This window comes from Cynocephalus volans, chromosome 5 (assembly GCF_027409185.1).
Source record: "Cynocephalus volans isolate mCynVol1 chromosome 5, mCynVol1.pri, whole genome shotgun sequence".
Lineage (NCBI taxonomy): Eukaryota > Metazoa > Chordata > Mammalia > Dermoptera > Cynocephalidae > Cynocephalus > Cynocephalus volans.
Genome location: NC_084464.1, coordinates 10053772 through 10125860, shown reverse-complemented (window position 1 = coordinate 10125860; position 72089 = coordinate 10053772). Strand labels below are relative to the sequence as shown.

Below are 72089 nucleotides of genomic sequence, written 5' to 3'. Positions count from 1 at the left end.
TTTCTTTCTTTCTTTCTTTCTTTCTTTCTTTCTTTCTTTCTTTCTTTCTTTCTTTTTCTTTCTTTCTTTCTTTCTTCTCCTCCCTTCCTTCCTTCCTTTCTTCCTTCCCTCTTTCCTTCCTTCCTTCCTTCCTTTTTTCCTTCCTTATTAGCACTTAGCACCCACTTATGAGTGAGGATGTGTGAGATTTCTCTTTCCTTTAAAAAAATGTCTATTCATCTCCTTTGCCCATTTTTTAATTGTATTATGGGGGGTTTTTTACTATATAGTTGTTTGAGTTCTTTATATATTCTGGATATTGATCCCTTGTTAGATGTATAGTTTCCAAATATCTTCTCCCATTCCATAGGTTGTCTTTCCACTCTGTTGATTGTTTCCCAACTTACAGAATTTTTGTCAGAAAGAGAACCTAAAGATCACTTTAGGTGGATGTGCTTCTGTTTCACATTACATACTGAGGACCTCTAGGATTAAGTCATGGGATCCAATTTTAAATTCAAATTTCCATATAATTCTAAGGAAAGCAATGACTAAGGAAAACTTGACTGAGGAAAACCTTTATCACTAAACATGAGGTGCCATAGATAGTAGTATATTACATCATAAAATTTTAAAACCTGAACTTGAATTTTCAAAAGTACTTAACATAGAAGGCATCATATTTTCTTGTTTTCTCCTGCAAGTTCCTAGGCAATTTGAGTGGATATTCATCAGTGAACATAACAGAAAAATGGGTTCTCTATGAAGGATGTGCTTTGAATGAAGGATGCATTTTCCCAGGCTTTCCTTTCCATGGCTTCTCCTTGCGAAGTGAGGCCAAGCACAGTAAAAATCCTCACTATGATAAAGCCTAAAAGCCATGGAATCATCAGGGGAAACACTATTCTGCAGAGAGAAAACATCAAATATAAAGATCTTAAAGCAAAACATGTTTGAGAAACAAGGGAGAGTTTTAGTATATGCAGTTAGAGGATCCAGACAATGTAGGATCTTGTAGGGCACGGGTTGGGAAACTTTTTCTCTACAGAACCAGATAGCATTAATAAATAAATATTTTAGGCTTTGCCTCCGTAGGGTTTCAGTTGCAACTCCTCTGCTGTTAGAGTGTGAAAGCAGCCATAAGATAATGCATAAGTGAGTGGGTGCAGCTGTTTCAATAAAACTTTATTTCTGGACATTGAAATAATAATATCATATTATTTTCAATGGCCATGAAAATGATACTTCTTTTGATTTTTTAAACATCATTTAAAATGTAAAAAATCACTCTTTGCTCTTAGTCAGTACAAAAACAGATTGTGGGCTGGATTTGGCCTGAAGGTTGTAGTTGGTTGACTGTTGTGGTAGGGTGTGATGATGACTTTTGAGTTTTGTCCTGAGAGCGGCAAGAAGCTTTTGGAGGTTTTCAACATGGGAGTGAAATAATTTGAAAATAAGAGGTCTGGTTAGGATACATTTCTTATAGCCCAGACAAGAAATAATAGTGGCTTAATCTAAGCCAGATAATGATTTCAAACCCCTACCACGGGATAGGGGTAGTGAACAATGACTAAATTCAGGATAAATGAAGGTAGGGCCTTCAAAGTTGTTGATGAAGTGGATAAGTGGAGTGAGACAATGAGGAGGATGTAGTATGACCCTAAGCTTGGGGTTCTATAAGTGGGTGAATGGTGGTGTCATTGACTGACTATGGGGGAGATGTGTTCTACATTTAACTCAGAATATGTCAAGGTTTTTCCAAAATTAAGTTCAAGTTACTCATTTTTAATCCATTTTCTATGAAGGACCTCTAAACTCACCTAAATTATAAACACATACTGTTATATGCACAGTCACACCCACCTTCATTTCTAAACCCTCGACCCTGCCTCTAGCATGGGTTAAGCACAAACTCCCTCATGCCTAGAGTAAGACCACGGCAGTCGTCCTCGTCTCCATCTAAAAGAGCTGGAAATCACTCTTCCCCACCTCCCAACCCTCACCATTTCACCACCACTATGTGCCTCATGTCTCTGGGGACTAATGTCCTTACGTCCTTCATCTGTAAAATACCCACATAAATCGTCCTGATCAACGAACTTGTCCAGGTGAAAGGCTGAATTGGACAGGATTCTGGGACAATAGGTATAAACCAGGATTACCATGGGAAAATTGGTACGTGTGGACCACCTGTTTAGCCTGGTTTATGTCAATTACCACTTAAGCTCTAGGCATCCCTCTGCCCCCAAAATTATAGTCCTCACAAAGCCTTACATACCCTCTATGGTGCTACCATCTTCCACCCTTCTCAACTCCTAAAACCCTTCCATTGCACCCTCTGGATCCAATAGTCCATCATCAGCAACCCCCCACGTTGTCTACTTCTTCTGCAGACGTTCTCTTCATTGTCTTTGGCTCCCCTGAGGACACAGCTTCCCTTCCAGGCTTCTCAAGTGCTGGCTGTTTTTTCTTCCATGGTCCATATGCCACCAGGCCAGGAGACAGGTGATGCGTCCTCCTTGTTCTTCACAGATATTTCCAGAATTTTCTCCCCTTCTCTTCCATAAAAATTATTGCCGCTTTGACTCTCATGTAATCAGACTCTGCCATTGTCTCTGTCTTCCAGAGTCCGGTCAGTCTGTCTCATTTCTTGATATTTTAGCTCCTGAACACTGTCCCACTCTCTGACACTACTCTTATTGGTGATTTTCATCCACACAGATCAGTCTCCAGCTCTTCTCCCATGATCTCATGCTCCACGTTACCTCAACCACTCATTCCCAGTCAGACGCTAAACCTCGTTTCTACCAAAGACTGCAATGCCTCCATTGTCTCAATTTTCATGGTTTTAACTTTCTAATCACTGCATTCTACCTTCCTAGCTCCTCCTTTTTATCAGTTAGCTATTGTTTTATAACAATATAACCCCATAACTCAGTGGCTTTAGATAACAGCTCTTTATTATGGGTCTATGGGCTGGTTGGACAGTCGTGCCAAGCTAGGCTGCACTTGGCTGATCTCATGGAGTCTTACTCATTGGTGGCCCACTGGCAGTAGGCTGTGGGCTAGCTTGGTTGGCTTCAGTTGGGATTACTTGGCTCTGCTTCATGTGATGTCCCATCTCCCAGGCTTGTTCTTATAGCAGAGCCAGAGGTACAAGGGAATGAGTGGAAGGGCTTAAGGCTTCATGCTCTGAGATGACAGGTTGTCACTTGAATCATATTCCATCAGTGAAAGAAAGTCACAAGACCAGCCTAGAGTCAAGAGACTGGAAATGGACTCCACCTCTTCATGCAAGGAGAGGCATGGATCCAAGTAGAGATTGAAAATCAGGACCATTTTTGGCAATCAGCCTATCATATCCCTCTATGACCCTGATCTTACATTCTTAAATAGCACCAGACCTACAGTCTACTACACCCACTTTTCCAATGTGACCTCATCCTCTCATGTCGTCACTTCCCTCCTATCTAGCTCAAATGTAATGATCAATCATTACCATTATTTCCTTGCATTCATCCTCAATTCCATACCATTCTCTTATCTTAGGTAACTGGTTTGTCTAAATCACAGCTCTAATTCAATTTGCCTTTCTGTCAACTCCACACCTGTGTTCCTATTGAAGAAGGTGGCTGGAGAAAAAAACACAACCACACTGACTTGTCTGACTTCAAATTCAAGGCTACAAACCTCACGGAGGTCCTCAAAGCTGCTGGCATTCACTCTCCGCTTCCCTAGCACAACTGTTCTTATATCAGCCAGATAATGATTTCAAACCTTCTCTCTCCTCAGATCTCCGGTACTGGCTCTCCTGTGCTCACTCTTAGCTGGTTCACTCTTTCCTAACTTAGAGAGACGATGTAAGCACTGAAAGGAGGACGTTCACACACGGCCACCTCATCTGCCACCGATCACCATCTCTGTTTCCTTGTACTGCCTGAGGAGCAGTGGCCCACCTGCCTGAGGAGGCCAAAGCCATCCACTGCTGCTCTAAATTCCATTCCCTCTTTTTTTCTTTCCTGCATCATCCATTTTACCTGATGTGTTAAATCATCCTTTCAACAAGAAGAGGCTTTGAAAAGCAAAAATTAAGCAATAAGGTGTGACAGACAATGTGGTTATTGTGTGGTAATGAACTCCGGAGGCATTAAAAGTTTGATATATTGCTGAGTACCACTATTTCCCTTGGGTGTAATTAAAAGCTGCAAAGCCTGCCCTAGAGTCGCTGATGTAAATAATCCTCCTTGTAGATAAATATGTTTCCAACTATTGTATGGGTGCTTTACTAGTATTCAATTATACCACACGATAAAAACATAACTAAAGATGATTCTGAATGAACATTTGAGAACAATCAGAACAGCCCAAAAGATTAAACCTAATTCTAATAGTATAACTGTATGAAATTAGTAAAAGCAACTACAACAATTACTAATACAATTACAAATATCACAGTAATAGCAACAACAAAAGACTTCTAAACATCTGTAATCTCAGATAATCTTTCACGTGTTATAGACTTAAAAAATAAGCCCATTAAATATTTAACATTTAAATATTTCAACGGGGATGGATTAACCAAGCAGAAATTAAATCTGAAAATTGAAGCCTATTCAACCTCATGTGACTCCTAATTTGACCACACTGTTAAAAAAAGTCATGAATGATTAGGGAAAAGTAAAACCTGGATATTAACAAAATTTTATTAATTTTTAAAGTTGACACTGGTGTATGGTTATGCTTTTTGCTACAGTCCTAATTCTTAAGAGGTACATTCTGAAATACTCAGGGATAAAATGATGTGATGTCTAAGATTTGCTTCAAAATAATGCGGTGGGGGTAGGTGGTTTAAAGACGGTCACAGACGCCTGTGCGTTAACCGCTGGGTGATGAGCAGCGGGGGTAGGTGGTTTAAAGACGGTCACAGACGCCTGTGCTTTGTTAGCCACTGGGTGATGAGCAGCGGGGGTAGGTGGTTAAAGATGGTCACAGACGCCCGTGCGTTGTTCACCGCTGGGTGATGAGCCCATGTGGGTTGATTAGACTATTCTTTCCATTTCTGTGAACGTTTGAAATTTTCAATAAAAAGTTTTTTAAAAAAACTGTTTGCTTCAGAAATGGTTCCTCTCCACTGATCATTCTGCATTACTGCATATTATATGCACTTTGGTGAAATAATTCATTATAAGGTCAAGTTATTTTTTAAAAAAACAGCATATTCAGTGATACATGAAATCCCATTTCTTTCATTTAATAGTTTTACATTATTGAAAAGGAAGTACTGACTATCATCAAAAACATAAGTTGAATTAGTTTAAACCAGCAAGAGGAAAGAAAATGATAGAACTTTGGGCATGAGTCATTTAATTATTAGAGTTGAGATTCTCATGAACGCAGGCGAGTATCTTATTTGAACTAAATTGAGAGACATGCTGGAAGAACTGATCTTAAAAAATCAAATTGTAAAGGACAAAGTTCTTCTGAATAGAGTCATAGCGGTTTTTTACCAATAAAGTATAAAGAATTCTATTAACAATATAAAATAAAAGGGAAAGATGGAGAAATGAGCAAATTTGGTTTCAGAAATAATTTGAAAGATCGCCAAACACCATACCTTCCCTCTTTAAATGGAAATTATATTTCATTAGCATTTCATTTCTATTTTGTATTTCAGATGCCTTCCTAAGACCACTGATGAGTTCTAACAAAATCGGTTTGTTCAATGACTACAGTAGGTCTAGGCATGGAATATCATCTGGAGACCATTCAGCTCTAGGCACTTCCTGCCTTCATACTGTTATTCTAGCCTTTATTCACTGAAGAAATATTTATTGCTTTTCCTCTGTCTGACACTGTGCAAGGCACCAGAAATATGATCATGAACAAAATACTGACATTTGGCAAATAGTATTTCAGGTTGTGAGGCGCAGACTCTAAGTAGTCACCAAAAGCCAACGGACTATGGTAGTCACGCATGACCTATTCACCAAATTTACCAATTCACTGGTTTACTACATTTTAAAAAGTTTTTTTTCTTGGCCACAGAAAGTCATATTGGGTGGATTGGCAGAGCCTAAGAGATAGGCGGGAAGATGGGACTCTGGGGACTTCGAACTCTCCTCCTTGCCCTAAACTCCTCTTTTCTCTAACTCCTCTTTACCCATTCTCCCATCTCTGACCCTCACCTCCCCCTTTCTCTGAACTTTATCTCCCCAACTCTCTAACCCAGATGCTCAATTTCCCTGACTCTGCCCTCAGTCCCCTTAGTCCCCCAGGGCAGGCAGGCAGGTGTGCTGTGTCCCAATTCTCCACTCTCACTCCCCAGCACAGAGTTCCCACTCTGTCCCAGCTCCCCACATGCAGCAGCAGGAAGCTCAGCCAGGAACAGATGAGATATTTAAATGCAGTTATGAAAACCTATCAACTAGAACTTTTTAAAAATGCTTGACAACTATTATAAAGCATTTCATTCAACATAACTATCTTTCGAGTTTATGAATAATTATAAAAAGCAAGTGGTTAGAAATCAGAAAATTTTAAAAAGTAGTCCTTGAATGAATTGATTCTTTGATGAATTGGCTTTTGCAAATTTGTCTTTTGTTGAAATGTCATTTGGCAAATGATGTGGCTTCCAAGATTGACCAAGACAGGAGAGCCATGCAGGTGGCATTAAGTTTGTCTCTAGAGCTAGTTACTTCACTTTCCCTATGCCCACCTCAGGTTCTAGGACAAGGGAAGAATGAACAGCCACCCATTCATAGCTAAAGAGACTTGGCAAACCCTGTGTGTATGTACGATAGCCGGGTTCTTGCACTGAATTTTCTTATATTAAAAGCGAGGCTCTTCTCTAGAGATGAAAAGCTTTAATCTATTAATACAGGACATTTCTCAAAGCATGTTATGCTCAGTGCTGTCTTTGTTAGATGTTCTGCCAAAGATCCATTTTAATCTCAAATAAATTTGGGAAATGTGGGACACTCTCCCTTCTTTCTTAATGATTCATAATGCACATTGGGATATTACATTCCTGTAATAAACTATGAAAAAACGTTTCCACCTAAATCTTGCCTTCATGCTGTGGTTTTTATGGTCATTGTTGCTATTTTATTCTTCTTTGATTTATTTAAATAATTCTGTTATTGTTGTGAGGTCATGCAGGACATGCTCTACCATTTTGACACTTTGGGAGTTAGTTTTATGCTCTTTTTCATTCTAAAGTTTCTTCATGAAGAGCCTACACTTGACAGGGTGTGGGGAAGGAAGCGTAGAGGGGGTTAGCTTACACAAATCTGTGGTGCATGAGCACATCATCTTAAGCAATCAGGGCTGTGCTGCAAACTAACAGATGAAATCCCATAAGTGATGTGATCAAAAATTCTGAAATTAACAAATTATAATTGATGCAGTGATAGCTGTAGGCAGCTCAGGGAAAACTATAGGCAAAAAAAGGTGCTAATCCCATATAAGGCCTGAAAACGGCAATATTAAGACTTACATTGAATAAATTCAGCAGAATGAAGGCCAAAAAGTCATAATAAAAAATAATGTAAGTGAAATCGTCACTTTCTCCAGGGGCCGATGAAGACCCTGAGTAAAAATAAGTTAGGTTTGATTTTGCTCTGCTGTTTATCCAGCTCAACCCAGACAGAAATCTTGCTGACAGATTCAAGGCACACCTTCCAGCACTTATAAGTGGCAATTGCTCCACTAGCATTGTTCCCCATTTCATTCCAAACACTTGTGACTTCCGTGACCTCGCTCTGTCTGCACCTTCCCAATGAATTCCAGGACACCTAGAACAAAATGGCAGTCCCAATCAAAGTTATTATTTCCCACTGCCTCCTGTATATAATAGTAAGTATTCTAGACTTTCACCAAGTTTTCTTTATTGCTTCTTAATTTTTTCCACCTCTAGCCATTTTCTTCTTCTCTATTCTGAAAGGTTTAATTTTGGTATTATACTAGTCTCTATTTTCTATTACTCACAGTGACAAACAAATATATAAATATAAATAAATAAATAGTATCCTACTCTCTGCAATCCAATGCTTAATTTCTGGTACTTCTACTGAGTATAAGTTTGTCACTTTTGATTTAATATTTCTAAATTCTCAAATCCCAGATTGTTCACTTTTTAAAACCATAAAACCTTAAATGAGGATATAAGGGAAAAAAAGTAAATACCTTACTCTCCCCACATTGCCCTCAACCCTTTCTTTAATTCAGTCTCAAATCATAATATAGAGCATATTTGAGATCTATGTTGTTTGATTTCCACATTGCTTATGTTTGGGGGGTTCCTAATAACCTCATATAATACATAATCACCTTATTATTTTGCAACATGGAAATGTTTTTTACTGGTATAAAATCCTCTTATTTATGCACCCAAAAAGAAAAAAAAAAAGTAAATGTTCAACTCTGAAAAATGAAGTTTAGAGTATGCTGAAATACCTAAATAAATCTGTAAGTGGCTCATAAATAACTGAACAGACCAACAAGCTACCTCAATTATACCAAAAAATGATTACTCAGTGCCCCATATTATATCATTTGTGGTAAAAAGATTTTGAAGTTAAATATAAATTTAAACTGCTTATGGTTTCCAAAAAGGCCTGTCTGCTAAGGTGGAATTTTCCATGCTTGATTTCAGCCCAAAGGGGAAACATTGATGGAGAGTTGAAGAAAATGCTCCACAAAGACAAATGATTTATGAAGGTTAAAAAACCTTTTAAATTTTACCATAAAGAAATTATTTTGAGAAAACATAGTGTAAAATATTTATTTTAAAATCTCTACATGAATTTTTATATGCTGAAAAAGTTATGTTATTGGGGGATATTTATTTTCACTCTAAGATAAAAGCCCACATTGCTTTATACTCAAAATAAGAATACCAACCTCATTTAGAACCTCCTGATGAATAATTTTTAAAAATTTTGCAGATAGACAAAACTTTGCTATCAAATACTACTTGGAGAGTGACTTTGAATATCTTATTTCTCATCTAGAATTTGTCACAACAATGCACCTCACTGTCTTGCAACTGTTGCGTACATCTCACCTCCTTCATGAAGTCTTTCCAGATTAACTCCACTTGAGAGTTTATGTGATGTTCATCTTCAAGTTCTCTTTTATGGTGAAACCCTTAGCAGTGTGTAGAGATTTCTTCTTTAGATCACAGGACTGGCAAGCACAGGAATCAGATCTATTTCTAATGTTGTGTCGTCCAAAACTCCTCGTCCAGGAAGGTGATCTTTCAAGATACACACATACTACATACACCCACTCCAACCTGCCGCTCTCTGAGCTTAGAAAAAATAACCATCTAACTGTAGAAAACATCCTTACACCTACACTAGCAATACTATCATTAAACTAGAAAAATAAAACAGAAAGTGAAACAAGAAAAAATGATTTTCTTTAGAGTGGGATAATAGTTATCCTCAAATATATGAAAATGCTCCATAGTAAGTAGAAGCAACAGAAATGTGAATTTTTTCACTTATGAATGGCTGAAGAAGTTAAGAAAAATAGAATGAGCTTCACTAAGAAACAGTGAATTCCTTCAGCATTGGAAGACTTCAAACTTAAGTTGGATTAGCAATTGAGATATCACAGAAGAAACTCAGGATTTGAACTGAACCATATCAACTCTGAGGCACCTTCATACTCTGAGGTTATTACCTGTCCGACCCACTGTCTGATTTTCTGGAGATCTTTGCTAATTTATTTTAGGCATCTGGCATTCAGGCAATTGCCAACACCTAGAATTCTTAAAGAAAAGTTTAAATCCTTAGCAGAGCCATTCTTATCTCTCCTTTCGAATGCTATTTGTTTTAAAGTATGTTTAAAAACCTTCATTGGAATTAGCCACTGATGAGCTTCTGGTAAAGAGCTTCTACTGGAAAGATAAGTATTCAGAAGATAATTGCACCAGGAAATCAGAATTTTTCTTCAGTTAGGTATCATTTTTCAAAAATCAATCTAACGTGGTCTATTAATGTGTTGGAGAATAGTAAGCCTTCAGAGACATAAATACTGAAGCCTTCTTTCTTTTGAAATAATGCTAACAAAAGGTTCTCAGGAAATTTTTCTCTGACACTGAAATAAATATATGTGATTCATCATCGGAGAATTAGGAATGGGTTTTCAGCTACTTAGTTTACTGCTACTGCAATGCACAGCTGATTTGGGTACCCACGGTGGGCAAGATTCATAAAGCAGATCTAGTCCCTTCATGTATTTGTTTGGAAAAGGAGGAAAAGGTCCTCCCACTGGGCTTAGAGCCCCTAACTCTTCTTCCCCTCTCTGCTTCTTTGGCTTTCCCAGTCTCATGATAAATTTGTTGCAAACAGGTGAGAGAAAGCAATGGTTGGAGAAGAGTATTTGCAAGTGCAAAACCAGTTTGGACAAGTCAATCAGCCTGTAGGTCTCTTCTGAAGTCTCAAGGTCTTCATTGCAGTAATGCATCCTTAGTTCCAACCATGTTATGGCTTTTCTCTAGTAAATCTTCCGTGATAAAGGCCACTCAGTCTTCTGGCTGCTAGCATTATTTTAAATACCTTTCCTTATTTCTCCTCAGTGTACTTATATAATCACATAAGTATTCCATTTATCTGTGCCAGATGTGGCAAATTTACAGTTGCAGGTTGTATCTGCCAAATCTGATATCGTTTTGTGAATCAGTGCTTTAAGATTTTTTTTTTAATCTCAATGTCTTCAGTTTTGCCATAGATCCCACCAGTTCCAGATGCCTTATATAGGCTGACGTTCACACTTTCATGTTACCTGTCTAGCCCCATAGGCATTTGAGTTTACATCTCTGAATTTTATGCAAAAATACTTCCATATGGACCCACAAGTTTTTATGTCTCTCTGTCATACTGCAAACTGAGGGTAGGATATGTCTCATCCACTGCATGTTTCTTAACATCTAAAACAGTGCGAGGCATTGAATATTGTATAGGTTTGGCAAACACTTAATATTTGAGGGAAAAAGTAAATATCAGAAAAAGAAGTCTGTGCTTCTTAGAGTTTCTTATGCATGTGTGCAGGACAGAGTGAAAATTTGACTTTATTCTGACTCTATGCTAAATAAAACTCCTGTTCCTTATTATGGCCTAATAAGTGGAAACATTTTTTTACAAACAGGTTTAAAATTTTTATTTTATTTTTTACAGAGGGCAAGGATTGGTGGAAGAAAGAATATGACTTTGTTAAGACTAAAATAAGCACTTTCTTTCATCTAACGGGGTCCTGGGCTTGATTATAAACTCCCTGGAGGAGAACTCAGTGGCCATTTGACATTCTCGGCACACACAGGAAGAGAGATTTTAATAAGAGTTACTTGGGCATCCCCCCACCCCCCAGTGTCCAGACAAGTCTCATGGAAATAGAGTGTCTATTTAAATAAATATGACCTTAAGTCTGCCGTATGAATTTGGATATGCTTCTCCCTGAGCAAGACCTACCTTGAACTGAACAATTTTAAGAAAAATTTTGAGGATGGAAGGCTAAAGGTTTGGAATAAACCACACAGTCAAGAACAGGGACAATTTATAAACACGCACTGAGTGCGTGAGTATATGGGGACAGGATATTTCAAACTAAAAAGATATAATTTGAAATTGAGATTTTTTTCACAATCATGACTACCTATTTTTGGCACATCACTCTTATTCCTTTCTCGCTCCTTTCAACTTTCTATTTAACATTTCTTTCCTATAAATTCATTTATCTCCTTCTCACCATCCTACTGTTTCTCTGGCCAGTCAGGATACATCATTTTTCTAAACAATTCAGAGTCACGTCCCCGTTCACAAACACCCACGTTGCCACCCCACTCTCATGACTGGTTCCACTTAAAACATGCACATATCAGATACCAGTCTTCAAAAGCCATTTCAGGTACAGTGTCCAGCCAGCACATTTAAAATACAGAAACAAGCACATGCTTGGGAACTTTTATTGAATGGTAAAACATTTGTGCTGCTACTTCCCCTAGAAATCAGTGGATTTTGGAAGGCCACGTCTTCTCTCACAGACACTCAGATGTTCTTAATTCTTTTCCTCTCAGCACGTTGGATGGCATGCCTCTTTCATTTATACACTCAACTCCTAGACAAGAGGCTAAATCAGACTTTCAGAGCCAGGCTGTCCCTGGACTTACTTTTCTTTTCTTTAGTCTTACCCTGCATTGGCACATGAATTTTTTTTGCAGTATTTCCTGCAATACTGTTTTTATTTAGTTGCAATGTGTTCTGTAAGGTTACACACCATTCCTCTTGATAAATTTCTGCAGTTTTCATTGCCATACCTTAACATCTACAGCCTGTGGCTAACTTTTTAGAGAAATATATGACCTCTCTGTCATCACACAAAAGCAGAGTTGACCACATCTCCTTTGAGAGTTTTCCAACAGCTCCCAGGACAAGTATTGTGATTCTTTCACTGCCTGATTGAGTGCTATCTATAGCCTGTCCTGAGGCCAAGAAATGATATGGAAACTGAGGAGAAACTATGAAAAAGTGTGTATAACAATTCTTAAAGCACCCCAAAAAGAAAAGCACTATTTAATCTATCTTGCCAGTTAGAGACACAAAGAATATAGTCACTCAAGGGACTGTCTTTCTTGACTTATGGTTTTCTACCATTTCATCAGTCAAATGTCCAAAGGAAGCTGATTTAATATTTTTCAATGGCCTAAAATGCCAAAATGATCATTTTTCAAAGAATTGTTTCTTCATTTAGACACACTGTCCAGGAGTCGTTTCATGAAGGGTTCTCTTATTACTACTGGACAGCAGTCCTTTGCAAACCACTGTTAAGGAAAAGATTATTCATGAGAAACTTCTAATTATTTATATTATACAAAAGTTTCCATAGAATTATGAATAACCTCAAATCAAGAATACTGCAAAAGAATACATTTCTATTTAACTCTAATTAACATGGAAGAAACTGCATTTACATGTTTCTTGCTATTTTTCCCTTTTTTTTGGTATTTTTAAAAATTTGTTTATTATTATTATTTTTTTGCATTGTAAGATGTTGCATTGTAGTTGGGGGGGAGAGGGGAAATCGGTGGGAGATAGAGTGGGAGGAGGAGGGAGGGAAGGTCGGGTGTGGTTGAGATGTGTGGCACCCCTCTCATTCTGTCAGGGGAGCCTGGGGACTTCCATGGTGGCTTGGTGGTCACTGCTGGGCTGAGTGTGGACATCAGAGGGGCATGGCTGATACCCTCAGTGCCCTCCCCTCAGCTTGGGAGCTCAAGATGCTTCCAGCAGGGCCTAGGTGGTTGCTGCTGGGCTAAATGCAGACATTGGGGGCTGTGGCTGAGACCCAAGGTCCCCCATTGCCTCAGCGTGGGAGTGTGGGATGCTTCTGGAAGTGGCCTGGTGGTCCTCACTGGACTGGATGTGGTAGTCAGGGCATGGCAGACTACCTTCTTACTTCTAAAATGGAGGAACCTCCTATGGGGACCAGCGCTTGAACCGTGTGGTTGAACTAAATTGCTGCTTTGCTGCTGATTCCCTGGGAAAAGCTTTTTGTGCAGCTCAGGGTTTACTTGCTGACCTTGTAAGCACTTCTGAGTCTTGTGAGGTCTGGTACACCTGGGTTGTATGGAAACTCTGGTTTGGGCCTGAGTCTTTTCAGCAAACTGCATCCCCTACAGTTCTATATTCCTGACCAGTCTCCACTGAGTGGGTCTGTGCTGATTGGAGGGCAGATCAGTTGTCCATGCTAGGCCCCAATGTTCCCCTGGTGGGCCTGTCTCCCCCATGTCTCATACTCCAAACACTTCCCATGGGATGGGCCATGTGCCAACCCTTCCACGGTCTGATGGAATCCCTTGCAATGACTCACCAGCCTCTGAGTGGCTCCTCTTTTCCATTGTCTGTGGCCCCTTGTTCCTATGTGGGTCCACAGGAACGCACACACTGGTCTTGCTTGCCTAAGGGCCACCAAGGCCTTCTTTTCTCCTGCAGACTCAAATGACATGTGGACAAATGAGCACCAGCAGTCCAAAGGCGCTCCTCCAGAGAGAGTGGTAGGTAGGCTGTAAAAAAAAAACAAAGCAAAGAGTACACCTGGGATCCTAAGCAGGAACTTAGGGCAGCCCTCTCCACCCAGAAGCAGGTAGGAAGCAGAGCACATGCAGGGTCCTAGGCAGGAGCCGAGGGCAGGATCCCCTGCATGGAAGCAAGTAAGGAGTATGCTGGAAAAACCACTTCTGCACTGGTGACCCACTACAGCCACCACCACAGTCACAGCTGCTGAAAAAGTGACTCAACACCACAGCAGTAGCCACAGCCACTGTGCAGTTGGCCCTTTAGACACTCAAATGCTTTGACACAAGGAGAGTCATCAGGGAGGCCAGAGAAAGAAGAGGACATCTCTTTCCTCAGAGACCACTCCAGAGTAATATAAGAAGCAACTGCTCTACCAGATGACCAGACATCATTGTAGAGATATCAGAAATACAAAAACCTAAGAAAAGATGACACCACCAAAAGAATACAGTAATTCTCAAATACCAGATCCTATAGAGCAAGTAACCCTTCAAATGATGAAAAGGAATTCCAAGCAATAATCTTAAGGAAACTCACTGAGATCTGAGAAGACTCAAGTAGACAGCATAATGAAATGAGAAAAAAAAAAATCCAGGGTATAAAGGAGGAAATTTACAAAGAGATTAAAACCATTAAAAATAATGTAGCAGAATTCATGGAACTGAAAGATTCACTCAACAAAATAAAAAATGCAATCAAGAGCTTTAGCAGCAGGCTAGAGCAAGCAGAAGAAAAAAGAAAAAAAGAATTAAAAAAAATTAAGAAAACCTAAGAGAGCTAGCAGACAACCTTAAGCTCACAAACATTCAAATCATGGGTGTTCCAGAAGGGAAGGAGAAAGGAAAAGGCATAGAAAACCTATTCATTGAAATTATAACAGAAAACTTCCCAGGTATAGGGAGAGACACGGACTTTCATAGCCAGGAGGCTCAAAGATCCCCAGATTTGTCCCCCCAAAATCCTCTCTAAGACACATTATAGTCAAACTGGCAAAGCTTAGAGACAAAGAGAGACCCTTCAAGAAACAAGAGAAAAACATCAAGTCACCTATAAGGAGCCCCTATCAGACTAACAGCAGACTTCTCAACAGAAACTCTATAGACCCCATGAAAATGGGATGATGTATTCAAAATACTAAAAGAAAAAAACTGCCAACCAAGAACATTGTACCAAGCAAGGGGATTCTTTAGAAATGAGGGAAAAATAGTGTATTTTCCAGGCAAACAAAAACTGTGGGAGTTCACCACCACATGACCAGCCCTACAAGAAATCCTCAAGGAACTCCTGCATCTGGAGTCTGAAAAATGATAGTCACTACCAAGAATACGAAAGAAGGAGTAAAACCCACTGGCAGAACAAAAATGCAAACAAGAAAAAGAAACTAAATCTTACCACTGCAAAAAACCATGATAACAATGTAATAATGCTCCTGTTTATTTCTGATTTCTGTAATTTCAGTCTTCTCTCTTTTTTCTTGGTCAATCTAGATAAAAGTTTGCCAATTTTGTTATCTTTTTAAAGAATCAACTTTTGGTTTGTGATTTTCTCTATTGTTTTTTAATTTCCTAATTCATATATTTCTGTTGTAATCTTTTTATTTCCTACTTATACTTGCTTTTGGTTTAGCTTGTTCTTTTTCTATTTTCTTAAGGTAGAAGTTTACATTACTGATTTGAGATTTTTCTTATTTTTAATGTAGGTGTTCACAAGTATAAATTTTCCTCTAAGCACTGCATGAGCCCCACATCCTACAAATTTTTATATGTCGCACCTTGATTTTTATCTCAAAGTACTCTCCAATTTCCGTGTGATTTTTCTTTTTACCTATTGTTTATTTAGGAGAGTGCTATTTAATTTCCATACATTTGTGAATTTTCTAAATTTTCTTCTGTTATTATGGTCAGAGAACATATTTTCTATGATCTTAGTCTTTTTAAATGTATTAAGACTGTTTTATGGCCAGGGGGAAAAAAAGCAAAGCACACAGAAGTGGGAGGGAAGCAGCTGGGAGCAGAGACGAGCACTCAGCAGCAATAGAAGGCATAAAGGAATATAAGGAAATCTGAGTGGAACAGTAGCAGTGTCCATACAGTCACACATCTTACATTGCACCGATAAACTCGACCTCATGAAAGATCCTGTTCACAAACATATGAAATTAGTTATTTAGCAGCCAAGTAAAAAAATAAACTAGCATATTTTATCTGGCTGCCTGCTTTGAATCCTCCAAGAATGTCCTCATTTAAAGAAAAGACTGTAGCTTTCTAGTTTGACATAATCCTTTTGTCTATTTTCTCTTTTGTTGCCTGTACTTTTGAGGTCATATCCAAAAAGATCATTGCCCACACCAATGTTATGAAGATTTCTCCCTATGTTTTCTTCTAGTAGTTTTATAGTTTCAGGTCTTACATTTAAAGCTCGACTCTGTTTTGAGTTGATTTTTTTTTTTGTATAGTGTGAGATAAGGGTCCACTTTCATTATTTTGCAAACGGATATCCAGTTTTCCCAACACCATTTATTGAAGAGACAATTAACAGATAGAAGAGACAACCTACAAATTTGGAAAAAGTATTTGCAAACCATACATATGCTAAATATCCAAAATACATGAAGAACTCAAACATCTCAATAGCAAGAGGAAAAATTACACAATTTAAAAATGGGCAAAGGACCTCAGTAGACATTTCTCAAAAGAAGACATACAAATGGCCAATAGGTATATGAAAAAATGTTCAACACCACTAATCAATAGGGAAATGCAAATTAAAACCAGAAGATATCACCTGACACCTATTAGAAGGGCTATCACCAAAAGGAGGAAAAATAACTGTTGGAGAGGATGTGGAAAAAAGGGACCCACTGTATACTGTTGGTGGGAATGTACATTAGTGTAATCATTATGGAAAACAGTATGAAGATTTTTCAAAAAATTAAGAATATACCCATCATATGATCCAGCAATTCCACTTCCGGGTATACATCCAAAATAATTGAGATCAGTAGGTGGAAGAGATATCTGCACTACCATGTTTATTGCAGCATTATTCATAGTGGTCAAGATATACATGTAGAATTAACCTAAGTGTCCACCAACAAATAAATGGATAAAGAAAATATGGTATATATAATAGGTACAATGAGCTGACCAGTTAGCTCAGTTGGCTAGAGCATGGCCTTATAATGCCAAGGTCAAGGGTTCAGATCCCCATACTGGTTAGCCGCAAAAAAAAAGTAAAGAAACGAAAATACACAGTGGAATACTGTTCAGCCTTTAAAAAGAAAAAAATCCTGTTATTTGCAATGACCTGGAGGACATTATGTTAAGAGGAATAAGTCAGACACAGAAAAAGAAATACTGCATGATCTCACTTACAGGTGGAATCTAAAAAATGTTGAACTCATATAAGTCGAGAGTAGAATAGTGATGCCAGAGGCTGGAGGTAGTGGGGACTGATGAGATGTTGGTCAAAGCATTCGAAGTTTTAGTTAAAGAGGAGGGATATAATTGGGAGATATGTTGCACAACATGGTGGCTATGGTTAATAATAATGTAATTTATATTTCAAAATTGCTAAGAGAGTAAATTTTAAATGTTCACACCACAAGAAAAATGCTAGGTATTTGAGCTAATAGATGTGTTAATTAGCTTGATTTAATCATTCCATAATCTATGCATATATCAAAACATTACATTGGACCCCATAAATATATGCAATTATTATTTAACTAAAAAGAAAAGGAAGACTGAAGTTCCTGTGCCCACTCTGACCCCAATTTGTCCCATTCTGTTTCCATTCCAGCTCAAGAATGTAGGCCAAGGTATAACTAAAACTTCAGGGGTGCCAATGGTAATAATAGACTCCCCATTTCTAATGCACATTGTAGTTTACAAATCATTATCAAATGTTATCTGCATGTCAACAACCCTATGAACTAGGAATAATAAACTTTATATCCCATCCTCCATTTTATAGATGAAAAACTGGGGCTCAGAAGTTAAGCAACATACCCGAGATCATACAGCAAGTGGAAGAATTGGGACCCCAATCCCAGGTTTGCTAATTCTAGTACTTTTTTTTTTTTTTTTGGTGACTAGCTGCTAGTACGGGGATCAAACCCTAAATCTTAGTGTTATAAGCACCATGTTTTAACCAACAGAGCAAACTGGCCAGCCCTGAGTGCTCTTTGTAATACATTAGCTGTCTGAAGCAAAACACACCATGTAGCTGTAAGATGTGCTGCAGTGGAGAGTCTCTGTTGGCCGTCAGACTTTGTACTACACTGCAGACCCAGAACCGTCCTGCCAGTTTAAGTGAAGCAAATCACACCATGTAGCTGTAAGATGTGCTGCAGTGGAGAGCCTCTGTTGGCCGTCTGACTTCATACCACACTGCAGGCCCAGAACTTTCCTGCCAGTTTCAGATTCTCTCTTGAGTCATATGGAGAAGAGAGGGCAGATCAGATACTCTTTTGTTCCAAGATCTTCTCTGACAACTCTTGGTTCTCCACCCATTCTTTAATGGCAGGATTTCTGTCTTTATTCATCTCTGCTCTGTGTACACTCTTCAGGTCACTTTATTTCTTCTCATCCTCTTAACTCTGATGGTATTTTGATGATCCATGAATCCATACCTCTTTAGGTGAAACTTACTACCTAGTCCTGAAGACTTGTATATCCAACTATTTATTGGATGATCTAAAATTTTAGTCTGGGCCTAAAATTTAACGTGGTAAAATTGCATTTGGCCTAAACCTGTTTTCATCCTATATTCCCATTCTCCCTGGATGCCACTCGCAGTGACTCTCAGACACCCAAGCTACAAAACCTGGAGGTCATTCTCGACTCCTCATCCCTAACAACAGATCTATATCTAAGTCCCCTGGACTCCACGTTCTCTACATCTCTCTTATCTCTCCCTTCTTCCCATCTACAGTGACATTTGCCAGGGCAGTAAAATGCAACCCTGATCGTTCTGTTTCTACACTTAAAGTATTAGAATCTTCAGTTTTCTGCATCATCTAGTGTCCAGACACAATATATTCTCTGAAGTCCTCCACGGTTGATCTTCTGTCTACACCTACAGTTTCATTTACGCTGCTGCCTGTGTTCCATCTCCAGCTATGCAGACAGTCGCAGATATGCCTCTTCTCACACTGTTCCTTCCTCTGATAATGCATTCTTCTTTCTTCTTTACATGACATTTTTATTTAGTGATATAATTTAAGGTAATGCCCTTAATGTATTTCCATTATAGAATAAATAGCACTTTTACACTCTGCCCCGATATGTCTGTCTCCTCTTTTTCCTCATCCCACCAGTCACTAATGTCTTCCAAAGTGGATAACTAGTCTTATTTTATCTTTGCATTCCAAATGTCTAGAACAGTATTGACATTCCATAGGTGTTCAGTAAATCTTTAGTGAATTAGTGAATTGAATACCAACTTAGCCAGTTAGAGTTGTTACATAAACCATCTGATCAATATGTGACAGATATTACACCCACAGTCTTCTCAGCCTCCACATTTCATTCACATAGTTTAGAAATATCATTGTTCTGTTAAGGAACCATGTCCATGCAGAGCACAGTGCTAAAAATTTTAAGCAAGTTGGGCTCCATCTCCCAGTAAATAGATTCTTTCTCCAAGAGCTTACTCTTGGTTTTCAGATGGCACTTACTGATGAGAAAGCTGAGGGATTTTTCGTAAACATTTGTGTAGAGTAGGACAGTCAACTCCAAGCCACATTTGTAACTCAGCAGAGAGGAAACGCTAGCACCTGTCAATTTCAAAAGAATGCCATGTTTCCACATGTTTTTTTTCCTATTATATACAACATTGGTAGTATGATTCTTCAGATACCAACTTCTTATTATTATAAAATTTATGAAAGTATGATTTCTAAAAAAAATCCATACAAGTCAGAGTACCTAGGTAAGCATTAAAGTAATTCTATATGGTTCTCATTCTGACTTCTCATCCTCTCACTGGAGAGTTGGGCTCCCAGACCTCCAGGACCCTGTCGTGGCCATCTGTGTCCCCCTGTTCCCTAGCACACAGCTCTCATCCACAATGATCACTGGCTGAGGGGACAGATCAATTCATGAAGTAATTCCTGAGAGCCATAAGAGGAAAGTCAAAAATCACCAGCCATAGCATGTTTTTTCAACTATCTGCCATTGGTTGAGATTGCAAAAGATATCTCTACAATTTCTTTTAGTTAAGTGATTCTAATTTTGCTGAACATTGTAATTTCTTATGATGCACATAAAGACCAAAACACTAATATGATGGCATGTAGGAGGGAGGAAGAATCAATCTCATTCACACTGACGTCCAGGCAGATTTCCATGTCCATTTACAAGGAAAGGAATGACTTTGTTTCAACTAAGCTCTCATTAGACTTAAACTCTTTTATTTCCTCGATGTTTTATTTTGAAATTTTTCAAACCTACAAAAATGCTGAAATATTATAATGAACACTCACCTAGTAAACCAATTTTCAATATTTTGGTGTTGGTGTTTTGCTTTATATCTCTCCCAAATATTTGTGTGTGTCTATATGCATATTTGAAATTTTTTGTCAACTGTTTGAAAGCAAGTTGCAAAATAACTCTCCCTAAATTTCTCATGATGTATCTCCTAACAGCAAGGCCATCCTCCTTCACAACCACAGTGTGATTGTCACTCATATCGTCACTCATACTCAGTAAGTGGAATAGCACACGAAATATTTTCATATATAAGTCCACATTTAAATTTTCCTAATTGTCATCAAAATGTTGTTTATAGCTCTGTGTGTGTGCGCCTGTGTGCGTGTGCATGTGCGTGTATGTGCGTGTGCGTGTGTGTGTGTTTGGTATCCAGAATCCAATCAAGGACACAGCTTTTAAAGGTCATGTCTCTCTTTAGTCCCCTTAAACCTAGGAAAGTCCCCTATCTTTTATTGTCTTTCATGACATTGATATTATTGAAGAATCTGGCTGATTGTGTTGCAGATATAGAATGTTTCGTGATCTGAATTTTTCTACTCTCCCTTCATGATTATATTCAGGTTAAACATTCTTTGAAAGAATACCACATGGGTGATGGTATATACTTTCCATTAGGTTGCACCAGGAGACACATAATGAGTTTACCCATTTATGACCATGAGCTCATCTCTTCTTATCCTTGTAAAGGAAACTTCTTCCCCTTTGTATTCAATCCATAATCTGTGGGTAATACCTTGAGACTATGTGAATATCCTGTTCCCCCACAAACTTTTACCTAATGGGCTTTATATGCATTGATAATCCTTGCTGGAATCAATTATTTTAGAGTAGGTTGAAGAATGGTGATTTTTAAGAATTCTATCATGATTTTAAATTTGTAAGCTGGCATTCTTCTGTGTAGAAGAGCTCCCCCTAGCCCCTCTCTTTTTAATATCCCTATATACGCACTTTTTTTGTATATTCCCAGCTTTAATACATTATTACCATTCTTTCTGGGGCTGCTTGACTTGCCCTGTTTGGCTTGTTGGATCCTCTTCAAGGCGGTCCCTGTGTCCTTTCAGCATATACCCATCATTCTTTGTGTACATTTTTGCTTTTTGATACAACAGTATGTTCCAGGCTTACCTTCTAGTTTTTCCTGCTCCAGACATGGAGTCAGCCATATCTCAATGGAGCACTGATTCCTTTAAAAGGGCAATGGAATTTGGAAACCAAAATCTGTTGGTGTGCTTACTGCTTCAATTTAAATTTCTTGAAAACAGAGAAAGTGTCTGGTTTTGCTCTGTCTTGTATCACCAGTGCCTAAGCATAAGATCTCATACAGTGTAAGTGCACAATAAATGTGTTAAAAGTTGACATTCCAAGAAATGGATACCTGCAATAATTACATGTGTTTTTTAAGGGTATTTGAATTTGGAATATCTTTCATCTCCAGTATCTCTGATCGCAGTTTATTATGTGACCTTGGTAACAATATATTTAGACTTGTAATAGAATCTTAAACGAGCTCTCTCTTTCCTCTTATGAACACAGATTTGTTCATAAGTATGCTCTTACCTTTAGGAGCTTTCTTTGATGATTAGATATGAATAAACATATCTATACAAAGAGTCATTATATATGCAGCATAAGTCAGGTAAAAGAAATTTGGGATTCATCTTAAATATTTTTCCCCAAGTTTACAAATTACACCATTTTGGGGTAGCCCATTTCTTAGCCGTCTGCTGACTCTCAGTGTGTCCAGATACAAGTGAAAGAGTGATATCTGTATTTCCCCACTTTAAAATGAGCTGGGTTCTTATTTTCACTGCTGCCCTGGCTGCTGTGACTATAGACTTCATTTCTACCAAATGTTGAAATCATTTTAAAATAGAAATTAAGATTTTTTGCTCACTCTACTTATTTTTTCCTTAACTTACATCCAGTTCCAAGGAGATGAATTAAATGGCTTACTAATTTTTTCTTCTTTCGAAAAGCTACAATTTTCCAAAATGGCAGACTGCCATTTAAAGCAGAGTTGTTAGGCATCTCTCTTGTGGATTTAAACTGTGGCTGCTGGCTAAAAGCTGAAAGGGCCATTTTTCAAGCAGCACTTAAGTTTAGGAGCCAAGAGGGTCCTAAAATCTAAAGTGTTTCTACTTTTACCGAGAGAAAAAAGTTAATTTTTTTTAACCAGGAGAGAGTAGATGTTTTTACTAGTTTTTCTCTTTCACAGTCATCGTAATTAAGAAAATCATCAAAGAGCTCTGACTAGAATATATTGGCATAGCAATATATTTTTCCAAAAATGTCACCAGTTCACAATCCACCTTTCATTATTTCTATCTTAAGCCCACCTGGGGATGCTTCTAACATGCATCTTTTATGAGTTTGATTATGAAAGTGACATTTAACATAAATTTTCAATAAATAAATATCATGCATTTTAATTAAATGCTTGTAAAGGCCTTTATTTGTAAGCCAACAAAATGTACATTACTGATGTTATAAAAAGCATTTGGTTTTCATAGAAAGGTACAGAACATTATGCTAAAATAATGTATTTTAAATAATGTTTTTGCTATAATTTATCACCTATAACAGTGAAGGTGACTTCCTAGGACATCAACACGTTATAAAAGGAGAAAAGAAGCCTCAACTCTCTCTAAAGAAAACATAGATATGGCTGTGATTTTAGGGCAAATATCCTGAAGCGATGCCACAGGGTTGAAGGATTTAAAGAAATCATTGGACAAGTATGTAATTTATAAATAACAAATTCCATTAAGTCTTCCTTGATAACTTAGCCATTCCTGGCCATGTGATTTCAGGCATTGTCTGCGCAGATGGCTCATGTTGAGAAAGCCCTCATTGATATTGTCCAGGAACTTCTCTCTGGGTTCAAGTTTCATCAAACACGACCCCTTCTAATGGCATTTGTCCTGGGACTATTTTTTCTAACCCCACATCTTTCTATACATGCTTTAAAAAATTCTAGCAGACAGCAGTCAGCAAGAATTAATTGACTACCAACAGGGTGCAGAGCATCGTACCAGGCCGCCCCTGTTACTTTGACGCTCCTTTTTTATTGTTAACAATGAGACTGGCCTGTCTTTGCTTTCAACTGCCTGCACTTTGCAAGTGCTGGAGGGTCAGACACTTCCCATGTAAAGAAAATTTACTTTGAGCCTTAATTATAATCAATGGGATCACTTGACTGAAGGTTGAAATTTTTCATCACGATTTGTTGAAATGAGATAATGCTTATTCATTATACTTAGTCAATTTAGCTCTCTAAAAGTCAGCCAAGCACACGGTATGTTTTCATGATTTTAAAAAAATTATGTAAAGAAGATTGTGGTTGAATTATTTTCTGTGAGGCATGGATATTATAAGAAGCAAACACTCTGGGAATTAAACACGAAACTTCTAACGATAACTCCAACGGAAATGCTACCATTCATGCCCAGAGATATTTCATCCGTTATTCATTCGGCATTCTATGTAAGAAAAAAGAATTGTTAATAATTAAAAGGCCTCACTGATGGTTAATTACTAATTGCTAATCAATTGATAAGAGATTGGTTAATAAATAATGGTCTAGTATGCAGCCATTTAAAAATAACCTCGTGGCCCCGCGCTGCTGCCGAGTCGGCGCCGGTTCTGGAAACTGCCTCCCGGTGGCGCGAGCCCGCAGCTCCCGAGCCTGCTCTTCTGGCGGCCGCGGCAGGAGGCTGCGGAGGCGAGCGGGCGGCGGCTCCACGGAGAGCGGCGGTCGCCCGAGCAGAGGCGGCGCTCTCATCTCGGCCCCCGGGCCCCCGTGACCGGCACCCGCGTTCTGCACCGCGTCGGAGCGGACGCCGGCTCCGGGACTGACCGGCTTCGCTGCCCCTCCGGGTGCCGCCGCGTCGCCTCGCCTGCCAGCGCGCCAGGCGCCCCTGCGCCCCGACTCGCTCTCGCCCGCGCCCCTACTCCCCTGCGGGGTGGCGGCGGCCGGAGCAGCAGCGGCAGCAGGCGCCGGCCTCTGTGATGAAGTTCAAGCCCAGGCAGATGCGGACCTATGACCGCCAGGGCTTCCAGAAGCGGGCGGCACGCCTGTGCTTCCGGAGCGAGCAGGAGGACGAGGCGCTGCTGGTGAGCGGCAGTCGGTGCCCGACCAGTGGGTGGTCCCAGGAGGAGGAATGGAGCCCGAGGAGGGGCCTGGCGGCGCCGCCGTGGGGGAGGTTTATGAGGAGGCTGGAGTCAAAGGAGAATGAGGCAGGCTCCTGGGCATTTTTGAGAACCAAGACCGAAAGCACAGAACAGGCACTGAAATATTAGAAGATTGGGAAGATTCTGTTAATATAGGAAGAGAGAGTGGTTCAAAGTAGAAGATGCAATCAAAGTTCTCCAGTGTCATAAACCTGTACATGCAGAATATCTGGAAAAACTGAAGCTGGGTTGTTCCCCAACCAATGGAAATACCACAGTCCCTTCCCTTCCAGATAATAACACCTTGTTTGTAACTGCTGCACAGACCTCTGGGTTGCCCTCTAGTATAAGACAGAGAGAACTGGAAAGACCCCCCCCCCCCCCCGTGTGCAGTCTCATGGGGAGAGGCTTATTTTCCTTGGTAAACATCTGAATGAGTCTTGCAAACTGTCTGAATTTTCCATGCAGGGTTTTCAAACAATTTGCATGTTTTTCAGATGCTTTCAAAAAAAATTTTTTTTTAAGTGTAAACTATTTTAATAAGCCAAAGCCATGTGGAATTTTTTGTTAGATGCCTTAACTGTTCCCCACCCCCAACCATATATTCTTGGTTATCAATTTTTTGCAGCATTTTTTCAGTTTTTTGTCCATTTGACATCAGTCTGGTTTCTTTTGTCAGATCAGATTGCTTCTGGGTCAATTTTCCCTCTAAATTGTTTTCTCATTAATAGCATTAATGTATTATTCATCAAATCCTTCTGAGGTAGGAATTAATGAACAATATTCTTGGTATTAAAGAGAGCCATCCATCCTAAAACTTTTTATAGGATGACAATTTTAACTTATAAATTGCAGATTGGGGCTATATCTGTTTGGTCCAATAACTGTTTTGACAAAGAAGTTAATTTGCTATTTTGGGGAATTTGTCAACTCATATGTCTGAATTTTTGCAACTCATATTATGTCACTAACTGTTTGATATGGATATTTCCCCTATACAATAGTAGTTTAACATGAAGTATACTTCTATAGAGTTGATGATTTTTAGGGAAATACTGTTCACAAAATGCACGTAGTAAATGCATCTTATCATGAAGACTATATTCATGGAATTTTATTTAGCATGCTCAGTTGCCAATTCCCTTTATCAATAATCTCTTTTTACATAGAATATCTTGGAGCCATATTTTCCTCAATGTGAATTGCTTTTAAAACATTTTCAGTTTTTTAATTTAGTGACACCTCTTCAGTTAAACTCTCTTGTTTACCAGTAACCACAAATTTGGAGTCTAACCTTAAATGCCAGTCAGTGATGACTGCATCACCGCTGTGTAAAGTGGCCTTCTTGCTGTTCAGACTTAAGACTGTTAGGGTACCGTAGAATGTCTCCTTTTCTAGGTTGTCTGTAGGTACTATTTGTCACATAACTAACTTTTGGGGTAGTAGGACATACCTGAATGAAGAATTATTTTGTCTTATACTTGTCTTTATACTCACCTAAAATCAAGAATCCCATCTAAAACACATAGGTACCTTGTCTGAAAACTCCTGTACCTCCCCAACCAGGTCAGAAATGAGGTGGGAGGAAAATCTTTGACTAAAATGTGGGGAAGGAGAGAGTGAAAGATCATTTTTAAAGTAGACTTTAGCCTTTTGTAAATATTATAACTGGTGCGTATAAAGCAGAAAATAAGTATAGTTAAAACATTTGTTCTACAAGTTGTTAACCTTTAAAAATACAATTGCTGCTAAAAATAGAATGCTGTTACACTTAAGGAAAATTGGTGCCATTTTGAAAATGAGATCTTATGCCATAAATGCAGCTGAACTAAATATAAACATTAGTTCACAAATTAATTGTCAAAGGAATGAGTAAAGTACAAAACTTTTAACCAATGACATTTCATTCTAAATTATATAGTGTGATCAAACATGATCGCCCAGAATTTTTATATTTTTCTTTGTACAGAGGTTATGTATTCTGGGTATTTTTTAAAAAGGAAACATTTTAAATCCCACAAATTGACACTTTAGTCTTCAGTGGACTAAGATTTTTTTTCTTAGTAATATCTGAAGTTTCTTTAAATTATATACTTAACATAGCAGAGAAACTGGATTGTTTTTGTATATAAGACTGCTTCTACCTGAAATGCTGTCACAAGTACTTGGGGAGGTGTATCTTGTACATGATGTTCTTAGAGGTAATAATGCATGAACTTGTTTTATAAACTCTTGGACTATGTATTTGACATGTAAAATATGTACAGTATTAATGTCAACCATCTCTTAAAGTTAGCCTATAAATACCGTATAATTTTCTTTGGTCAGAAACATTTGGACTATGTAGTGCCACTTGGGTCAGGATTTTCTTCAGTGCCATTTAGCAAACCAACTGTCCTTAGTCTATGCAACTAGCAAATGTTTGTGTAATGCAACAGAATACAGTTTTCACTTTAAATTTCACATGAAGCATTCTTCACTATTCTTCTGTAACCCACTCTAGCAAAATTAGAGGAAAAGCCCTAAGAAGATTTATTTCTATTAAGAGAAAAAGCCAATGTTTTCAGGCTAAGTAGTTGAATCTACTAAAAATAAGTGTCTACTATCTCAACCTTCCAAAGTCTGTGAGTGTTGGGACTGTTATTTGTGCTTTTTTGTGAGTTAGTTTAATAAAATCGGGCAGCTAAAATTTTCAGTTCCATGTGCCTCCTAAATAAAAAACAAAATACTTATTATAAGTTGACTTACAAAAGTAGAAACTGTCCTGCATGTTGCTGTTTGGGTTTTTTTTTTTTTTTTTTGTAAACAGATGACATTTCCAGCCAGCCACATCCAATTTTCTGTCAATCACACTCTTGTATAAGGCAGGAGAACTGAAGGGAAGAAATGATTGTTGTACACACTGAATTGCTTTGCATGGTCTCATTTGAAATAACTGGTGTAAGAATCTTGACCTTTTTTTATATTTGGAAACATCAAATAAAAATAGAAATAGATGATAAAAATAAAATAAAAAAATAACCTTGTGTGAACTGACTTGTTTAGGATACATTGTCTAATGAAAAAATGCAATTTATTGAATAGTTTGGTCTCACTTCTGTTATTATCTATATGTATAATGTAATTATGACATATTTTAAAGCTGAAATCTAATCTACAATCAGTACATATACATAAAACAGATCACATGTACTTTCCATGAATACACATACATACATATACATACATACCCATAATGACTATGTATTATTTTCATAATAAAATGAAAAAAACTATAAAGATTTTTTAAAATAGTGATATGGTAAAATACTGACAATATATTAGCTGAGAGAAAATATTATAAAGCAACACACATGTTATGATCTCAATGTCATAAAAGAAATGTGTGTAGGGGGATGCATGTGACACATGTAGTTGCATAGAAAAAACTGAAAGTCACCAAAATATGGAAGGTGTCTACTTCTGGAAGGTAGGGTATGGTTGATTGTTTTTCTTCTTTTTTATTTTCTTCATTATCTTGTTCTTTATTTTCCAAAGCTTCTCTAATAAACATCAATCATGTTATAATCAGAAATGTTACACATTTAAAAAAAAAAAAACTATGCACAAGGGAGTTTGTTGCAACATTGTTTGTAATGGCCAAAAAAGTTCGTGGAAAAATAAAAATAAAAGATAACACGATCTTTCCACGAACTTTTTGACGGTACCTTTGTATATGTATGTATCATATACAATACACACACAATGCATGATTCAATTAGCAGTCAAATATGCTCGGACTGAAATGCTATATTCTTCTTGCCCTGCAAACCTGACTTTCCCCTTCCTAATCTCAGGGGTGCGACCAGATGAGGTGAGCTTCTCAGCCCGATTCTGGACCATTTGTCCATGAAAAATCTCTCTGATCTTTGTGTTCACATGTCAACTCCTCCGAAAAGCCTTCCTTAACAACTCTCCCAATCCCACCTGCTACATAGGTGCCCAATTCGGTACCCCCGTAATAAAATTTATCACTGTACTAGGAGGATTATATCTTATTATAGGTACCAGCTTTTATGAGTGTCTTCCCCAGTTGGCTATATTGTCTTATTCATCTTCAAGATCTGGGGTTTGACTTTGACACTGGATTCTTAAATATGGCCCCAAAAGTATGATCAAAAGAAAAAATAAATTGGAATTCATCAAAATTAAAAAGTACTTGGACCTGGACTATATAAAGAATCTTTACAAATCAAGAATAGAAAGGCAAACAACCCAACTAAAAATAAGCAAGACATTTTTCCTAAGAAGATACACAAATGATCAATAAGCACATAAAATGATGTTTGGCATTACTAGTAATCAGGAAAATGCAAATCGAAACCTCAATGAGATACTAATTCACACCCACTAGAATGGCTATACATAGTTGACCCTTGAACAACTCAGGAGTTAGGAGCACTGACGCCATGTAATTGTAAATCCATATGTAACTTTTGACTGCCCCAAAACTTAACTATTTAATTACAGTAGTACTTAAGTACATGGCATGCTTTCCTAGAGTCAGGGCCACATAACACAGCTGGGGGCAGGTGTGGGGGTGGGGGCAGCTGTATGAGTCATTAGTTAAGTAGTTTAATACTTAACTGTTTCTTTAACTATTTCCAGTACATCTATTGGAAATAAAAAAATCTTCCAATACATTTATTGAAAATAATCTGCTTATAAGTGGAACTGTGCAGTTCAAACCCATGTCATTCAAGGGTTTGCTATGATCAAAAAGTCAGACAATAGCAAGTGCTGGTGAGGATGTGGAGAAATCAGAATGCTTATCCACTGTTAGAGGGAATGTAAAATAGTGCAGCTGCTTTGGAAAATTTTTGTATTTCCTCAAATAGTTAAACAAAGATATGATCCAACAATGCCACTCCTAGTAAACATAAGTCTACAGAGATACTTGTATGAAAATGTTTCAGCAGCATTGTTCATATTAAGCAAAAAGTAGAAACAACCCAAATATCCATCAACTGATGAATGGCTAAACAATATGTGGTACAGTCATACAATGAAGTATTATTCAGCCATAAAAAAGAACGAAGTACTGATAACATGCTATAATATAGATCAACCTTGAAAACATGTTAAGTGAAAAAAACCAGTCATGAAAGACCACATATTATATGATTTTATTTATATAAAATGTCCAGAATAGACAAATCTATAGAGACAGAAAGTAGATTATTAGTTACTTAGAGCTTGGGAGATGGGAGTGAAAGGAATAAGGTGCTGATAGCTAAGTGGTCCAGATTTTCTTTTTGAGATGATCAAAATGTTCTAAAATTAAAGGTAGTAATGGGTGCACATATGTCAGTATACTAAAAATTATAAAATGGTATACTTTAAGTGGGTGAATTGTATGGAATATTAGTTATATCTCAGTAGAATTGTTTTCAAAAATGGTCTAACACCTCAGACTTTTTCTCTGAACCTCATGGATTCTCAAATCCAGAATGCAAGAAATAACCACTGTTGCTCTGCTTATCCTGTGGCTCAGAATAGGAAGAGTTTGGCTACTGACCCTGTTTCCCCTACACAAACACACACACATATATACAGTGAGGCCAAACAAAACAAACAAAAACGCCAAATACAAAACAAAAAACCACACACATAAAACGCTCACGTCTCCGCTAACGGAGACACGTCCGTGTATTCTTTCTGGGACTTCCCCGGGTTCGGCCCACGAAGCTGCGAAGTGCAGGGAGCGCTGCAGGCCTTGGGTGTCCCTCCCACCCGTCTTCACAGTCCGAGGCATTGCAGCTCGAAGGCGTATGCAGCGGATTCCCCTGGTCTTGGGAATGATAACCGTACACAGAAGGGGCAAAAGTGGGATTGGGGGTGGGGGGGGAACAGGGGTCTCTGGTCCAGGGCAGGAGGCCCTGCCAGGTGTACCAAGGCGTGAGAAGTGGTGAGCGGGGGCTACCTGTAGCAATCCTCCTTGCAGTAAATGCTACCGTCCTTGGCGAAGCAGGTGAGCTCGGACTCTAGGGCCAGCTCACATTCACAGCACTTCGGGCACCTCAGGCGCCACTGTTTATCCACGGCCAGCAGGGAGTGTCTCTGTCCGAGATCGTGCCGCCGCAGCCGGCGCACAGAGCCGGCTTCTCCGGGCTGAGCGGGGGCATGCCCTGCAAGGCGGGCACTCCGCAAGGCTAGGACGGCGCGCGGCGGCGCTGCACAGCGCGGGCTTCCTCCCGGGCAGCGGAGCCCAGAGCGCGCGGCGAGCGCGGCGGGGGCAGGGGCCGCAGCACAACGGCAAACGTCGGGGAACGTCTGTAACTTCTCTTTTTTGCGGCTCCCTCTCTTTCTTCCGTGTCCGCTGGAACCCGCGTTCGCCTCCTCTTGGGACTAACCTAAAGACCTCGTTTAAGAAGGACTGCAACGTATTGACTACAGTTAGGTGGCGGTCCCAGCCGGGGTTGCCCAAGCGCCTCCTCCCACCCAGCGGGCGCGTCCAAACCGTGCCTCCGTCAGAGACTTCAGGTAGGCGCGCGGCTTCCAGCAAAGCCGGATCTACCCCGGGTGGGCTCCCGAGCAGCCCTTGGGCTTCCCGGCCGTCTGGGCGCCCTCCGAGGACAGAAAACTGCTCCAACTGGGCACCGCCCGGTGGGATCTTACCTTGAGGTCCGGATGTCAAATGTTCCCCCCAAGAACTCGGTTCAGGGCAATAGAGGGCGGGAGGCGGCGGCCAGGGGTGCGCACCGGTCCCTGCGTCTCGACGATGGTCCCTCTGTTAATCCGAATAAATAAATAAACCTTTGTATGAAAATGAATTTGTCCCCTCTCTCCCCTCACCCCTCTCTGCCGGAATTGACCGGAATCCCTCACCTCTGACCCTCAGATCCCTCCGCCGGTCTTTTATTTCCTGTTTATGCTCCCAAATCGGGAGCGGGAGGAGGAAGGGGCGGGCGGAGGGCACAGACACGGGCCGGCGCCTGGGGACACGCTCTGAGGCTGCGCTGGGCCCTCCCATCCTCTCGGTCATCAGAGGAGGTGTTAATGGAGGACTCGGCGGTGACTGAACCTCAGAAAGCCGACAGCGTCTGGAGGGTTGGGCGCAGCGGGGGGCGGGGACGGGGCTGGAGTCCCCAGCGCTCCTGGGCTCTCGGGCCCCGGCCGGCCTTTGCCTTCCTGCAGCTCGTCCCTGAAAGGTGCTGCCGCCAGCTGGTGCGCACAGAGGGTGAGTGGGCGGGAGCTCCTGCGGGAAACTGGGCTAAGCCACTGATGGCTCACCCACCCCGTCTCCGCCTCCCCCTCGGTCCTTCCTGCGCTCCCCGCGCTCCCGGGCTTGGCGTCAGGAACCGGTCACTTGGGAAGCATTCTGGGCTCGAGGGCGGTGTTAGCCGCCGGGCCGGCTTGGGGACCGCGAGCACCTTCCGCTCGGGCTCCGGCTAGAGGGTGGGGGTGGAGATGAACCTTCCGAGGGAAACCCTCAGTCACACGTGGCAGGCGACCGTTCCCTGGGACGCAGCCAGACCCGTGACGGGCGGGTACCTGTTTACCTGGTCTCGAGTTCCCGAGGGACTGCGTTGCCCAGGGCGCCCCTCACAGTCCGAAGCGGGGAGCCGGGGATTACTGGGGGGCCCGCGCCGGTGGGGAAGGGACGTGAGCAGTAAGATTGGGCAGGATCTCGGTCCGGGTGACGGTGCGCCCGCCCTACCCGCCCCTCCCCCGGCCACCAGAGCCGATCCTGGGTAAGTGCGTGGGCTGAGGGCGCGGTGGGCCAGGGCTGCCCGCGCGCCTTCCAGCCGCCTGTGAAAAGCACGTAGGTTTGGGGCGGCACGAGGGGCCGTGCGGAGGTGGACGCTGCCTCCTGGCCGCCCCGCCACACAGTTTGGGGACGGTCGGGGACAAACTAGGAGCGGCAAATACGAGCCCCTGGCCTTGTCTTTCAGTCCCAAGTCCCGGAATGTCGCTCAGAACACCCCGGACAGAATCCCTCTTTCCACCCGAACACTTGGCTCCACTAACTACTCCCACCAGCCAATCAGTGCCACCAAGTTTACCTTTTAAGCTCCCCTGCCCCCGACTTTCCCCTTCCCATCCCGTCCTCAGATCTTTCTTCCAGAATCCGCCCCCACCCCCCCATCTCGGTCAGTTTTCACAGCCAGAAAGGAACAAGCTTCCCAGAAAGCCATCAAATGGATGGACGGCGATACCCACCCTGAGATGCTTGGCGCTCTAAACTCATCCCTGTCCGAAGCAGCTGTTTCTAACCTCTTTGAGGTCACGCACCGTTTTAGGTATTTGATAACGACCTACATTACACACACACACACACACACACACACACACACACACACACACACACACACACACACACACACACACACACACACACACACACACACACACACACACACACACACACACACACACACACACACACACACACACACACACACACACACACACACACACACACACACACACACACACACACACACACACACACACACACACACACACACGCAGGCGCATGCACACTGAAGTGCACACCGAAGCTCATACTTTAGGATACAAACCTCGGGTGGGAGGACGTTGTCCTCAGGGATATCCTCATCCCGCTGGAGTCCATGATTCCCGGTTAACACTCACTTTTATGCCCGTAGTCCCAGGAAGGAGGGCCGTGAGTCTGGCCGTTTTGTGTCATGAGCCCAACTTGAAATCGTTTGTGGGAACGAGGGTCAACCCTTGAAGCCCCCCCGTACACATCAGGGCATCGAGGTCCAGGGTAGGCTGGACGTTCCAGGGACAACCCAGTCCCTGGCTAAAGATAGCGGTGGGTTCTTTGACAATTTTTCTAGGAAATCGGGCTCTCCACAGAGGCACACAGAGGGTGCAGAACCCCACTCCCCCTTATGTATCTAAATTTTCTTTCTCCCCCCCCCTTTGGGGAGGGGATTGTTTTGGCATCTAGGAGTACCTTGAATTTGTTGCAAGGTAGTGAAAAAATGGCACCGGGTTTTAAATTCTTCTCCGTGGATGAATTGTCCAGTCCACAAACTCAAAGCCATCACTCGAATGAGTGAGAAGATGAAAAGGCCGTTGTCAGCAAGGAGTGGAGGACGAGGTTCCTCCTGTGCTGGCCAGGGACTTTGTGTTCTCAAAGTGCTCATTGGAAAGCAGCATGCCAGTTGCCATTTGTCTAGTAGTGAGCCTTCTTCCCCAGCCTCGATTGAAGGAGACAAATCTAAACCCCAGTGGTTTTTGATGGAGGAACGTAAACACGAAACAGACTTTGGGAAAGCCTTTGGAGAAAGGGCACTGTGCTGGAACACAGACCTGTGCCTGGCCCAGAGAGTGCCTCTTCTTCTCAGGGCCCCTCTGTTCCAAACGCACAGTTTCGGAGCCCCACATTTTACCTGAAAAAAATAAAAGCCCTTCTTTTCCTTGTTCAGCATAATCTAATCGCTGGGGGCAGTGTGGCTTCTGAAGAGAGAAGAGTGTGCATCGTTATCCACCTGCTGTGAGGCCTGCCTAGGGCAGGGCCCTTCCCCAGCCAAGGGAAGAACTACTGCTGCAGGAATCCGTCTCCACCCCTTTCTATGGTAACTCGCCCCCCCCAACAAGATTCCCATTTCTATTGGGTCCTTCCCTGTTAGAAATAATCTAGAAATCTATCTCCCTTGATTTATTGCACCCTGGGGCAGGAGTCTCTAGAAACCTTGAAAGTGGAGCAGCACTACAGTTGATTTAAACCTGGAAGTCTCTATTTCTCAGCATCCACATGTGTTTGTACATAGACACCTAATAAGAAACCTGAATTTTTACAATGTGTGAATACAATATAGCTTAAAGCTCTTGCAGTGAGGCCCATTTATGTGGTCATATTGTGTTTAATGTGGGAGCTGCCACCCCTGATGTGTGGTTCACATTCATCTCTACAGAACCACAGCGAACTTCAGACCTTGGCTCCTGGCTCCAGGTGCAGGAAGGAGTAAGAGCGGCTCTCCACCCCACACCCCCAGCAGTTCCTTTGCTATTGTTGCCAGCAAAGCTTGAAGTTGTGCTAGGAAGAATCACAAACGGCTCACATAGGATGATGTGATGGACGTCCTTTCTTCTTTGGCCAGTTCCCTACTGCAGGAAGTGCACTGGGAGAAGAAAGAGCGCCTGTAGAGAGAAGGCATTGGTTGAGTTATCTCCACCTTCCAAAGGGCTTTCTCATAACACTGTCTTACATTGGGCCCCTTTTCAAAATGAATGTCCCTTCCTCATTCCCTTGTTTCTCCAGAAAGATGACCTTTTTAGACTCCATTTCCTTCTCTTCTCCTTCTTGGGGCTGCTGAAGAAAGCACCTTCCATCCCCCATCCAGAAAAATGGCCTAGAAAAACAGCTAGCTCCATGTTTTCTTTATATCTAGTGGAAAACATGGAGATAGCTGGTTGCTTCTTGACCGAAGAATGGAAAGGAAACTGGCTTCCAGAATTACTACGCCTTTCTGGAAAGATTAACTGCCTCCAAGATCATAATGCTAATCACCTTCTCCTACTCCCTCCTGAAAATAAGTTATAGACAGAACAATACCAGGCCACAGACACCTCTTTTGCATCCAAGGAAGTTGCTGACACCTCACAAGGCCCATGGGCAGTGTTGCTTAAGGGCACCATGCAAAACTGGGGCACCAAAAACACCAACAATTTTTGGAGACAGTTTAATATTTGACATTAAAAAAACCCGAAATCATAATCAAGGGGAAAATCAGAACCGTATTGGGTTTCTTTTTCACTTATTTTACAATTAAGAAGACCTTTTATTTTGAATTGAATGTTTTGGAAAGGCACCAGAACATTTTGGTTGCTTTAGGGTCTCTAAAGCCTTTATTCAGGCCACAGGCAGAGCCCTGAAGTGCTCAAGAATTTTTCAGATTCCATGAGGGAAGGCAGAGGGTCAGCTCTGGGCAAAGCCAGGCTTCCAAGTGGGCAACAGCCTCATTTTACAGAACAGCTTCCACTGGCAAGAAAAGGGCTTCCTGGGGGCTGCTGTCCTCACAGAGAATTAGAGAAGAAGGTGTGGAAAGAGTGGTGCCTATGAGATCCTAACTCTAGTTGGAGACTGACATCCAGGGGCATCCCTGCAGTGAATGAATGGGTGTAAAGCTAATGAAAAGCTCAAATATAGATTTGGTAGGGAAGTGCCAAAAGAAATGGAGGAGGCAAGGGTGGCAGAGAGAAGAAAAAATGGTCTAAATGAGGCATCTTCATCAGCCTGACCCCCAAGTCAAAATGATTTAAAGTTTTTATTGAAAGAACAGATGGAAGATGAGAGCATTTCTTGATGCAGGATGGCACGTCTTGGGCACTCATATGCTACACAATATAGCATTATATCAATCTTCTTATAGCTCAAGATATAAATGAAATGAAGAATGTATTCAGACTCTTCTATTTGCCAGCAACCTCCCTTGGATTGCTAACACTGATGAGAAAACAGTAGGAGAACTGACGCTAAGAAAAATTAAGAGCTACTAATGTGACCTGACTGCTACTATTTATTTAATGGAAATCATTATTTTCTTTCTTTGACATATGTGTCTGATAATGAAGCAGAAAGAAAGGAAAATAACTATCAATGTGCCACTTCAGAAACATACAAACATTTGCTAGCTTTTTCATTTTATTGATGTTCTTTTAATATATATCTAATATTAAACAAATGTTCAAGTACTAACAGCACAGAGAGCAATTCTGGATTAGGGCTTTATTTTTATTTTTTTTTAAGTACAGGTTCAGTTAGAGAACAGAGATGAAATTGGGTCAAACAAAAATATGAATTGAATTGCTTTTTAGATGAATCTTTAACATTGACTTGACCATATGGACACTGCAGAAAAAATAAAACAAATTATTATTGAGTTATTTAACAATCATCTTGAAAAAGTACACTTTTAGAGACTGCTAACAATGTTAAATAGATTATTTGATCAGTTTGCCTAATTGTGAAACTGAAATTCACAGAATAACTTCTCAAAAGATAACACAAATATGTAGCATTTCTTTACTTGAACATCACACTGCTCATGCAATATACAAGTAATAATTACCATTTTACAAATGTAGGAGCCAAGAAACTGAAGTGTCTCACCCCAAGTCAAGCTATGGCATGTTATGCTAAAATACAATTTTTGTTTGTTTCCCAGTTATGTCCTAATTTTTGACTAATAGATCCATAGCTTATGCAATATGTCTCGTTTTATTCATCAAGTAACACCCAACTTTGGCAAGAAACTTTAATTTCCTTGTAATTGAGTTTAATTTTAGGTTCTCTGGCTCTAAATTCTTTCTTTAATCCTCAAGACTCCTTGTCTGATTTTCCGTCTCATGACTCACTACATTCATACCACATTTGACTTCCTCTCATCATCTTATCTTCTGCATGAATAAAGTCTGAAGCAAAGCCCATTTGGATAAGAAACACTGTGGGTATGTGTCTACGGTGACAATGTTAGTTGGGAGAAGGCCTTCCCCAGAAAAATCTCTGTGTAACAGCCCAACTCTGGATAATCTTTTGAGTGTCCATCATAGGACTGTTTTTTACATCTCTTCTCAGTAGATCCTAAACATGAAGCAGCTGGGAAGGGGGGAGGCTGTATGAAGTATAATAATCAGCATCAGAGAGCTCTGGTCTGAATCCGAGTTTTGCCATTACTCACTGGTTTAGCCTGGCCTCAGTTTCTTCACCTGTAAAATGCTGATCACATAGTTATTGCCAAGTACTAAGTGAGACAATGCACATAACCTGCTTAACACGTGCTTTAGTGCTTTGCAAATTAGCCCCTCCCATCCCATTCATCTGTGGTGCCCTCCCTGAGCTCCCCTAGACTGCTAGTCTCTGAAGCCAGCCACTACGTGACTGTGTCTAAAAATTAGTCCTTGTTTATGCTGCAGTCAGTGCTGTAGGAATTATCTGTCTGCCATATGTGCTGGCAAGTGGAACACTATCATTTTGCTACTTGACAGAGCTATTTAGCAGGTGCACATGTCTGAACATCCCTGCATCAGAAGTGGGGCCACTCTGGATTCCAGAGAGCGGTCATCAGGCCACAGCTGGAGTGAGGCAGGAGCCGGGAGCATCCAGTTGAGCTCTGAATTTGCAGTCTGAAATGCAACGACCCCAATTCCGTGCACGTGAAGTGGAAAATACCGCAAGTCAAGGTACTTTTTCAGGTTCTTCCCTGGTTGGGGGGGGGCGGGTTGTAGCCCTGGCAACCCGGAGCCTGGACTGGCTCCAGAAAGGTCCGGTGCTGAGGACACAAGGAGCACCTTGCCTTTCTGGCTTGGTGGCCAGGGGTACGCGGGCCACCCGGGCAGGCACTCGTGCCCCCCTCATCCTCTGGCAGCCCCGGCCCCATCCCTTCCGCAGGCTCCGGCCCGCGGGCCGCGCAGCCCAGGTGAAGCCGCCGGGCGCGTCCCCGCGCGCCCCTTCCCCCTCCCGTCGACTTCCTGGTTTGCAGAAGGTGCAGGAGCCGCCGCGGGTGGCCCCGGTCGCAGGTACTGAGGGGCCCCAGCTTTGGTGGCGGCGGGGGCGGTGGCCACGCGGCTGCTGCTGTCACAGATAGGCTCTGGGAGGTGGGGTGGGAGGCGGGGAAGCTCCGGGTGCGCCGCGGACGTGGGCCCGCCGCCGCCACCGCTGCCGCCGTGAGCAGCTCCGGCCCAGTGGTCCGGACGGCGGGGGCGGCGCGACCCTCGAGCCGCTGGCGGCGAGACAGGCGGCCCCACCCCAACATGTGACCGTGGACTGCAGGACCAAGTGAGTGGGGTCCGGCGGGCGGGGGGTGCGGCCCGACCCCCCAAACCCCGGGACGGCGGCGGGACAGCGCTCGGCCGCAAAGCCTTGCCGGCCCCGCGTCCCCGGCCCCACGGGGTCTGCGCGGATCCTCCTGGAGAGAGGCGGAGGCCGAGCTGCCCCTGACGCCGCCCGCCGCGGGTTCGTCGTTGTCCCCGAGTGTCAGCTGTGACTCGTCCGGTTGTCTGTACGTGTGCGTGGTGTCCGGGAGCGAGTCAGCGCTGAGGTTACGCGGGTCTTATTTGAAACGCTTTCGTAGCGTTGAGACAACCGCTTTTTCGGTGTAGTTGTCAGTTTTGTCGCGGATGTTTTATTCTGCTGCTTGTTCTTAAATTGGCCTCCGCCGCTGCTTGTACAGGCGCCGTGTGTGCCACGGTGCTGGCAAGACGGCGTCCGGCGACATGGTATCTTTATGTGCGTCCACGTGTAGACATCGCGAGCTGTTTACTGCAGGAGATGAGGGAAAAAGCAATTTGAATTTTGGTGGTGGTTTTGGGTCTAGGTATCTTAGAGGCTGAGTTAATGATTCCTGCCGTCACGTGTGAGAGGCTGAAGTGCCTCCACTGCAGCTTTCTTCACAGTGGTGTGCTCTTGGACTGTTGTTTAAGCCACTGTTGTGTTGCCACAGTGTGACAAGTTTGTTCAGGTTTTTTCTTGGAACTTTGTTTTCTTGACTTTCTTGGTAATATGTTCCTGATATCCTTGTGATAACATTCTCTTATTTGGAGATTTTTCTCATGCTCTACTAATATGCTTTGTTCGAATTGCAAGTGAGAGGACAGTAATTTACTTTTTACAATATATATTTAAAGTATATATACAATATTAGTAGTAGGCATTTTGGGGGTGCTTTAAGCAGGTGGCCGTGGTATTTTAGTTAACAATGAGAATATCACACTTTGGCCCTTTGATTTTCAATCAATTCCAAAAGAATCTATCTTTCCTGGAAATAAGTTTTAATGTTTAACATTCAAAATCTTTCAGACTCTTAGGTTTATGCTAAAGAAACACTATGGAGAGTAGGAAAGTTTTGTTTTGTTTTGTTTTTTAATACTTTTTACTTGGGCTAGAGAGGATTAAAGATAGCTTTGAGAAGCTCCTGAAATACTGTGGTGTTTATTGTTAGGGTGAGTGGTTTTCGCACAGTTGTATTGATTTTGGGCATAGTTAGTAAAAGTCTAAAAAACTAAAAGTGTTTATATAAATTAAGGATAAGTTGATTTATTTCAGGTAGAGATTTATCTATAGAAAGGGATGTTTCATTCACATTTCTGTGATAGGTCAGTCATTGGCCTTGTGGGGGAACTTGCTAAAGCCTGCCCTGAATTGACTTTTTAGAGGATTTACTTTAGGAGGTTGTAGTACTAACACTTAAGACATTGCATAAGAGAATGGTGGAATAATAGAACTTGAAGTTTAACCCCCTAGAAGGGAAATTGCTTTGATCCCTTTTCCCGTCCCTGGAGCCCATCTACTCTCAACTTGCAGGTGCCACTGTCATCATGCTGCCCAGCGACTGCACAAAGATTCTCACAATGAGAGTCATACAAGCCTGCTCCACCATATGTACACTTGTTTTAAAATTACCCCTCTTCTCACCACTCTTCAAATACCAATTTCTTTTTTTTTTTTTTTTTTAATTTTATTTTGTTGATATACATTGTGGCTGATTAAATACCAATTTCTTTAAGTAGGTGGGTATTACTTAAAGTATTTATTTGATTAAAGTAATTCACAGTGAGGTGTGAACAACTGATAGAGACAGCTCTCAAGGGAGCATTTTAATTTTTAAGAAAGCCTTGTAAACTCAAATTAATTAAAAAGTTACAGTTTGCAATAGTGGAAAGATCTCTGAACTAAGAACCAAATGTACTTCTCACTATCAAATTCTATTTACGTTTCACCATCTTTTCCCCGTGTGTATTGATGCTGTTTGTAATTTGTGATTAACAGTTTCAATAAGTGCATAAGTATATTTAGCCAGAGTATTTTTCAGTGAATTTCATTATGACTTTTTTTTAATTAAAATTCTCAATTAAAGAAATAAAGGTATAACATCTGGTTACAGAGCCTTATTTATCAATTTATTTTCTCTGATTAGGTTTCTAGTGAGATAGTTCACAGAAATAGTAATAAAAAGTATTTATTTGGTATTTACAATATGTCAGGAAATGTGCCAAGAGCCTACGTATCCTATTTATCTTCACTGTGACCATAAAAGGTAGAGACTGTTATTCTTATCATAAAGATAAGGAAATGGAAGTTCAGAAAAATTGAGCAACTTACCCAAGACACACAACTGTGAGAGGCAGGACTGGGTTTGAGCCTGTTTCTGTGATGGTGGAGCTCGAGCTCTCAATCAGTATGCTGTGCTGCCTGTAAGATGATCACCTGCTTCCAACAGCAGTGAATCTTCTGCAGCAATGTTAGTTAGAAAGCCACCCTGTTTAGAAAATCCTTAACTAATTCTAGGTCTGACTAGAGTTATTTTGATATTATATTAATCAACAGGCCTCAGAAGACCATGCGAAGAAGAGCCTCAACACCACAGGAAGTGTTCAGCCCTCCCATTCAGTGAATGCTTGAGTGCCAATTATGTGTCAGGCACAGATGAAAAGCAGTTACAGAGAAGGCATTCTTGAAGGAGGAGTGTCAGTTTCAAATCGATGATTATAACAGAGTAGTAGAGGCTGTGGTGGTGGTTGTGCCGTGAATAGCACTGCAGTATGGAGGAGAGGGCACCTAACTCAGCTCGGGGTGTGGGGCATGAGGGCAGCAGAGGAGGGGTGGCTGGGAGGTGATGGATGGAGAGACAGCTGGACACCTTGTTAGCTCTCAGGTGGGTGTCATCTGAGACTAAAATTTTCTAAAATTAGTAAGAGCTTTACTTTATATTCAAAATATTGTGTAAATGATTAAGAGTATAGAATATGTCGCTTTTGGTATAAGTGTTTACACCTAAACAGAAGATCAGGAATCACTCACTGTCTCTGCTGCAGTGTAACCTGCCTTGGCAAGAGGTTGCTGGGTTTACTTTTGTTTGCTCAGAGCCTAAAAACAGTGTCTGACCCATAGTATGTGCTCAGTGAATATTTATGGAATTGTTGAAGAACTGATTAAAGAACTGAGATGGCTTTTAAAGAAAAGGAATGGAAATTATATAGGGTATTGAGGGTTTAATAATTGTCATAAATTCATTTCTTCTTTAAAAGTATAATAAAATTGTTAAGCAGGAAATTTGTAAAATTTGTGAAAGTGAACCTGCAGAATTAAAAAGTATAAAAACAAGTTGCTTCCATATCTTGGCTGTTGTGAATAGCACTGCAATGAACATGTGATACAGATATCTTTATAAGGTGGTGATTTCATCTCCTTTGGCAACATACCCAGAAGTGGGATTGCTGGGTTGTATGGTAGTTCAGTGGAGGAATGGATAAAGAAAATGTGGAATATATATGTGTATACACACACACGCGTGCATGCAGGCACAAAATGACACAATGGAATATTATTCAACCTTAAAAAAAACAGGAGATGCTGCCATTTGCCACAACATGGGTGGAGCTAGAGGACATTATGCTAAATAGAACAAGCCAGACACAGAAAGAAAAATATTGCGTGATCTCACTTATATGTAGAATATATAAAAAAATCTTTATACATAAGAGCTCAAACAAATACAGAGAGAGAATGAAACACTGGTTACCATGGATCGGGGTGGGGTAGAGGAAGTGGGGACATACAGGTCAAAGGATACAAAATAGCAGATATTTTGTAGGATGAACAAGTCTAGAGATCTAATGCACAACTTGAGGACTAAAGATAATAAAATTGTATCAGGGGTATTTGTTAAATAAATCAATTTTAGCTGCTTTTGTCACAAAAAAAGTAACTGTGAGACGACAGATATGTTAATCTGCTTCACTATAGTAACCATTTTACTGTCTGTATGTGTCCCATATCATGATGTTGTAAACTTCAAATATACAGAATAAATTTTTTTTTTTTTTAAAAAGAAGTGACTGAGTAATAATTCTTTTGGAATCTGTCTTGTGGCAGTTATATTCTATCTTGAACTAAGTCTTTATTGTCCTGACTTAACGCTGCACACTGGATTTTAGGCTTTTTTTTTTTTTTGGCTTTTTCGTGACCAGCACTCAGCCAGTGAGTGCACCGGCCATCCCTATATAGGATCGGAACCCGCGGAGGGAGCGTTGCTGCGCTCCCAGCGAGGCACTTGCACTCTCCCAAGTGCGCCACGGCTCGGCCCTGGATTTTAGGCTTTTGAGGACAAGTACCTCTTTGAATTTCTTGGAGATTTTGGCAAGTTTTGTCTTATCTATGAATGTCAATGATACCTTGCTAAGTTGTATTGTTATTAAAGCAAAATTAGTAAAAGATTGTTCTGTATTGCCAATACCTACTGAAGATTTCTTAAATCCCTTAAAAAACTTTGATATAAAGGACTTTGAAAGGCTGTAGATTTTTTTTCATCACAAGCAATGGGTGCTTTGCTGAAAAACTTTTTTTAAAAATAAAACTGACGATAAATCACAAACTGTAACTTAGTACGCAGAATTGGTAAAGATCAGATATAGCCTTTTCCTCTTTCATTTCCTTCTTATTTATCACTTGAATCTGAAAAAAAAAAGCACACAACTTATCAGTTTAGTACATCTGATAGTCTTCTGCAGATGTATAAGCTTCCAGCAATTAGTCACTTCAAAAATAATTTTGTCTTGGTTTGGTAGCAGAAAGGTGTACCAAGCATAATGGTGTGTTTAGTATGCAAATTTGCCATTCATTAATATTAAGCAGTCCTTTAAAATTTTGTCACTCGTGTAGCTGTAAAATTTAGAAGACTATTATTTTGATAAGATTATTTGAAATTAACTTATGAATTTGTTCAGAAACCTTGGTTGAAAGGAAACCCACGTAAGTTCAGATGTGTTTTAATACACGGGAACACCATTTATTCTGAGGGTCTATGTTTTAAAAGTATAGCTGCCCTTAAATAAACTTGCATGGAAGTAGTTCAGAAAGGATTATTAAATGGCTTTTTTTCTTTTTTCTTTGAGATTCCAGTATATATATATATATTTCAGTATATTTTGGAACAGGGTGTTTGATATTTGGAAAAGGAAGTTGTGTAATATTTGGGGACTTTTTTTCAAGGTCTTGGTCATTTTTACTCTTATATAAATTAAAATAGCACCTTCTGTTTCATAATCACAAGCAGTTGATAAGGTTAATTTATTTGTTTTTTTAGAAAGTAATGTGTTATCTTTTTTTCATTTTGTCCTTATTACTACAAAGGACTTGAGAACTGTGTTTTGGAATCTTAGTTTTACTGTGAAATGTGTGATTTTGGCAATGAATATCCTGCAGAGTAATCATTGACAATAAAAGGCAGCACAATTTCATCAAGATTATGTGTTGGATGTGTTCACTGTATACAGGTTTAGACATGTTAAAGAAGAAGCAGTAAGCTGAGAATTGTTATGTGCAAAAATACTAGCTTCCGAGTTTTTAATGTTTACTATAGCGTTGGTGACATTGAATGTTCACCCTAAAAAGTGGAAATATTAAAATGGGATTCTGTTTGAAAGACAAAATTTTAATTTGTAAATATTTGCCTCATTTTACATTAATAGTTGAAGACATAAATGAATCCACAATGTAATGCTTAACGTGCCATTGTCCTAAATTTGGCCTTTGAGGCTGAAATAGTTGTACAAAATTCATTATAAAGCCCATTATTAAACCCATTTACTTATAGTTTACTCCATTTGGGAGATTACAAAATCCTTTGATAATTTTTGACATACTTCCCTCAGGTATTGTCTAGATTAGCAATGACCATTTTGTTTGTAGATAGATATGAAAAGAAGAGAGGCCATGGCCTTCATGTCACATTTTCTACCTTAAACCACGTGTCATTTACTACTTCTTTCCTATGATATATTCAAAATAGTGGTCCAAATTTTGAAAGTGTTTGAAGTCACTGAACACTCCTGAATTGCCTTCTAAATCATTAAAGTAAGATTAAATTATACTTAGAATGGCTTACAGTTAATATTTTTAAGATATTTTAAGTCTTCAGAAATGTATAATTTATATTGTGTTTAGTGTATATGTCAGATTAAACACAATGTAATTTAAATTTACCTTAAAACAATTTTAAATATGACTAGAATTGATCTTTTTTAAAAATAGCTGAATTTAATTTGGTCAAAACAAAAATTATTTATGTATTTCTATTAAGGGACTCACCAATACTTAGATTCTGAATTATAACTTAATTTAAAGGGTAGATTAGGGGAGAGAGCAGATAGTGGGTGGTTGTGCTTGTTTTCTGGCTTGGAGGAGATGACTAAACTAGAGCTCACTGCTGTCTAGAGGCATCTTCCTCCCACACAACTATTTTTAACCAAGAAGGACAGGAGCCTTGAATCATCTGCAACTGAGAGGCCAGAGGTACCCTTTCTACTTCTGGGATCTGTGACTGGCAATTTGGCCCAAAGGAGGCCTGCTGGTTGCTTGCACTACTTTATGCCACCTGCATGAAGGTGGTGCAAATATCTTCATTTTGGAATTTATATTTTTGCCTTGTTTCACTTTTACTTTTTGGTGTTTTGTGTTTAATCTTTCGTTCATTAGATAATCTTTAATATTTTTATATTACTTTGAAATGTTTTAACTTAATTCTTTAGTTTTTAATTTTACTTTTAATTGTGTTTTGCTTTTTTATTATATTATTTTATTTTATTTTTAAAAGTTTTTGTTCCTCTTTCTGTTCAAAATTTATTTAACAAAATACTCTCTTTTGTTTAGAAATTGTTGTGCTCTTTCTTGTTCTCATATAATTACTGTGCCCTTTGAACCTTTTTTCTTTTTCTAATGAAGAGACACGGAGAGCTAGTAGAGGAGAGAGAATATTATGAAACGTAGCAGAAACCCTTGGAACAAACACATTCTACTAAAACTAATGCCCTTTGTTTGAATGAATTAGTAATTAAATCGTCATTTCGAGGTGAACAAATAACTTCTTTCTTGCCATTTGTGAATGATGAAAAATTTTAGCAAATCCCTGGCCATGCCAGTAATGAAATTATTTTCATTTATTTGAATTCCTATACAGCTTAATTGATTGAGTGCTAAATTTAATTTAGGTCCAGAAATTATCTTTGAAGAAGATTCTATTACATCATTGGTATAAATCTTTTTTTATAGATAATTTTATAAAGTTTATGATGTTTATATTTTGTCAAACAAATTTAATTTGTTCTGTATATTCCTCAGTTCTCAATAGCAGTTTCTCAACTTTATTTATGTCGTGACACAGAGAAAATGACAATATTTGGATGGCACTTCTGGGCAAATGGGCTTCATGTAATGGTAGGAAGTAAATGGCCTGGGGACTCCTGGGGTTCAGGGGGTCATTATGTTCTCACTCTTCTTACCCATTAAAGTGATACAGGCTGGGATGTTCTCGCTGTGATTTCTTTGGTGTGAAGCTGGTTTTCATTCACTGCTTTTGTTCACTACTGTTTTATGCTAGCTAGGATGGCAGAACTCTAGAGTTAGATTGCAGATGGAAGAACCTGAGTTGGAGTTCCAGCTTAACTTCTCTGTGCTTCAGTTCCTTTGTCTTTAAAATGAGAACAGTTACAACCTGCCTTCTCTTTCTACCATAAAGCTGTGATGATTTAAGCAAACTTCAGGCACATGCCTTTTATAACACAAGAAGAAATAGATTTCTTTTGTTTAATTTATTTCTATATATATAGTATGTGTATGTATATTTAAAATATAATGGCATAATGTCATAGTACACCATTAGTGGTGTTTGACTCCAAAGGTAGAAAGGAGAATTGAATTACAAGTTTTATCATTGACAATAATAATTATGGATTACGAGGGGTGCATTACATTTATCCAAGTATTTCTTTCCAGGTCAGGCTAAGGCCTAGTATAACCTTTTAATAATAATTAACTCTAATTATGGGTTCTGATAAATATACATAACTATTTCATATTCATATATTTTAATGAATTTTTTAAATAAAAGAGATAATGAATAAAATTCAATATTAATGGCCCATACTTACTATAAATCTGGATCTTCATGCCATTTTTCACCTATATAACAAAGCTAACTGTTTAATGAAAGAATATTTTAATTGCTGGAAAAACACCTAGGAATAAACAAACAGCCTCTGGCCTTTCAGACTAAAATCCACAAAGTAGCGAGTAAGTATGTTAATTCTGTAAATCACAATTAACCAATCAAAATATTCTTTTCCTCAATCATGTTAGGCTCTGGTTAGGATAATTCCTAGCATTTTTATTGAAGAACTAGTTTGATAGCATGGGTAAAAATGAGATTTTTGGTTTTACTATACATTCGTAATGTTCCTGTGTAACCTAACAAAACCTCATGTTCCTGCCACCGTGGAGCAGGCCATTCTGATCATGAGGACCGGTATATGTGGCAGTCTTGTCCGGCCAGTGAGCTTTCAAACTGCTAACAGGGGTCTGCAAATTCTTGTGTTTTAGAGACCCTTATTTACAGATTAAGATCCACATTTAAGTCTAATATTCTAGATTGTCCATGATCTGGGCTCAGATAACTGTTTTAGACTTTATTTCCTTGCCCCACATCAGTCACCACTCAAATGCATCATTTCTTTTAAATCAGAAAATAAACACAACTGTTAAAAAAATATTATTACCATTATACAAAGGGGCATACAAAGAATAGTAAGTCTCCTCCCACCTCAGATCCAAAGTCTCTCAGCACCCCTTCCTAGAGGATATGTAGGTAACTGTTTCTTGTACATCCCTTCAGTAATTTTCAAGGCATTTGCTAGTGTATTTATATAAATGTCTCCTGGGGCATATATGGATGCATTTCACGTAAACTGTTTTCTCTTTGCTTTATTTAATTTAGTTTGCAAATTCTTCTAATCTGCATACAGACCTCTAATTGCAGCATAGTATTTCCAATGACAGTGCAGAGTTGGTTTAAATTTTCAGCTTCTTTCCTGAGATTTTCTGTATATAAGGTAGCTTTTCCATCTTTAGATTAATTTAGATATAAGTAGTGTTTTAAAATACCTGAAGGCTTTTATGTTCACTTTTTCCTAATCTGTTTCATTAATGTTATCAATTCCGTACAGTGGAAATATTTAAGTTGACTTTGATAAATAGAAAAATTTCATTTGCCTATCTCTTAGTTTCTTTTCATCATGGCATATGTATACATTGCAAAGACCTTTCTACCCTAAAATCACACTTTGAAAATATTCTTTCACTAGTAGTATTTTAATTGATAGTATTCCTTCATTAAAGGTGTTAGATTATTACATAATTTGGAAAATCTGGGTTCAAATTCCATTTGCTTACCTACTGTCTGTGTAAATCTGTCAAGCTCTTTTACCTGCCTGTAATCCTGCCGACTGGGCCAATTGTTGAGCTAGGGCTGGGTCTGGAGATTACAGACCCCTCAAGCCCATTCACAGACTGGCTCACAAACCCTTCACATGCCAGGCTGGGTCCCCAGACCCCTCACACGCCGGGCTTGGTCACCAGACCTCTCACATGCAGGTCTATGAGCTAGGTAAGCGGCAAAAAGGCTTTTGGAACTGTAGGTTCGAGAGCATGGTTGCACATGGTGGCCACCTGAGGCAGTAGACCCAGCCATGTGGTGGCACCACCCATGTGCACTAACTCCACCACACAAAACTTGCTTACAAAGAATGCGGCACACCACCCCCAACCGTAAGTAAGGTGAGGGGGCCTGATTTAATTATTCTATTTTCCCAACAAAATCTCTGCAAATTACTTACCCTTTTTGTGTCTCTTTCCTCATTTATCATATGGGTTTAATAAACATATCCATTTCACATTAATTATCAAGTAAGAAAATGTATGTGAAAAAGTTGCAAATTGTAAAATACTATACAAATGTTATAAAAATATAAAATCAATTCACCATCTAATAGGTAAGGTTTTCCTCAACATTTGTCTAGAATAAACCCAAAATAGTACTTGTACATAAAATTTTCTTTATTTTCAAATTGTGTACAATTATTTATTTTTTATGTTAATAGCCTATAAAACTCTTAATGCTTCTCTCTCTCTTTTCCCATGTGTTTTGGAAGTCTTTTTGTTAGATGGTTGGTGTTATATACTATGTTTAACTTTTTAATAATGCCAGTTCTCTTCTGCATTTGTGAACACAGCATGTTATTTATTTTTTCTTTTATGAGGTTTTTTTTTAAATTTTAACATTTACACATTTGTTGGGTACAGCATGTCGTTTCAATACAGCATATACTGCATATTGTTTCGTTATACATCATAGCTGTATGTTTTTGTCAAGAAAACCATTATTCAGTTCTTAAAATAAGATTTATAAAAGAATGATTTCTGCCCTGAAGAGACATAAGACTACTGATTCTGTTTAGACTTCTCAGTATTGCTCAGTTAGCTTCTAACATCTCTTTGTTTTGCCTTGTCTGTTTTCCTCCATTTTTCTTTTAGACCTTCCACCTGGCCTTTGCCTCATCTCTCAGTGCCATTTTTCTTCCCCTGTTTGCAGTGGAGGCCCTGTTGTAGTGATCGCCTCTTCTTTTTCCCTTCGAGTTACCTTCACATTCTCTAGCATTTCTTCCGTTCCTGGAACCTGTCTTTAATAACCAGTTAGTTAGTTTCCTGTACATTCAAAGTATTCTGTTGAACTTTAAATCTCTGTGGCACGTGTTTGTTTGTTAAATTGCATGTTTGTGTGTTCATTTATTTGTCAATCCCTCCAAATGCATAAAACATCACTCTTGATGGCTAAAAGGAATGCAGAGATGATAACGGCCCCAGCCACCAAAGGAGTTTACAATCCACTCCAGTGAGAGAGAAATATGTATAGTGCTTATTAAATTTAGGTTTTGGATTCTTTCCAAGCCCCTTCTGTAACTGCTACTCTTAGTAGAAGATTGAGTGCTTGAGAATCTAGTACAGTTGACCCTTGAAGACCGTGGGATTGAACTGCATGGGTCCACTTATATGTGGATTTTTTCAGTTAATTTATTGGAAATATTTCAGTTAGATATGTCATGAATGCATAACATACTTAATCAAGCAGTTTAGTAGCCTACCTAATAGTAGGCTATTAGGAGTTAAGAAGTTAAGTTTTGGGGGAGTCAAAATTTGTGTGGATTTTCGACTTGTGGGGGATTGGTGCCCCTAATCACCATGTTGTTGAAGGGTCAACTGTAATTATTACCAGATTAAATAAAGTTTTGATTCAGTTTTTAATTTATGGAAGTGCCCTGTTTTTTTAATATAGTTCCTGAATGTGACCACTTCTAATTTGAAGATTCACTTATTGATGAAGAGGTGATTAAGAAGAGTTATTCTGAATCAGTCAATAAAAATATTGGATCACAGCTAGTCTTTGGTCTTGGTTTTACTAAGCTGTTTTTTGGTATAATTTTTGAGAATTTCTCCAGCTTGTTAAAAAATTGCTCCTTCAACTTTTTTTTTTTTTTTAAATTAATGGCCGGGTGAACTCAGCATGAAGTTGATAGCGATAGCCATTATTTCCTGATGGCTTAGTTTTCCTGTCAGTATTGGAACATTTTAGTAGGAATCCAACATTGACCAGGTGGGGTACTGAATTGCTACTCATTTAATGTTTAATTAATTAATGCCAGTGAAGTAATATCTAGTAATGAAGTAATTCCAGTTTTGGGGTTTAATCATGACCAGAAGCAGGGGGCACCCGGCTAGCTCCGTTCCCATGGTCTGTGTTTTAGCATCAAGTTGTCTTGCTGCTGATACAACTCAGATGCAGGTGTGATGATTCAACATCTCTCTTATTCCAGGGTTACAGTTCTGTTCTCCTATCTTTTGCATGCGTGTCCCAGTTCGTAGATCTGGGATTATGTTTGTGTTGGTACTCAGTGCCTTCCTCAAATAAATTGTAAATTTTTTAAAAGCAAGAAATAATGTCACATATATCTTTGAATTCCTGTTATGCCTAGTATGGAGCATTGTTTAGTAGGCATTTAAACATATGCCAATAAATGATGATAATGCTTATTTATATTTTATAGAATAGCTGTAAGTTCCTTTGATGGCAGGTGCCAAGTACCACATTCATCTTATTCATATAAAAGTGTGAAAGGTAGTTTTATAGGAAACTTATATTTTAAGTACTTTAGGTCTCTTTCATGTGGTGCATATTGATCAAATGTTTTATTCTCTTTTTGGCCAAGTTATAAATATTTCTTCTTCATTTGTTTATTTAGTTTTTTAAAAATGGAAATTCTTATTAGTTTAAGGTCATTTTCTTTCCTGTCTTTATGTATTTCTTCACACATTCCCCCTTTACTCATTTCTAAAAGTCTGATTTTTTTCTCTTTTCATTGTTTGGCATCCTGTACCATTATATATATATTTTTGTTTTGCAATATATTGTTCATAAGGGTGTACTACTACTACTAGCAATATTTTGGAATGTATGTTTAGAAAGTATTTTTCACGTGAATTATTTATTTGTTCCTCACCAATCTTGTGATATGATGGACATTAATGTTCCTGTTTTACACTTGAGGAAATTGAAGTACAGAAAAATGAAGTCGCCATACTTCAACCAAGGTTTTAACTCTAAAACCTACTCTTTTTCCAGCACACCTTGGTTTTATATCAGATAAGTAAATTGAGAAACTTGCCCCAAATTACAGAATCAAGTCAATGTTTTCTTTAGGTAGAAAGAACTTTTTCCTTGCTCGGATAAACTGGAAGTTAAATTAGAGAGCCACATATTGTCAATATGTATGTACATGTGTGAGTGTAAATGCCTTTATATTTTAGAGGAAAAAGTCTAGGTCCATTGTAAAAATTAAAATAAAAGAAGAAAACATGAAGAGACTAAAAATCATTCCTGAATTTCATCACCCAGAGAATATCAGGGTTAATATTTTGCTGAACAATCCATTATAGATCTCTGTATGAATATATGTCCATTGATATTATGTCTTTTTTCATAAACAGGTTTATTTTCCATGGTATCCTATAATCTGCCTTCCCGTGTCTGAAAATAGAGATCTGCTTTATCAAATTTAATAGCTACGTAGAACTTCATCATATGAACCTACTGTACATACGTCTCACTGCACTTGTATTATTATCTGCTTTGATTAAATTCTTAGTGTCAGTTTTGGGCTTTTGATACATATTGACAGATTGTCTCCTAAAAAGGATACTCATATTTAAGCTTGCATAGTAATTTATAGATCAAAAGGGCTTTTACACACATCATCTTAAGTTAATTTTGAGTTTCTCAGCAGCAATGTTAGATTCAAGAGATGAAAATAAAGCTCACCTAAGGTTCCAGAGCTGTGAAGTGGAAGAGCTGGGACCAAAAATTGGGTTTCTGAGTGAAGTTTAGTGGGTTACCAAGTTGTTTTAGTTGTTTTTGTTTGTTTGTTTGTTTTTTCCTAGAAGGTGTATAGTTTATGCCCATTTAATTTACTCTGTTCTCCATAGAGGATCATGGGACTGAAAATTTAAATTCTTAATATAGTGAGATTATATAGATATTATTATTTTTTGTGGCTGACTGGTATGGGGATCCGAACCCTTGACCTTGGTGCTACAATGTGGTGCTCTAACCAACTGAGCCAACTGTCCAGACTGTATATAGATATTAATGTTGTGAACTTTCTAGCTTTTAAATATTTGAAACTGAAAAGTTTTTGTGAATAGTAAATCTTTGGTAAAGATATAAATATGTTTTTGTGTTACTGTTACTTGTCTATAATTATTTATCTTAAATTGTCAATTTGATAATTATGTTCAAATGATTATGTAAAAATCTGGTCAATTGATACTCTCACATTGGGCTTGTTCTATAGATATTAATACTCTAACATTAGAATCTACTTTAATTCATGTTAATAGTTTAAATCTTTTAAGATGATTATTTTCCCTATTAATATATATGAGGGTACTTCAAAAAAAAAGTTCATGGAAAGATTTCTATTATCTTTCAATTTCATTTTTCCACAAACTTTTTGAAGTACTCTTGTACAAATAATGATGGCATTATTGTAATCACCTTGTATACTTATTTGGGTACTATGTCCTTGGTCGGGTTGAGTTGGAAGTGTTGATCATTTGGAGTATGTGCTTGAATTATATTGGTTTTTCTATCTTGGGGTATGTCAGATGTAGTACTTCAGTGAAAAGACTTTTTGGCAGGGGATATTATTTTTTACCAGCCAGTGGTGTTTGATTTTGATTTGAAAGAGGCTAGCTTTATCAACACATATGCTAATGATTTACTTCCCTTATCCTTTTTGTTTGTAGCCTTGAGAAATTCCAGGAGAGTCTTTTTGTTAGAGAGAAAATACAGTCTTTATATGGAAAACTATGAGTGCTTTTCTTCTTAAAACACAGAAGATCTTTATCTTTCGATCTGCTCTGCTAGGTTTACTAATCAACATAGGTATCAGCTTTGCTTTTCATTCCTTCTCTCCAAAATTATGGGGCAGATCTTTGGAAATCATAAAGGCAAGTGAATGGGACAAACACTTATCTATTTTGCAGAAGTGCTTTATAAATGTGGTTTTTTCTTCAACTGCTCCTCCATGCTATTGCTATACTGGACTTTGAATTTAAGAGAACTTATTTCTAGTGCTACCTGAACCAATAACTAGTTATATAACCTCGTGGAAATTATTTTCCCTTTCTTGGCTCAAGTTCCTTTGGTTAAAGAAAAGCTATAGACTATCCTAAAGCTCTTCGCATTTTAAACATTCTATCATATTCTTGTTTTAGTGCTTCAACTAGACTGTCAGCTCATCAAAGCAAGGATTTCATCTTACTTTTGTAGTTCTCACAGTATATTGCATAGCACATTGTATATGATAATCAAAATTTGTCAACAACCATAATTCTCAAATCTCAACTTTCCAAGAATCAGTCTTCCCATACAGGGATGTCCTGGTCATAGTTCCCTATTTCCAATCATCTGTCTTTGAAGTCAATCAAATAAAAACTAAAGACTTCCAGGGACCTGTATGGCCCTATATGATCTGACTCGAATCCCCTTTATACATTTCTAACCTCACCGTCTACCACTCTTTCCCATTGCTCCTTCAACTACAGCCACACTGACTTTGCTGTCCCTGGAACAGGTTAAGTATGTTCCTCCAAGTGTTTGCACTTTTTGTTTACTCTTCCTCAAATGCTCTTCCCCAAGATATCTGTACTACTAATTTCTTTACCTTCTTCAAGTTTTTGGTCATTCTCAATGAGAGCCACTTTGACCAACTTGTTAGAATTAAAACTGCATGCCCCTTTCTCTGGCACTCATAATTAGGTTATATTCCCAGTCCTGAGCTAAACACAAGTTCAGGGCTATAGATGTTGCTTTGCTTCACATGGATTTGTCACCTCTCTTCCTCTGGGTGACGGAGATGCAAAGGATTACTCAAAGCCCATTTCCTCTGAGCAGTGAGACACCCTGAAGGGGTTAACTTCCCAGAACCCTCAAGAGAGAGGCATTCCTCCTTTGGGAAATTAACACTAAGCTGGGGTTCTGTCTCCGTATTTATTCTCCAGGCCAGAAAGTTATGGACAAAGAACATAGGTGGAGTTATTTTTAAGTAACATCGATGAAATAACAAGTGACATTCCATAATGCAATTTGCAAAAGGTTAAGTCAATCCAGCAACAAAAGTTTGTTCTTAGCAAACATTTTCTTCCCCTACAGCAATTTCCTCAGTATTTTTACATAACAATAAAGGAACTTTCTTAACATATCAATCAGTAGGTTAACCTGCTCTCAAGGACATCTGTCCTTGAGAGCCAGCAACTTTGCTGTGTTACAATTCTATATCCACAACAGAGACTTTAGCCTGGGGAAAGTTTCCTGTCTTTTGCAAACTTGACATTTCTGTATGTAATTTTAAAAAGTTAGGTAATACCTGAAACAACAGGGCTTTGGAAACTAGGCCCTGTGAAATACATTGCTTTTATAAATGTTAGTATAGTCCATATATAGTGACTGGCTTTGATGATATAAAATTAAATTTTATAGTACAAAATTTCCCTAAGGTAATTAAATGGAACTATTAATAATATTTTAGCACAAAACATATTCTATTTTAGAAGTAAACATTCTCTTTCTCAGAAATTGGTAGAAGCATTTTTGAGACTCAATTGTGTTATATTTTTATATTAGAATGAATTCATGTGCTTTTTCTTTTTCTTTTTTTTTTCTGCATATCTTTTTTTGGTGAAGTGTCTGGATCTTTTCCTATGTTTTCTTTTTTGGGTAGTTTTCTTCCTGAGTTTTGAGAGTTCTTTAATATATCTAGGATATAATAACTTCGTTGGATTTGCAAATTTTTCTCTACAATCTATGTCTTGTCTTTTCCTTCTCTTAATTAACAGTGTCTTTCAGAAGAGTTCTTAGTTTTAATCAGTTTCTCAGTTTTGTTTTCATTTTCATCTAGTTTGCCTTTTGATTTCTTCTTTGATCAATGGGTTATTTAGAAGTGTGCTATTTAGGTTCCAAAAATTGGGGGATTTTCTAATGATCTTTGTTTTATATTTTGATAATATAATTCCAGAGAATATTTGTTGTATGATTTAAATCCTTTTAATCTATTGGTACTTACTTTATTGCCCAGATTTATTTATGTCCTCCTAAATGCCTCAGGTACACTTGTTTTTGTTGTAGGACATAGTTAAACTATTTGGAAACAGTTTAAAATTTGAAGCTGCTTTTAAGCTTTATTAGTTGAGACCAGAGCCACCTTCAGTCTAATGCTGATTTTGCTCAGCTGCACTGGAATTACCTTCAGAGTACTGTACCTGATACCCTGGTTATTATGAGGTTTTTCCACTCTAGGTGGTGTGAACATCAGCTATTCTTGGTCCTGGGATGTTTCCCTTTTTCTTTTGGGAGGCTGATTCTCCAGCCTCCGGTGGTTTCCTCACATTCATGCACTGAACAGCACCCCCCTGAAGACTGAGGTGGGCTGGGAGTGGGATGGTGGGGAACCCTCTCTGCAACGCTCCAGAGCTCTATTTTTGTGCGGCTGCTTCTTCTGGAGTAATCTTCTCTGTCGACTCTAGTTCCAACCTCCCAACCTCCACAATCCATCTTCTCATCCTTGGGTAGACCACCCAGTTCTTTCGGGTTTTTTCCTCCTGGTGCAACATCCTGAAAACTTCAGATGATAATTTCGAGTAATTGTAAGGCTTACCTTATTTGTTTTCTTCTCTGCCAGGGATCACTGTCCTGTACTAACTGATGTCTGAAAATTGTTTCATGTATTTTTTTTGATTTTTAGTTGTTAAAGAAGGAGGGTAAATCCAGTCTGTTACTTTCTTTTGTCTGGAAACAGATGTCCTGTTTATAGATTGTGAAAGTGCTGCTGTAACGTTTTATACCTGTGGTTAGAGGAAAAGATATGATAATCACGTGGATGGAGTAAATAATTTTTGGAAATATAGTTACCATAGCAGTTCTGAGGATCTTCTGTCATCTTTCTGCCAAAAAAGTGATTCTGTATCAGCATCTCCCATTTTGTATGTTTTGCAGTTAAAAATCCAAGTCTGCTATGAGAAATTGATCCGGATTAGATCATGTGTTTGTCTTATTCAGCTCTGGCCTGAAATCAGACTCACCAAGTATAGATGTAGCAATTTAAACCCCACCCTGAGTATAGGCTGCAGCTTCCAGGAAAGAAAAATTGTGACCTGGGCTGCCACTCCCCATGTGGATTTTATGTTGATAATTTTGGAGGTTGGAGGTAAAAAAATTATATGTCCAAATGTGAGAAATAGCACCTTAAACTCAAAATTCAGCATTGTGTCAGAATAATTTGTCATGAAATCTTCTTCAGTTGTTATTAGTTAATCCTCTTTGTCCTGTTATATAACAATGGGTACTCGTGCATGCTAATTGATAGTGGATCAGCAACAGAGAGGAGATGAATTATAATAAACAGGCATCAGAGAAATTAGTGTAAAATCAGTTGAAAGGGTATGTAAATAGAGAACATAAATTACAGGAAGTTAGGAGGTAGTGGAATCCTGCTTGAAGAAAATGAACTAGGTTATCTGCTTTCCAAGGAAGATCCATACATTATCCCTTTCCTTTCTAATGCAATTTCAGCATAATAATGGCAATTTAACCTTTAGACCTGAGCAATTCATTATTTTCTCACAGTCTAGGTGATTGGAAACACAGTTCCCTAAAGGGAGATGTATAACTGAACTAAGGCGACCTTTTATTTATTTATTTATTTTTGGTTGAAGCAGAATTCTAAATACTTATTTTTTAACTTACCAATTTTTACCTAATTTGAATCTTGAAGCTTCCCAGCCTTTAATAAACTATATTCTTGCTATTTCTGTGAATGTCTTTCTTGTGTAGCTAAGGAAAGGCCTGAGAATTAGTAAGGATCATTGCTGCATTCTCATTGTAATGATTAAGTAGGAGAAACTCTCGGTCATACTAGATAGAGGCAAACAAGTTTAATAGAGAATGCAAAAATCTCCTTTTTTTGAGGGAGTTTCATCATGTCTCTCAGGAGGAATGTTTCTAGATGGTTGTTCACAGGTTTATAAAAAGAGCTGCTATTCAGTGTTTGTTACTATGTGTTTGGAGCTATCGATAGATTGAAAAATCAGGTTCCTGGGGCATACTTTAGATTGCATTAAGAGGTGGGAGTGAAATCCACATTTTTGAAGAAGTTTCCCAGATGATTGTTATGCATCTGAAAGTTTGAAGCCATTGTCTAAAGGAATAGGGCTGTGATGGTGTGTAGATCCAACCAACCATTTGGACGTGGGGCAGATGGATGTCCCAATGTTGTATGGGAGACGTTGCTGGTATATTTATATGCTGCCTTATGTAAATGGTTGTAGTAGAGGAACAGTGTCTCTAAAAGGTCCTGTGTATGCAGTTGGAACCACTGGGATAGGGTAGGGCATGGTCAAGTGCTGGTGGTGGCTGACAGGATGAAGGACAATTCAGACTGAGAATAGACCTTTGTATGTACAATTAGACAGTACTGGGGGGTTTTCAAGAGTGGTGGCAACAGATTTTTAATGTTTTGCATGAATGCTAGTATTGAGAAATCTCATTTATGACATAGTTTCAAAGAGACATTCCAAAGATTAGAGGCTTGGGTGTGTACTCAGCAGTCTCAAAAAAGAGGAAACTGTTTTGAGAAAGAGTGATATAAATGTGGATAGCAGTCAGAAAAGAAAGGCTATCAGATCAGTGGAGTCTGGAATCTAATAAACAGCCATGCTAGTGTAACAGGAATGTAGTATGGACATTTGTAGAGAAAGGTTACAGTAACACGTTTATTAATAATCATCTGAGGGATGTTTTCTATGACATGTATAAAATTTATCATTTCAACTGAAAATATAAGAATTGGGAAAATCATTTCATCTCTTTGAGTCTCAAAATGAATAGATTGGATTAGATGTCTTTAGTTCCCACTAACTCAAAATTTTTGCTATTCATATTCAATAAATGTTTTAATCTGCAGCTTATGAACTCTAGAGAGAGGGTTGTTTTACATTTATTTCAACCTATATTTATTTTCTAGTAAGTAATATCTTTTTAAATTAAAGTCTAAATACACATTGAAAATTGAATGTCACATAGCTCACACTAAAGTGAGCATGAACTGTTGAGCAGAACTGTAGATTACTAGTTCCAACAAAGGAAATGTGCTCAAAAACTCATGAGAAGTAGCCTCAGAGTAATGATTTTTTTTTTCTTAGTGTAATGGTAAAGACTCTGAGGTAATGCTCAACTTGAGTTTTTAAATGTTATTTAGTCTTCCTGCCAAAACCCAGGGTATTTTATAAAAGTCTTCCTATGGAACTGTGTAGCATTCTCAAGCAATAAAAAACACTTCTAGCACATGTATTTTGCAGAGAATATGGTCAACTAGAACCACTCTACCTCCAATATTTGGGTTGTGTTTGGTACTATAAACAAGGAGAAACTAATCAGGATCTAGACATTTAGAAATAATTCAAGATTCTGTACCTTGAATTCTGAACTTTGAGCAAATACTGATAAGAATGGAGAATTTTCCTTATCTAATACGTCAACTTTGATATAAAGAGGTGATTTGTCCTTTTTGAGTTAATGTGGATTTTTATGCTGTTCATCTACAACTATCTTGTGTGTTTTCTCTCCTGTGTCCCTTTTGTTATTGAGGCCAGTCCACTCATTCATTCTTTCATTCATTTACTTGTCAGACATTAATTGAGAGACTACTTTGTTCCAAACACAGTACAAGGTGCTAGAGATATAAGTTTTTTTCTGGTCCTTTTTTTCCTCCTATTTGTTTTAAAATAATCCATAAACCTGTTCTTCTAAATCAGTTGTTTTTCTTTCAGGATTGTCCATTCCGTTATTTAGTGCTCTGTTCTAAAGAATAAGGGCCAATCTGCTGTTATAAAAACAAAAAACAAACATCTTCCAAATACAGAAGCTTAAATGATAAGGAAGTTTAGAAGCAGGTGGTCTGGCTACAGGGCACTATTCTGTGAAGTTATTCAGGGATCCATGTTTCTTACCTCTTGTTCTGCTATTCTCTAGACTGTTATTCTTATCTGCAGAGTCAAAGGTGGGCTACTTTGTCGGAGTTCAAGCCACAGTACAGGCAAGAAAAATACTTCAGGCAAGAAATTTCTTCTAAGGCAAGGCAGGGAAAAATTTGATACATCACTTTCCTTGCTAAGAACTTAGTCACATGGCGGTACTTAGCAATAAGGGAGGTTGGAAAAGTAATCTCTAGTTTTATGATCAAGTGCTGAGGAAGAAGGGGAAAAGAATTTAAGGAGGTCAACAAGCAGTTGGCCACTCATGCCTGTACTAAATTGGCAGCTTGTATGATTTCAGGAGCTTATCCCAGTCCAAGGAGCTTGACCTCTCACACATGCATAGCACTTGATTTTCAGTTTGTTGCAAGAAGTGACTGTGATATAGAAATACTTTCAAATGAAAATTTTTTGTTGTAAAGCGTTCTTTTTGAAGTTAAGGTACTCTAAAAAATAGCTAACTTTTCTTCTATATTAATTTAACAATAGTTCAATACTGATATATAAATATATGATACGTATATGTAAGTATAAATGTGCATACTTATTGATAGAAATTTGGAAAATAAATACATATATAAGAAAATATAATTCATAATGCCATATTTTAGAAACTATCATTGTTAACATTTTTAGGTGTTTCCCTTATGTCTTTCCTATGTCAACGGGTGGTCTTTTTTTCCCTTCATTTTACTTGTGGCATAATTCATGGATAGAAAATATATTTAATGGTAGATGTGATAGACCCAATCAGTTTTGGGTTTTGTACCATTCTGTTAAAGTTTATATTATTTATATATCATACAGATTTACCCCAAATTAATTTTCTTACAATTGTACTTTTCTATTGTATCAAATGTTTTTAGTTTTGTTAAATTTTTCATACTTTTTTTCTACTGAAGTAGGACTGCAGTATTTAACATATCCTGCCAGTCATTGCTTATCCCCTTTGTTCCAGAGTCTTCAATTTAAATGTTTTTCTTTGCCAGATGTAGATTTTTGCCAGACTTAGATGTGACTTTTAAAAGAGTAGGAATATACTCCTCTAAGCCAGACATCTGCTATGTATAAGCATTGATTTTTTTCCCTCTAAGAATAAATTTATTTCTTTTGTTGTTTGTTTCTCATGGCCTCTTGAAGTTCTCAGGCTAATCATCATTATAGATTAAAAAAAAAGCAGGTTCATATTTCTCCTAAAATGTGGTGAATCAATTTATATTACTGTTTGGAGTGTGTACTAAGTGATTTATTCTTTAATTTTGAATTCTGTATACAGTGGTCGCACATTCACTAATAGCAATCCATTTGTGGTCTTTGAACTACTTCAGTTATTCTGCAAAGTTTTCCTCATTTTTAAAACTATTAACATAATGTGTTATGGGCAATTTTGGAAAAAGGAAAAAGATTATTCTTTTCATACCAATAACACAAAAACATTATTTTTGTGCATTACCTTTCAGACTTCAATATAAACTTATTTAATGTGATTGTAATCATATGTAATATAGTTTTCACTTAATATTTTTCAATATTGGTTGTTGCCATGGATGTGAATTATAAGATGATATTTTAAATACTGCAGTCCTCCCCACAATCATTGTAAATATTCATGAACTCCCCCATAACATACTTGAGAGAATTCTTCTTTTACTGTCATCATATAACCAAATTTAAATTTTTCCGTGTTTAACATTTTACAGGGTAAAAAAATTTTACAAATAGTTTTTTTAAGTATTGTTTGATTTATATACCACTTTACTTCCATTTGTGAATTTTAATCAAATACCTGTTCTTGGTTTACTATTTCTCCTTTGTTCAACATTAAATAGCTTGTAAAATAAATAAATATTAAGCCATGTGAAGAGATGTGAGCGTTTTCTTTTGACCTCTGCATTTTGACCAGTTTCTTCAGTCATAAATATAATAGTAAAGTTTCTAATGAGAAATATCTTATGCAAACCTGCAAATAAAAAAAATAATCTATTGTATTTTTTTAAATGCATCCTTTAGTTGGGCAGATTTTTAAATGCAAGAGATTAGAATGTCATAAATAAGCCTTGTATTATTTTAAGAGAACATATAGAGGAAGGGGTTGTATGTTAGTAAAATACAATTACTGACCCATGTGTGAATTGCTGACCAAGATTGGTAAAGCATTGAGTTCTAAAAGTTTTCTCCTATCTTCATGTTAAACAGTGGAAAGTTTTTACCATATGGTCAAATAACATCTTCATCAGGTTCTCAACAAGATACCTTAGTTAATTTCCAGCTGAGTGCTTGACAGGATTTTCTCTTTGGCTGACTGGTTGGAAGAGAGTCTAGGCACTGAGAGGCCAGGCTTTCGTGGGGCCTCAGGACATCATTATTGTGCATGTTGGGCAGGAGCAGCTTCCTCTGATGTAGGGGCTCCATGCCCAAACAACGAAGACAAAGGCATAGCTTTTGTTCTCAAAGAGGAGCCAATCCAACTGCTGCACGCTGTGAAAAACCTTGTATGAAAGAGGAAAAAAAAAAAAACTTTCCTGGAAGGTGAAGGGTTAGCAGTTTAACCTCTGACCATAAGATAAGCCAGTAAGTAGGAAAAAGTGTTGGGTAGGGTAGGAGAATAAGAGGAGAAACCTCCATTGAGGTGTCTGTGCTGTGTTTATAAAAACAGGTGAAGCAAGTGACTGTCAGAGATGGATACTTAAGTTCAAATACATGCATATTTCCAAATGTGTCTTCTGATTCAATATTCTTAAACATAAGTGTTTAACTTCCTAATTCGAAGATTGTATATTGCTGACCAATCACACTGTAAATTGAAGAAACAACAGAAGTGTAATGTTTTTCTTTTGCTTTTTCACGAACTTAAGAAACTCCATTATGGACTTCTGGCAAGCTCTGAATATTTACTTTCTGTGAGGATAAAAGCCTCTTGATCCTTTTTCTTCATTGTTTCCCCAAATTTCCGTATTTACTGTGATTATGTATCTTTACAGAAATAGAGAGATAGGCTAGTGCACGTCTCTGGTACGTATTAAGACTTTCTCCCATTTGGTCTGCGGCATTTGGGTGCCTGTTCTGTTAATACATGGTCTTTGAGTGGTCAGGGAGGAGCGAGCTGCAATCCCAGTGTAAAAAGAAGCCGGAGACGTCCGTCTGATCTTGTATTATCAGCGCTGGGAACTTAGCGGCCGGGACTGCCGGGGTGAGCGGCGGCTGCAGCTGCGGCAGGACTGCCCGCCGGGGCTCGGGGCCGCGCCGGGAACCTCGCGGGGCGGGCGGGCGCTTCACCCCCGGCCTCGCCGCCTGCGCCCCGGGGAGGCCGTCCGCGCGCGCCGGGACCAGCAGCACGAGCAGCGGCCACGGCAGCCTGGAGGGGGACGCCGACGACTTCTTCACCGCCAGGACCTCCTTCTTCAGGAGGGCGCCACAGGGCAAGCCCCGCGCGGACCAGCAAGATGTGGAGAAAGAGCAGGAAACCCACAGTTACCTCAGCCAAGAGGGAATCGAAGAGAAAGTTCATACATACGATTTAGCAGTCACCGACAAGTCAAAGATGACCTTGAATTCCAATGGGGTTGACACTGGCTTCATCACAGTCCAGGTGGAGCTCTGCAAACCTCCACAGACTTCCAGCACCGCTGGAACCTCGCTCCTGGTCGCAGCGGCGGTGAGAACAGCTTCATGTCAGCAGCGCACACTGTCCGGGAAGTGACTGAGGCCCTGCTCAGAAAGTTTCTTGTGACCGAGAGCCCTGCCAAGCGTTGTCACCGGGAAGACCAAGTCTGTGCCTGCGAGCTCTCAGACCGAGAGCATCCGCTCTACCTGCGGTTGGTAGCGGGGCCCAGAACAGACACACGTGGTTCTGTTCTTCGTGAACGTGAAATTGGAGCGTGGGACGCCCTGAGCCTTCCAGAACCACAGAACTGCGTGCGCATCTGGGACAAGGAAGAAGCCGAGCAGCTGCAGAACCTGAAGAAGCGCCACAGCCTGCAGACAAGCTGGAAGAAGCCCGATTAAAGCGCAGGGCTCCCTGCCAGGAACATTCTGTCCATGTGAATCGGAAGGCACAGAAATCTGGGAAGTGCGAGGAATTCGTGAAGGATTTTGTCGGGGTTTGACAAAGAAAGTGAAGAGCACGTTGGAAGAAGGCACGTGCAGAGGTGGCGAGCTCCTGAGGCTGGGGAAGGTAGAGGAGAAGGGCGTGTTTGCTTGTGAGTGAGTTTAAAGCTTGCAGTGTTGAGATGTTAAACCCATTTTAGGGTTGCTTGACTTCCTGGTGGGTAAAATGTGGGAACAGAGACAAAGAGGTGGAGCCGAACCAAAAGGAGGGGACCCATGAGGTCTGCACCTGACCGGAGAATCAGGCAGGGGATCTTACAAACCGAGACGGAGGTGGGCCTCAGGCAGCTGCATCTGACCTCCTGTTTTCCTCTTGCAGTGGCAGCTACAGAGTGGTGCAGCATCTCAGTACAGGCAGGGGAATGGCCATTGGCTGACTCCTGTTAAGTGATTTATGTAGTTTTTCCCCAGAGGTGGTTTTCAAAGTTGAAAAGGATTTTGGGCGGGAGCAGCTGTTTTTCCTTTGACTGTCAGCTAGGAGGTTTATCAAGTAAAGGGCTCACAGCACACTTTTGTGACATTCCTCCCTGTTATTCCTCCCTTTCTTTCCCTTGTCTTCCCTTGCCCTCCCTACTCCCTTCCTTCCCTCTCCTCACTTCTTTTATTTCTCCTTTTCTTTTATAAGGTGAAGTCTGTTCTTACACAGTGTAGAACATGGATAGTGATTAAAGACCCCATGCTTCCAGATCTTCAGTTTTAAAGGATGACTAGGCTGTGAGTACAAGGCCCCAAGAAAGAAAGTCCACACATCCAGCTGACCACAACAGGGTTTCATTATGAAAATATTATTACAAAACTGCATGTTTAACCAAAGAAATGAGTGTGCAATAGAAGCCTTCCATGAAACTGGTGAACTAACCTCATTTTTTGCAGCAACTTATCTGAGAACAGAGGGAAAGGTGTGCTTTGGTTCCAGAGGGGCCTTACAGTCTATTTTTAGTCTAGATAGTTTTTGTTTATAAATTCCCACGGAATTGTTAACACTTTGGTGACACCTAATGGATTCTTTTTGAAATTCCAAGGTGCTTCAGTTCTTTGCCTCTTAAGGTATCTGTGCCTTTTATTGTATTTCTGTTCCTCTCTTCGTGGCTCTTCTGACTTTTCGGTGGAGGCAGATTTAAGTGCTGCTTATGCTGTGCCACGTAAGTTACTGAGATAATCATATCTTCCTAAGCTTTTAAGAAAAGAAAAAAAAAGTAGAATTAGCTATAAAATATGTATGGCACATCTTGTTTAATTTTGCATGTAACTTCTTTTTAGTGCATTGGTAAGGTTTTAGTGACATTGTCATCCAACACTTTACCTTTATTGTTCAGGGAATGCCTTCACGATTTTTATACTGGTTTTACTATTCAGACTGTGGCTTGGGTTTGAATAGACTGCTATCAACCACCTGGTCTTGTAGTTACTCATGCCAGTAAACTTATATTTTGTGAAACATTTGTTTCTCAGACTAAGACACTGTTAGAACCTAAAGTAGTAGCTGATGGGTATCTGTGAATTTTTTTTTGTTTTTTTACTTGAAGTAGACTGCCTAAAATAGCCATCCTCATCTATTTTTGTCCAGAACTTCGCTGTCATGTGCACTACAAACTTCGATTTGGAAAACTTACTGTATTGAAATTCTGTCAGTTCATGGTTCTTGAAGACTGATGTTCTCTCCCAAATATCGGTTACTGCAGTAGCATTTTTAGTGTGTAAGAGAAGAAAAAAGGCCACTAAGGCCAAAGATTTTAAAAATCATTGTACCAATCATTATGTTAAATGAAACTGTCTAAGCTTTGCTGTAATACTGTTTTCTCTTCAGTATGTGATGGTACAGGAAAGCTGTTCAATGAAGGGTAGTATTGCAGGGGAGCATTTTAAACTGCATAAGTAAAAAGTTATAATATTTATAATTATGATGTGTTTGTTTATTTTTGTAGGGAAGATTTTTTCTCCCCTGAAATTGCTTCTGGAATGGCAACATTTTTCCCATTATTAAAAATTGATGTTGTTCATTGAAAAAAAAATACTGGGAATTTAGTTACAATCTAATTAGAACTGATGGAAGTTAAGTTGTTAATCACTATGTCACCTGCCTGCTTGGATCTACCAGTCTGGAGTAAATGCTTTTCCTTCTTCTGTCCATCAGATATCAGCCTTAAAAAATAATTAAGGTCTCACACATTTCCTCTCCTTTCTAGGCTGCAATAACGTATGTGACTTATTCCTGAGAATAACCATGTATAAATATGGGTTAGCAGCTGCTTGTATTCTGTTATTTGAGGCATATTCTCAGGTTCATTGTGCTATGGTATCATCTTTTTAACCAACTTAATGTTTCTTCTGTTATTATGATTCCCTTTGGTAACAACAGACACTTACTTCTTCCTGTGGCTGCCCAGTATCACTTTTTCCTGGACAGAAAATCAGAAAATGAGAAACGGAGCTAGGTGAGATAAAGGGAGGAAGAGACAGATTGTTCTGGCTGTTGAGTGATGAGGTAAAAGAGAAGAGATAAGATAAGAAGTAGAAACTGAGAGTGAGTTGAAGGAAAGAGAAAGGAGGTGAAACACGTAAAATGGACAAGTTAGGCAGGAGTGGTGGTGAGCTACAGTGCAGTGTTTTAAGTTTTGAACTAATAAATAGTTGAAGACCATAAATATAAAAAGCTTTTTTCTTTTTTCTTTTTTATTGAAACATAATTGTACATATCTGTGGGGTACAGAGTTGAATATTAATACTTGTGTGCAGTATGTGATGCTCAAATCAGGATAATTAGTATATTCAGCATTATTCAATGTAATCATTTTCTAGCTAGGAATTATTTCTCAAGACAGAAGTATAGAAGGGGACGGGATTATAAAACATGTGACCTGATTTGGGAATGTCCTGGATGAGGGGAGGTAGTTTATGTGAGGAGAAAGAAAGAGTCAGAAATAACCTCTCATTGTGGCTAATGCATTATCTCCATTCACATGGCCTAATTTCTGCAACTATTTCTCAGCATTTTTTTGTCTATTGCCTTACAATAATGAATACTAATGACAGCTAATACTAATATAAGGTTTCTGATGTGGTGGGCCCTGTTCTCACCAATGCATATATGTATGTGTGTGTATAATCTCCACTCATCCTACCAACATCCCGCAAGGTGGCTGCTATTGTTATCATTACTTTACGGAGGAAAAAAACTGAGGCACTGAGTGTTAAGTAAACTGAGAGAGATGATGGGAAGCTAGTGAGTGGCAGCGCGTGACATGTCTATGTGAAGTCTGGCTTCACAACCCAGCCTCTTAACTACTATACCATGAATTTTCTAAGAATTCACTGATGATATAGTTATATGCTGCCTAAGGTTTTAAAGTTTAAATCACGATCTTCCAGCTCTTCTATTGTTTTAATTTTGTAGGACTTGTAGAACAACCTTAAACTGGAATTAATTGCTCACTTTCTTAGAGGATAACCTGGTGTTAGAATACACAACTAAATATAAGGATATTTTTGGTCTGTATCTCATGAATATAAAATTTATTCTTTTTTTCAGTCTGTTTTATTTTTCTAATATAGTTTCTGATCATTACAGTTATTTTCTATATGTGTGATTCTGTTTGTTGTTCCAAATGACATAATTCTCTTTTTGATTCCTTTTCTTATCTGTTTTTGTCCTTTTGGCCATCTGGCTTGTCATTTTTTCTTCCAGGTTGTGATGTGAATACTCTCAAGAAGTTACCAGAATAAAGTAGTGTCCACTATTCCTCAAAACTCTCTGGTGGCTAATACCTTTGAGATTTCAGTTGTCTTTTATGTTGAATCATAGAGTTTTCATATGGCAATATTAACATTTATGAGCTCTGGTAAGTTACTTCTTTGAGTGGTAAACTGTATTCTATTTCGAGGCTGTATTTTTTTTTTGATAGTGTGCTTTATTCAGACATCTCAAAAATGTTAAATTTCTGTGATGTACATATGTATCAATTATGATTAAACAACCTGTGTCTGACTTATTTTTTTAACGTGCCGTTCTTAATTTCAGGGAACCTGGTTTGTGAATAATATCAATATTCATTTTTATTATAAAATGTTACCTTCGAGTCAAAATAATTAGAATGGATTCTCGGCACACTTAAATAAACTTAGTTGAACAAAAAACATCTTGAGTCTAAAAGCCATCAGAAGAGATAAAAAATATTTCAAGTAGCTGTTTACTTTAAACATGTGATCAACCTTAAAGAATTTTTCCCTTTTCTAATTTAATACAGAGGTTAAAAATAATGGCCCCCAGACACACCTTATTTGGCTCTACAATATTTATGAAATGTTTAATTATTTTTCCCAACTTAAAAATTAGGTGATTCTTAAAATTAAAGTTCTGGCTTCTCTTGAAAAATCAGAAGTATCTGTCAACACTGGGCCCACCTTCCATATGGCTGGAGCTGAATAATGGCTGCCTTCTTGAGTAGGGGCATGGGATTTATATTTTACTACATTTCCTTTTCAGTTCTCTCCTATAGGCTCATTCCACTCATTTATTTTACCTATATGTGTAGGTATACCTGCGTACCCTAAAGGTATTTAATCTTGAAATCTCCTTTTCTCCTTTTGTACTTATAAAAAGGGAATATATTTGTGTCATAAATAATAATATACCTTGACTTTTTCCTCAGGTTTTAAAGAAAATCATAAATTTTTTTTTTTTTTCGCTTAATGCCACATTTTTTATTTTCCTTTGGTGACTGGCTGGTATGGGGATCCAGATCCTTGAAACTTGGTGTTTTTATACCACATCTAAGCATTGTTTTACTCTGTTTTATAAATTCTTTGTGCTACACCTGTGGTTCTCAAAGGGGACATGTGGGGGTTTCCTGGAGTACTTTCAGGGGTTCTGTGAGATGAAAACTATTTTCATAATAATGCCGAGATGTTATTAGCCTTTTTTTGCTCTCATTTTTCACAAGTTTATTGTGGACTTTTCCTGGAGGCTTCAGGATGTGATGAAGTTATCACTCTGGTGACTAATGAAATGTGTACATGTAGATGTTTGTGTTCTACCAATTTCTAAGTTTTAACTTTTGATATAGTAAACATCATTTGCTAGAACTCACATAAAAGTTCTTTGACAACCACAATGATATTTAAGACTATGAATCAGTCCTGAAACCAAACAGATTGAGAACTACTGTGCTATACACTATGGAGGCTAACTAAAAACACATCAGTGGCAAATATCCAAGGACATTTTCTGTATAATTACTATTTATTCTACATGATAACTATTTAATTGCCCAGTCTTTCTTGAAGTATGGTGCTTTCTTAATTGATAATGACTTTACCTTGCTGATTTTCTTGTTATCTTTAGTGAGAATATATAGTGAAAACATATAAGGGCAGAGTGCTTGACTCTCTTTGATATAAACAAATACTAGATTCATTATATTACCTTTAAATCAGAATTGATCAGACTTATGGTAGAGTAGCCTAGCTACTTCTCAAAATAAGCAACTTAATTTCATGAAATTTACTTAGAAGGAATTGTTATGATAGGGTAGAATTTTATATGCACTATATATGTTGTTCATTTAATGGAGAGAATGAAAAATAAATTCAATAAAATATATATCAGGAATTGGAGCTTTATTTAAATGAGGAGAAACAAATGAAATAGTTGAGTAGCAGTATAAGGCAGTATAGTATATTTCAAAATAATTGGCTGAGATGATATGTATTGCCTGGTAATGGGATGGTCTGTGTGGTGCTGTATTTTGGGAAGGCCTCATAGCATAGGTCCAGAACAGTGCATAGGGCTTTGGAAAAATGGAGAAAAGAGAACATAGGATTTCAGGAAAGGGGCATAGCATGTGTTGGAGTATGAATTCATCCTTGGAATTGGGAATAAACTTAACTTACATGAAAGACAGGATACCTGGGTTGAGTAGAAATTTTGTGTTAGAGTGTAGTGGGATATACACTTAAGTAGGATGGAATCTGGTAGAAAGTACAGAATTTTGCTACACTGACTGGTCTTAATATATGGAGTTATATATTGTGTTAAAATTTGAGTATTTTATTTGAGGCATTAAATATGTAGATTGAGGAGTTGGGTTTTGTTAGGGTAAGCAGTAGAGAATCACTAAACATTTTTCTGTGGAGGGAGGAGTAATAAAAACACTTATTTCAGAAGATCAATTTAGTGGCAGTGGGTTGAGGAGCTGAGTGGCAGGAACTAGTTAGGCAATAAGGATTTAGAGCAGCATGAATATGGAAGAGAATGGATGAGAGCTACATTTCAAAGGAAGAACTAACATGATTAGGCAGCTGATTACATATAGAGGATGAAGAAGGCATGTTAAGGCCTGAGTCTGAGATGTTTAGCTTTGGTGCCTGGCTTCCATTAGTAGAGTGAGATGGATATGATTCAGTTTTAGACACAAGTTAGGGGACTGGGGTGATGAAGTCATTGGGAAAATTGAGCTTGAGATACAGAATTTTGAATTATCTATGCTTATGAACATCTATAAAAAGTACTTATCTTTTACATATGGCATTATATATCATGTTGTAGTTTTGAGACCAGTTTGAAACAATATTTGAAACTTGAGAAAAGGCAGAAAGATTTAAAAAAGCTTGAGAATTATTATTATTATTTTAATGGAAAAGTTGAAGCACAGGTTCTCAGCCCAAGCTGCACATTAGAACCACCTGAGGAGTTTTGAAAAAATTGCAGATGTCTCATATGGTATGGGGTGGAGTAAAGGGGTCACTTTTTTTAATGATGATTCTTTGGTAATTCTAATGAGCATAAAGGGTGGAAAACCATTGCATTTATATAGAGGAAATAATTTGTGAGGAATAGGAAATAGAGTTTCAGTAACAGTGTTTGAGTTTGTTTTAAATTACATGTGGGGATGATCCATTTTCCTTTCAGCTTTTCCACAGGAGAGAAAAGAGTTAAATTCTCTTATGAGAGATTCAGTTGGACATTGGGAAGCACTTTCAATCATTAGGTTCATTGGACACTTTAGGATGGAAGCTAGGAGATTTAGAGCAGTCCCTGTTTTAGTGGAATGTGAAGAAGCCTGCTGTGCAGGGAGAGGAGACCCCTCTAGCCTATAATCTAAAATACGTGGTTATTTTCATCTATAATCTCACATAATTATTCTTGTGAAACTGTTTGTTTTTGTGGTCTACTTAGAAGTAGAATCTATCCCAGCTGGTCCCCAAACCAGATTGTTTTCTATTTGAAATACACAACAGTCTTTTTAATATAATCCCCAATAACATGATAATTGTATATTTTTAGGAAAATGGGTGAAAATTACTCCAGGACTTAATTATTAGTAAGCATGTTCAAATTAATAGTTTTCTGCCCCTTTGAGAAAATGATTCTAGTTGCCAGAGTCAGTGTTATATTTACTAAGCATAATTTTGACCTGAAAGGTTGATGAAATATTCCCATTATGAGTTCAAGGAGATTCTGAACACCATCAGGAAAGAGTTAAGAAATAAAACAACATATCTAATCAGAAACATAATGAAATATCTATTCACACCTCTACTTCTTTCATTTGTTCTTTTACAGTATGTCAAGAGAGACCCAAGAACTGAAATGTAATACCCAGGTTATGCTCATTTTGCTTATTGTTACACCTTTTCATTAACAAGTTTCTTTATATTTATTGTTGACATTTTAAAGGTGTTACCTAGAAATCCTTAGGCTTCTCTAACTTGAGGATATACATCATATCACATTGATATTTAGACTCAATTGTTGCCAGCTTGATAGCCTCAGAGTACTTTCTGGGTCTCTGTCCCATTCTGAGATATTCATTATCCTTTAATATTTCTGTGGTTCCCCAGGGGTATCCCGTAGGTGCTGAGGAATTGCTTGTCTACCTCAACTGCTATGCATTATGCCTTTCTTTTTGATGTCTCACTGAATCATTTCCACATCAACATGTAATTATTTCTCTAGACTTTGTTTAGTGCTCCACATAGGATGATGTTTGTGATGCTGGCTGGTGCTGACAGTGACACTTGACCCCATCTCAGGTCACTACTTGAAGCGCACCGTGTTTCACTGTTGCTGTTCTTGGCTCCTGGACTGCCATTCATGTTGCAGTTCTGCAAAGTGGATAAGGACATGGTTCCTCATTATCTGTGTTAAGGGAGTTCTGCAGAACTAGAGCTCATTTAGTGGAAAAGAGCTGAATAGATATTTTTCAAAGGAAGACTTACAAATGGCCAAGAGACACATGAAAAAATGCTCAGCATCACTAATCATCAGGGAAATGCAAATCAAAACCACACTGAGATATCTCACCCCAGTTAGACTGGCCAGTATTAAAAAGACTGAGAATAACAAATGCTGGCAAGGTTGTGGAGAAAGGGGAACTCTCCTACACTGTTGGCGGGATTGTAAAATACTGTGACCACTTTGGAGTATAGTATAGTATGGTATGGTGGTTTCTCAAACAACTACAGATAGAAGTACCATATGATCCAGCAATCCCAAACAAATTACCCAAACAAAGGGAAATTGTCATGTTGAAGGGGTAGCAGCACTCCCATGCTCATTGCAGCTCTATTTACAATAGCCAAGATATGGAACCAACCTGAATGTCCACTGATGGATGACTAGGTAAGGAAAATGTGGTGTGTATGCATAATGGAATGCTACTCAGCCATAAAAAGAGAATGAAATTCTTCTTTTTGTACCAAACATGGATGAGCTTGGAGAAAATTATCTTAAGTGAAATAAGCCAGGCACAGAAAGAGGAATACTTTATGTCCTCACTCATC

General features: G+C 38.8%; 2 pseudogenes; both read left to right on the top strand.

Annotated features, from left to right (window-relative positions):
• The first annotated feature begins 24556 nt into the window (after nt 1-24556).
• On the top strand, nt 24557-30913 carry LOC134378872 (diphosphoinositol polyphosphate phosphohydrolase 2-like; annotated as a pseudogene).
• An 8034-nt stretch (nt 30914-38947) lies between these two features.
• Nucleotides 38948-63206, top strand: LOC134378871 (ras association domain-containing protein 3-like; annotated as a pseudogene).
• The last annotated feature ends 8883 nt before the right edge of the window (nt 63207-72089 follow it).